General features: G+C 37.7%; 7 protein-coding genes across 8 annotated transcripts; 4 read left to right on the top strand and 3 right to left on the bottom strand.

Moving 5' to 3' along the window:
• The first annotated feature begins 3,198 nt into the window (after positions 1-3,198).
• LOC122005212 (peroxidase P7-like) lies at positions 3,199-4,536 on the top strand. The gene is made up of 3 exons (XM_042560161.1): positions 3,199-3,498; positions 3,586-3,777; positions 3,872-4,536. Exons 1-3 carry the CDS (start codon positions 3,295-3,297, stop codon positions 4,418-4,420), a joined length of 945 nt encoding a protein of 314 aa, XP_042416095.1. The 5' UTR covers positions 3,199-3,294; the 3' UTR covers positions 4,421-4,536.
• Positions 4,537-7,581: 3,045 nt separating this feature from the next.
• LOC122005211 (peroxidase P7-like) lies at positions 7,582-8,979 on the bottom strand. The gene is made up of 3 exons (XM_042560160.1): positions 8,665-8,979; positions 8,386-8,577; positions 7,582-8,292 (listed from the first exon to the last, which is right to left on the bottom strand). Exons 1-3 carry the CDS (start codon positions 8,875-8,877, stop codon positions 7,744-7,746), a joined length of 954 nt encoding a protein of 317 aa, XP_042416094.1. The 5' UTR covers positions 8,878-8,979; the 3' UTR covers positions 7,582-7,743.
• A 5,294-nt stretch (positions 8,980-14,273) lies between these two features.
• On the bottom strand, positions 14,274-16,315 carry LOC122004124 (probable protein S-acyltransferase 22). The gene is made up of 6 exons (XM_042559053.1): positions 15,962-16,315; positions 15,813-15,884; positions 15,463-15,591; positions 15,286-15,366; positions 14,754-14,948; positions 14,274-14,291 (listed from the first exon to the last, which is right to left on the bottom strand). The coding sequence occupies exons 1-6, from the start codon at positions 16,085-16,087 to the stop codon at positions 14,274-14,276; spliced, it is 621 nt and encodes a 206-aa protein (XP_042414987.1). The 5' UTR covers positions 16,088-16,315.
• A 26,003-nt stretch (positions 16,316-42,318) lies between these two features.
• LOC122003543 lies at positions 42,319-43,782 on the top strand. 2 transcript variants are annotated; one of them, XR_006117981.1, is made up of 4 exons: positions 42,319-42,718; positions 43,020-43,133; positions 43,209-43,387; positions 43,469-43,498. XR_006117981.1 is itself a non-coding variant. In XM_042558646.1 (4 exons), the coding sequence occupies exons 1-4, from the start codon at positions 42,389-42,391 to the stop codon at positions 43,568-43,570; spliced, it is 666 nt and encodes a 221-aa protein (XP_042414580.1). In that variant the 5' UTR covers positions 42,319-42,388; the 3' UTR covers positions 43,571-43,782. The 2 variants fall into 2 exon arrangements, 1 of the variants encoding a protein (XP_042414580.1); XM_042558646.1 differs by having other exon boundaries at positions 43,268-43,387; positions 43,469-43,782.
• Positions 43,783-44,526: 744 nt separating this feature from the next.
• Positions 44,527-45,534, top strand: LOC122004125 (glycine-rich cell wall structural protein-like). Its single transcript, XM_042559054.1, has one exon. It carries the CDS (start codon positions 44,527-44,529, stop codon positions 45,532-45,534), a length of 1,008 nt encoding a protein of 335 aa, XP_042414988.1.
• Positions 45,535-45,759: 225 nt separating this feature from the next.
• On the bottom strand, positions 45,760-53,042 carry LOC122005214 (glucosidase 2 subunit beta-like). Its single transcript, XM_042560166.1, has 16 exons — positions 52,801-53,042; positions 52,585-52,698; positions 52,267-52,362; positions 51,388-51,627; positions 51,017-51,186; positions 50,162-50,254; positions 49,965-50,060; positions 48,685-49,018; positions 48,477-48,578; positions 48,307-48,408; positions 47,525-47,582; positions 47,364-47,432; positions 46,690-46,777; positions 46,545-46,606; positions 46,392-46,443; positions 45,760-46,278 (listed from the first exon to the last, which is right to left on the bottom strand). Exons 1-16 carry the CDS (start codon positions 52,910-52,912, stop codon positions 46,216-46,218), a joined length of 1,851 nt encoding a protein of 616 aa, XP_042416100.1. The 5' UTR covers positions 52,913-53,042; the 3' UTR covers positions 45,760-46,215.
• A 1,604-nt stretch (positions 53,043-54,646) lies between these two features.
• LOC122005215 (myb-related protein 2-like) lies at positions 54,647-56,726 on the top strand. Its single transcript, XM_042560167.1, has 7 exons — positions 54,647-54,843; positions 54,950-55,160; positions 55,240-55,316; positions 55,403-55,460; positions 55,544-55,619; positions 55,694-55,763; positions 55,850-56,726. Exons 2-7 carry the CDS (start codon positions 54,950-54,952, stop codon positions 56,504-56,506), a joined length of 1,149 nt encoding a protein of 382 aa, XP_042416101.1. The 5' UTR covers positions 54,647-54,843; the 3' UTR covers positions 56,507-56,726.
• The last annotated feature ends 4,222 nt before the right edge of the window (positions 56,727-60,948 follow it).

The following is a 60,948-nucleotide window of genomic DNA, read 5'->3' on the forward strand; positions in this document are numbered from 1 at the left end:
TAGATAGAATAGGAGCAGGACCCTACACATCAGAGTAAATAATTTCTAAAGGAAAAAATTAGAAGTACGAGAAGAAGAGACAAAAGGTAATTTATGAGAATTTGCTTTCATGCAAGCTTCACATAAATGAGAAGAGGAGGCTAAAGAAATTGATAAACCATACTAGTTAATGATATTCTGAACAACATGTAAAGACGTACGTGCCAAGAGAATTTATCAGTGCATTCTCCAATAAATGCATTAGTATAGGTAGGCTGAAGATGATAAATACCATCTTTAATATTTCCTCGGAGCATAATTTTTCCTGTTGTGGGATATTTCACAAGACAATGATGAGGATGAAATTCAAAGAACACATTATTATCAAGAATAAATTGACGCACCGAAAGTAAATTTTTGGTGATAGAAGGAACATGAAGAGTGTTGTACATACGAAAAGTTCAACCACATGAGGGAAAAGATGTGTTTTCAATGTGAGTAATTTGCAAACCTGAGTCATTACCTATTTTTACCATGTCGGGTCCATCATAAAGCAAAGCTTCTATGAGAATATTATACTTCCGTGTAACATGATGAGTTGCTCCAAAATCCGGATGTCATTCTGGGTAAGGAGTAGAGAGAGGGCTTCGATTCTTAAAGAGAGAGAAATAGAAGTCGTGGAAGAGAGGGAAAAGAAAAAAAAAGCTAAGGAGGTTTTAAGAAAAAAATGAAGGATCATGGCTTTGATACCATGTAAAAATTAATAGGTAGAGGAGAGAAATAACATAAAGTTTTTGTTTGATGATCTTATTAATAAAACCAATAGGTTTATTTATACAAAACAATAATGGAAAGATAAAGATTAAATAAGGTATATAATTATAAACATAGTAATATAATAGACTTGGAAATATTATTTTTGCTATTTGATTCATGTCGATTTTGATTATGATGTCAAATATAATAAATCTCAATTGATTAAAAATAATTAGAGATTATTTCCATTATTGTCATTAGATATGTATCTATTTTAAGATTGGTCGGTTATGACTATTAATTTTGGATACTTTCTTTATCTTACATATTTTCTTTTCCTCAACCATCAATCAAGTTTTTGAATGAATTAAAAAAGGTTATTATCGACCCGTCTATCAGTTACAAAGAATTTTTAACGTCATCATCTATTCCAGTAACTAAGTGGCAACTATACTCATCAATCATGTTTTTACTGACGTGTCGGGCATAGAATATTACTCGAGAATCATCGATTATCTAAATCAAACAGGATTTTCGTTGATTATCTTAAATGGATAATCAAGATTATAAAAGATAAATTTCAATCAAAGGCACCCTAAGAATTTTCATATTGCTTATAATTATTGAGTGTTATAACATGTTATTGGTGTTAAAATTAATATAAGAAAAAGTTAATTTTAATGTGACCTTGATCGCGTTCAAGGTTATCGATATATTCATTGACCGTGTTTAGAGGTTGTTTTTATATATATATAAAAATTCTTTGGTATGTGCATGCACGCACAATGAGATAGAAATATGAGAGGACCATGCATACCCTCCCATATTTTTTTTATTAAAAGAATTAAAAAATTTCAAATTAAAAATTAAAAATTAATCAATTAAATTGAATTGATGGTATATTTTTTATGAGGTTAAATGAAAATTATTTTATGTAATAAATATATTTAAAAATAATATTATTATATATTTTAAATAATAATCATTTAAATTATATAAATAAAATTAAAATTATATTTATTTAATATAAAATAATAATAATAATAAAGATGAATGCGTGGATAACGAGACTCATAAATTATGAGTCTTAATATTATTTTATAATAATAAATTTTAATATTAAAATAAATATAAAATCATTAAAAATAAATTTTAATATAATATGTATATAGATTCCATATTTTTTAATGAGGTAGTGGATATTATAACATCGGTATTATAATACCAATAAATGAGGATATCCCAACATAAATTTTTGGCCCAACTGTTCTTTGTCATAGAGCGAAGTTGGGAGTTAAATTTTTTAGTCATTCGATCGACTGTGTCGTTCCATCAATTGACCATGAGTTTGTTGGCATTTGTCCTCTCGGGACAATCAAATGACTAGCACATAATATGTTGACATCATGAAGTATGGGGTTTGAATTTTGATAAAGTCGAGGTAAATGTCTCTTTTATGTGCTAGTTACTATTCCAAAGATTAGTAGTTGTACCTGATTTATCTTTCTCATGTTGATCCTGAAATAAATTGATAAGAACATTGAAGACAAACATATTTATCTTTTACCGCTATAAATTTATCGGCATTTATTCTGTGTCGCCAAGTATTTTTTAATTTTTCATCGTGATAAGAAAGAAGTGATCTTTAATCAATTGTATTACGAAACGTACCATTTGAAAAATGTTTTTAACGTTCTATAGTTGCGAATAGCTGACCATACTCATCCTTCGTCATAATCTTTTTCGCACCGCGATCCCTTTTTGACTTTCTGTAGCTGCGAGTTCACGACAAATCACTTTGCAATTAGCAAAACCACCATAAATTAACAAAATCCAGCGCCGAATATCTTCATTACGTACACAAAGTACAACATTGAAGACGACCAATTAAATCATATATAACATTATTATATATCAGTAAATCTTGGTGGTTAAAATCTCACCATTCATAAAATAAATTTATCTGGTTAAAAATTAATTAAACTACTTAAAAATTAATTAAATATTAATAATAAAAATTAATTAGGTATTATTTTGAAAAAATAAATATAAAATAGATGAAAAAAAGATATAATATTATTTTAAAAATTAGATATAATGACCCTAAAAATTATATAAAAAAAAAGAAGCTCATTTTAGGGTGTTAGAATCTAGCTATTTTGCATTTTAAAACGTGTTCTTGAATGTCGTACTTTGTGTCCGTAATGAATATATTGGGCGCTGAATTTTGTTAATTATGGTGATTTTGTTAATTTTGTAGTTCGATTCAAAGTGATTTGATGAGAAAAGGTCCAACTCGTGGCAGCCTTCATGCATGTCCGTGTGGACTTCCATGTTTTTTCCCCGTTTGAAACAATCAAACTCGCACCCACTATTTTATATCCATTCAAAGATAAATGATCTTTTACACATATATATATCTCACTTCCCTTCTCTCCAAGACACACAATTAATTAGCTCATACTTGTCTAGCTACCTAAATCGTTCTCCAAGGCCAATCGATCAGCTATTAGCTATAGCATTAAGTATTTAATTTGGAAGCAGCTTGCAATAGATCATATGGCGTCGATGATTCCCAGATTAGTACTTGCCCTTTGGCTCTTCTCCGCGCTTGCTTCGGCTCAATTGTCTTCTACATTCTACTCAGCGACGTGCCCCAATTTGCAGCAGGTGGTGCGCTCCGCCATGGCCGACGTCGTGCGCCAGAACCCCAGGAACGCTGCCTTCATTCTCCGCCTCTTCTTCCACGACTGCTTCGTAAATGTACGTAAGATCATTCCGGCCCCATGATATATCAAGCTAGTTAATTGATTCGTTAATTATATTGATCGATCGAGCAATGATTAACAGGGGTGCGATGCGTCGATCCTTTTGGATGGCACGCCGGCGTTCGCCAGCGAGAAGTTTGCGAACCCCAACAGGAATTCCGCCCAAGGCTATGAGATCATCGACTCCATCAAAGCCAGAGTGGAGGCCAACTGCCCGGCCACCGTCTCCTGCGCCGACGTCCTCGCGCTCTCCACACGCGACGGCGTTGCCTTGGTGAGTAATTTAAAATTCCCTGATTTGTATCGGAAGGTACGTACGTACGGACGTGTATATGTAATTTAATCGAGCGGCTGTGGTTTCTACGCAGCTTGGTGGGCCGACGTGGACTGTACGATTGGGTCGCCGGGACTCTCTGGCGGCCTACCAGGAAGCTGCCAACCGCGAACTCCCGGCGCCGTTCTCCGACCTTTCGGTCCTCATCTCTATGTTTCGCGACAAAGGCCTCACCCCGCGCGAAATGACGGTCCTCTCCGGGGCGCACACCATCGGCCAAGCGCAATGCTCCCAATTTGACGACCGCATCTACAACGACCGCAACATCAACGCCACCTTCGCCGCCCTCCGCAGAAGAACCTGTCCGCCCGGCGGAAGCAGCGCTCTGGCGCCGCTCGACGGCGAGACGCCGTACCAGTTCGACAACGGTTACTACCGGGAACTAGTGGCGCGGAGGGGGCTTCTGCAGTCGGACCAGGCGCTGTTCAACGGCGGGTCGCAAGACGCGCTGGTGAGAAGGTACAGCGTCAACGGGGCGGCGTTCGCCAGGGACTTCGCGGCGGCGATGGTCAAGCTGGGAGCAATTCGCCCGCCTCCCGGGATGCCGGGAGAGGTCCGGTTGGTTTGCAACAGGGTCAATTGATCCCATATTCATTAATTATTATTATTTTTTTAAACAAATCAGTGGATTAATTATTTTTTCTTCAAAATCATAATGGCAAAGTTAAATAAAATTTAATATGGTACATTTTTTTTTTTTTTCTTTTTTTCATGTGCGGAAAGTATATGTTACTTGGGAGTGTTAAACAAAAACAAGTGTAATAATCGATTATATTTTCTTGAATAAAATCCTCTTTATACAATATGCTGTTGTATGTGTCATCGTGTTTGTTCACGTTTCAACGTCTCAGGCTCCTCTTTCACTCACGAATACATGAGGGTGCAACATATACAGATAAGTACATCGCCCACTTACTTTAATTTACTTAACTGATCTGATATCCTTCCTCAGTTCTATCTACACCATCAATTTGATTACCCATTTAGTTGGATCTTCTCCACCTATCTGAACACCTTGCTCAGTCGGATCTACTCTATTGATCTGATCGCCCACTCAATCGGACTGCTTCACCTATATATCTGATCACCTTGCTCAATCATATTTGTTCCTCCGACTCAAGCTCTTGTCCACTCGGTCTCGTCGACCAGACATTCAAGTTCCTATCTACTAGGGCCCATCAATCGGATCCTCAGTTCCTATCTGCTCGCTCCGTTAATTGGACACTCCTGTCTACATGACCCCAACTCATTCCTGTTAGGATCTTTGAGTTGGTGCAATCTGATCACGGGCAGAATGACGGTATATCACTGCTTTGGTTGAGTCAAGGCTAGAGTTAGATTCTATCTCTTTAAGATGAATTTGTCCCGCACACGGTACGCTCACGGAACACGACAATCATATATCAAGATACAATGACTTTTATCTTACGATAGCAGCATTGCAAATCGCAAGACCTCCGAACCGTAAAGACTTCTCGAACTCTCCAATGCAAGTATGAAATGCAATGTTTGCTTTACTTGAAAGGAATTGAGTGAGTGAAATGAAGATGTGAGGGACTTTATTTATACTAAATGAAGGAATATAAGAACCTCTTGGTTCAATTAGATCTCATCCATCCATTTTGAATTGGATGATGTAGATCGCATCCTTTCCTAAGAAACACACTACTTTTTCATAAGATGTCACCCTTTAACTATCCAAAAGGCACTTAAACCTTTTAATTTCTCATTTATAATTTCTAACAATCCTCCACATAAATGAAAATTAATTCAAGCATGTTATCACCTATGGAGAGTTCAATCGATAAGTTAATGCATTGGGAGAGGTTGCTTGTGGCTTTGAACCTTCCGTAGTGGAATGATATCGAGCATACTAGGCTATGTAGTGAACGTGATGTCTTGAACTGCTCAGCTGTTTGTGTATACTAAGACAATAACATCCACGCAGAGACTTATCTCACCTACTTTTTATTCTCATGGTTGGTTCCGTTTTGACCATGGGCGGTATCATCTTGGATTCATGAGTATTTCATTGAAGCATCCGACGATAAATTTCTTTCAGAAACCGTCCGATGATAAATTTCTTCAATCCATTATCTTGAAATCCAGAAACCGTCCGACGATAAATTTCTTCAATCCATCCTTTTCGATTTTGTATTTCTATTTTTTTTCAAGTGATTCCCACTGAGATTTTGTCGTTCCCATCGAACAATACATGTTATACAACGTGTTGTCCAATGTGTTGAGAACGTAGTTGTGGCACAGGAAATCTCCGTGCATCTATGTATCACATGCAGCCTTATTATCGGACTTACCTTTCGTAGCAACTAGTGGGTCTTCATACAAAAATCGTACGAGGTTTAGCGTTGTCAGGTAGAACAACATCTTTTGCTACCATTGTTTGAAGTCAGTTCCGTTGAACTTCTCCGGCTTTTCTCCGTGTGGAATGACGGTCGAACCGTCATTGATCCTAGCCATCAATTTGCACGGTTAAAAAAAAATTAGTCTTAAAATTGTTGGGATTTTTGTGTTGGTGTAATCTGAGCGTGGGCATAATGACGGTATACCACCATTTTGGTTGAGTCGAGGCTAGAGTTAGACTCTATCTCTTTAAGTCGAATTTGTCCCGCACATAATGCTCATGTAACACGGCAATCGTCTCCCAAGATACAACAACTTTATTTTGCGATAACAACACTGCAAATCACAAGACCTCCGAACCGAAGAGACTTCTCGAACTCTCCAATGCAAGTATGAAATGCAATGCTTACTTTACTTGGAAGGAATTAAGTGAGTAAAATGAGGATGTGAGACTTTATTTATACTAAATAAAGGGGTATAAAAACTTTTTAGTTCAATTAGATCTCATCCATCCATTTTGAATTGGATGATATAGATCGCATCCTTTCCTAAGAGGCACACTACCTCTTTATAAGATGTCACCCTTTAATTATACAAAAGGTACTTAAACCTTTTAATTTCTCATTTATAATTTCTAACCGTTCCTCTTGCCCTTGCCAATATGGCTTAATGGGCTAGGCCATTGGACCCAAGTACTTCTACATCTTGATGCCTGGAGTAGCACGCGGGACAATACATTTTGACTGGCGTAGCACATGGGATAACACGTGGGTGATCAAACCACAAGAAGTGGATTATACAGATACGTAATATGGGTGACGTGACTATATGATACAACAGAGATACAATGACATGACATTTTTTTTTCGAGATGTGACTCTTCGTTAATTAATACATAGAGAAGGTATTGTTCCTTCACCGACAGTATTATAAAAAGGAGCTCACTTCCATAGGCAAAAAAATACATAATGTCTCGCGCGCGCGTATATATATATATATATATATATATATATATATATATATATATATATATATATATATTCATCTTTTCCATGGTTGAGACGGAATATCCTTAACCTTCAATCTAATACTATTTTTCTCCATTTCTTTCTTTTCTCAACTTCACTAACACTTCCGGCGATCCACCCTCTTACTAGTGGCTCACACATCTGTAATCAACCAGGAACATTATATGATTTTTATATATTAAATTCTTTGGAAATATAAAAAATAATTTTCAAATTCTCTGTTTCACGAAGTGATGAACTGTTATTTTAACGTGAATAAACACGATGACACATACAACAGCATGTTGTACAAAGAGGATTTTATTCAAGAAAATATAATCGATTATTACGCTTGTTTTTGTTTAACACTCCCCAATAACATATACTTTCCGCACATGAAAAAAAAGAAAAAAACAAAAGAAAAGAAAAGAAAATGTACAATATAAAATTTTATTTAACTTTGCCATTATGATTTTGAAGAAAAAATAATTAATCCACTGATTTGCTTAAAAAATAATAATAATTAATGAATATGTGATCAATTGACCCTGTTGCAAACCAACCGGACCTCTCCCGGCGTCCCGGGAGGCGGGCGAATTGCTCCCATCTTGACCATCGCCGCCGCGAAGTCCCTGGCGAACGCCGCCCCGTTGACGCTGTACCTTCTCACCAGCGCGTCTTGCGACCCGCCGTTGAACAGCGCCTGGTCCGACTGCAGAAGCCCCCTCCGCGCCACTAGTTCCCGGTAGTAACCGTTGTCGAACTGGTACGGCGTCTCGCCGTCGAGCGGCGCCAGAGCGCTGCTTCCGCCGGGCGGACAGGTTCTTCTGCGGAGGGCGGCGAAGGTGGCGTTGATGTTGCGGTCGTTGTAGATGCGGTCGTCAAATTGGGAGCATTGCGCTTGGCCGATGGTGTGCGCCCCGGAGAGGGCTGCCATTTCGCGCGGGGTGAGGCCTTTGTCGCGAAACATAGAGATGAGGACCGAAAGGTCGGAGAACGGCGCCGGGAGTTCGCGGCTGGCAGCTTCCTGGTACGCCGCCAGAGAATCCCGGCGACCCAATCTTACGGTCCACGTCGGCCCGCCAAGCTGCATAGAAACCACAGCCGTCCGATTAATTACATATATACGTACGTACGTGCGTACCTTCCGATACCAATCAGGGAATTTTAAATTACTCACCAAGGCAACGCCGTCGCGTGTGGCGAGCGCGAGGACGTCGGCGCAGGAGACGGTGGCCGGGCAGTTGGCCTCCACTCTGGCTTTGATGGCGTCGATGATCTCATAGCCTTGGGCGGAATTCCTGTTGGGGTTCGCAAACTTCTCGCTGGCGAACGCCGGCGTGCCATCCAAAAGGATCGACGCATCGCACCCCTGTTAATCATCGCACGATCGATCAATATAATTAAGGAATCAATTAACTAGCTTGATATATCATGGGGCCGGAATGATCTTACGTACATTTACGAAGCAGTCGTGGAAGAAGAGGCGGAGAATGAAGGCAGCGTTCCTGGGGTTCTGGCGCACGACGTCGGTCATGGCGGAGCGCACCACCTGCTGCAAATTGGGGCACGTCGCGGAGTAGAATGTAGAAGACAATTGAGCCGAAACAAGCGCGGAGAAGAGCCAAAGGGCAAGTGCTAATCTGGGAATCATCGACGCCATAGACGCCATATGATCTATTGCAAGCTGCTTCCAAATTAAATACTTAATGCTATAGCTAATAGCTGATCGATTGGCCTTGGAGAACGATTTAGGTAGCTAGACAAGTATGAGCTAATTAATTGTGTGTCTTGGAGAGAAGGCAAGTGAGATATATATATATATATGTGTAAAAGATCATTTATCTTTGAATGGATATAAAATAGTGGGTGCGAGTTTGATTGTTTCAAACGGGGAAAAAACATGGAAGTCCACACGGACATGCATGAAGGCTGCCACGAGTTGGACCTTTTCTCATCAAATCACTTTGAATCGAACTACAAAATTAACAAAATTCAGCGCCCAATATATTCATTACGGACACAAAGTACGACATTCAAGAACACGTTTTAAGCGACGACATTCAAGAACCTATTTTTTTATGAGTAAATGCAAAATAGCTAGATTCTAACACCCTAAAATTAGCTTCTTTTTTTATAATTTTTAAGATCATTATATCTAATTTTTAAAATAATATTATATTTTATGAGTCAATTATATCTTTTTTTAATCTATTTTCCTATTTAATTTTTCAAAATAATACCTATTTGATTTTTATTATTAATACTTAATTAATTTTTAACTAGATAAATTTATTTTATGAATGGTGAGATTTTAACCAACAAGATTTACTAATATATAATAATGTTACCCTAAGTATATATGATTTAATTGGTCGTCTTAAATGTCGTACTTTGTGTACGTAATGAAGATAGTAGGCGCTGAATTTTGTTAACTTATGATGGATTTGCTAATTGCAAAGTGATTTGTCGTGAACTCGCAGCTACAGGAAGTCAAAAGGGATCTCGGTGCGAAAAATATTACGACGAAGGATGAGCATGGTCAGCTATTCGCAACTATAGAACGTTAAAAACATTTTTCAAATGGTACCTTTCGTACAACTGTACAATTGATTAAAGATGTACTTCTTTCTTATCACGATGAAAAATTCAAAAATACTCGGCGACAAGAATAAATGCCGATAAATTTATGATGGTAAAAAATAAATATGTTCGTTTTTAGTTTCTTATCAATTTGTTTCAGGATCAACATGGAAAAAATAAATCATGCACAACTACTAGTCTTTGGAATAGTAACTAGCACATAAAAGAAACATTTACCTCGATTTTGTCGAGATTCAAATCCCAGATTTCATGATAACAACATATTATGTGTTAGTCATTAGATCGTCCCAAAAGAACAAATGCCAACAAACTCATGATCAATTGATGGAACGACACAGTCGATAGAATGGCTAAAAAATTTAACCCCCAACTTCGCTCCATGACAAAGAAGGCCAAAAATTTATGTTGGGCTATCCTCATTTATTGGTATTATAATATCGATGTTATAATATCCACTATCTCATTAAAAAATATAGAATCTATATGCATATTATATTAAAATTTATTTTTAATGATTTTATATTTATTTTAATATTAAAATTTATTATTATAAAATAATATTAACACTCATTATGAATATCGTTATTATTCATCTTTTTTATTATTATTATTATTATTTTATATTAAATAAATATAATTTAAATTTTATTTACATAATTTAAATGATTATTATTTAAAATATATAATAATATTATTTTTAAATATATTTATTACGTAAAATAATTTTCATTTAACCTCATCAAAAATATACCATCAAATCAATTTAATTGATTAATTTTTAATTTAAAATTTTAAAAATTTTAATTCTTTTACGTGTACCAAAGAATTTTTTTATATATATAAAAACAACTTTTGAACACGGTCAATGAATATATCGATAACCTTGAACGGGTTCAACGTCACATTAAAATTAATAACTTAATAATTATAAGCAATGTGAAAATTCGTAGAGTGCGTTTGATTGAAATTTACGCGTTCAACGTCACATTAAAATTAATAATTTAATAATTATAAGCAATGTGAAAATTCGTAGAGTGCGTTTGATTGAAATTTATCTTTTATAATTTTAATTATTCATTTAAGGTAATCAAAAAAAATTTAATTTGATTTAAGTAATCGATGATTTTTCATATCCGATATGTCAGCAAAAGGGACATGTACCTCACAATCAAAAAATTGAGATTTTTCTGGATGCTGAGATTAACGAAATTTTTTTACTTAAAATACCCTCGAATAAGAGAAAAATATGATAAAAAATGTAAAGAAAAAAATAAAAAATAAAAAATAAAATGAAAATTTTAAAAAATTAAAAAAATATAAAAACATTAAAAATTTAAAAAATAGAAAAAAAACGTAAAAAAAATTTTAAAAAATGGAGAAAAGTTAAAAAAAACATTAAAAAAAATAGAAAATAGAAAAAATTGTATAAAAATTAAAAAAACGTACCAAAGTAATAAAAAACGTAAAAAAATTTAAAATATATAAAAAATAGAAAAAAATAAAAAAGTATAAAAAAATTATAAAACTTAAAAAACAAAAAAATGAAAAACTTTAAAAAAATAAAAAATATGAAAAAAAATAAAAAGAAATAAAAAAATGAAAAGAAATAAAAAAATAAAAAACACATAAAAATAAAGAAAAACATGAAAAATAAAAAATAAAAAAACGTAGAGTTTAAAAGATATATAGTTAGTTTTGTAACTAAGGATAATATAATAAAATATTAAATTAGGTTATTCATTAAAACCTTCAAACAAACAAGTTTTTGTTACATTACCTATGTTGAATCAAACAATATTTTGTTATGTTTTATTCTCCATAATCTTGGTTATGTGATTACTTGGTAATCACATAATCAAGGTTATACATGATAACTTGAACCAAACATATCCTTAGGGTATCCACAATTGTAAATACTTTTGGTGAGCTCCTTTGTTACCACATCCGTGTCACATCAAAAGCAAAGAAGCACATATATCTCTCCATTATAAAAAAAAAAAAACCTCTCAACGACTCCATGTGTCCTACACGTATTTATTATATATGAAATGGATATAGCTTACAGGACTTAGGAGGAATTAGAGAGAAAGAGGAGGGCAGTTTAGTCATTGGACTATTTAGGGCTTATAAGGTGGCACTATTCATCCGAGAGGGGGGTATATTCATCGTGGTTTTCTTCCGCCGCTAGGAGGAAGGCGCAGGGGGACGCCGCTTGCGCTGCCACCGTCGCCCACCCTCGCATGCATGCCCAAGCAGGTGGACGCACCCCGACGCCTCCGTCGTCGACTTCCATACCCTTCTCTCACGTATGCCTTCGTCACGAGGCTGGGTTCATATCGCCTCTCCGTCTGATGCCTCCTGCACATCGACACCGCGACAGACGCCGCCGACCACAATATCCTTTCCTTCTTCCTCTGTACTCACCACCGCTGCCTCACACAGGGGGGCTGGGCTCTTCCGCTGCCACAAAAGCCACACACTCCAATGCCTCCTCCCCCTCACTCCATCGCCGCCGCCTAGACCTACGCGAGGACGTCGTCGTCCCTTCCTCTCTCTCCCGCGACCAGGTCACTGCTAATGGTTGCTCGCCGTCTCCCTTGCTGCTCGCCACACGCTTCACCATCGCCTCCCTACACGCGTACAGCCTCCTCCATTGCCGAATAGCCTCCTCTCCACTGTTCACGGCCGAACGATGACACTAACTCTGCCTCTCTCCACTTCTTCTCTCTTCATAGCCTTAGCCATCTGAGCCGCCACTGGTGTTGTAGCTCGCCTTCATGCCATAGCCAACCATCGCCTCCTTTTCTCCCTCTCAGCCTCTGCCGACCACAACACCCATGAGAGCACCCTCTCCATAGCCCCTGGTGAGTATCGTTCCGCCGCCGGCATCACCCCATGGCATCACTACAAGAAAAAAGCTAAACAACAACGTTTTTTTGGCGTTGTCGTATGTACTTAAAAAGTGATGTTGTAGATGGTGTTGTAGAAAGTCATATCAAAGACAACGCTTTAAAAGCGTTGTGGTTGGTCACAAAGACAACGCTTTTTAAGCGTTGTCTTTTCGTTCTTAAAAAGCGTTGTTATAGATGCTGTTGTAAAAATGCACATATCAAAGACAACGCTTTAAAAGCGTTGTGGTTAGTCACAAAGACAACGCTTTTTAAGCGTTGTCTATTCGTTCTTAAAAAGCGTTGTTAAAGATGCTGTTGTAAAAATGCACATATCAAAGACAACGCTTTAAAAGCGTTGTGGTTGGTCTCAAAGACATTATTTTTTAAGCGTTGTCTTTTATTACTTAAAAACGTTGTCTTTTTAAATTTATAAAAAATAGTGTTTTTCTTAATTAAATAGCAAAAATTATAAAAAATACTCAAAATTTACATATAATTGAATATCCACAACCACAATCATTTTTATAATAAGACTATTTAACAAATAAATAAAACTTTATATTATACAAACAAAATGTATACATATTGATCCACAAATTAAATTTGTATCATACAAGTTATCCTTAACTTCATGACAATAATTTTTCAAACACACAAGTTTTACAAAACCTCATCATTGACTAACCGCTGTTGTTGGTGTCCATCGCATGGAATTGCTTCTTTAAGTCCAGCAATCTCTTCTTCTGAAAGGCTTTCAGCTATCACTCTTAGAGCCATCTTCTTCAACTTGTCATCAGCACACCTGGGGTTGTAGGCAATCAAGAAATTTTGTATGAAAACTTTCATACATGTAAATCTCGTACTAAATAATATGTCAATGTTATATATACATGTAATTCATACCGTAAGTGTGTTTATATCGTAACTGACAAGTTTTCTTTAGGGCCAACTTCTACTCAAGCTCTTTAAACACTGCATCAAAATAAAAAAATTGGCATTAGTTCTGTGCTAAATGAAAATCATATTTAGAGGAAAAAGCGGGAGTGCTGTAGATGGATATATTAACCAAGCATATTAATGTTTGACCTGTCTTTACAAGTTCTAAGCATATATATTAACCAAGCGGGAGTGCTGTAGACTCCGAACCAAGTAAAAATAAACTGTGTTAGCAATTGTTTTTACTTAACTTATATTCTGCTGCATTTTACTCAATTGTTTTTAAACGAACGTGAAAAAGCAACGAGTGCTATTGACATTAATTTTGAACTAGAATTAATTTTGAACTAGAATTTCTGTAATAGAATCTAACTTAAGTTATACCATGAGATTGACAATTATTTACACAATTGAGCTGAAGCAAGGTAAAAGTTCAACTTGACATGACACATTCACAGTCCCAAAATCGAGGACGACATTCTATTCCCTTCCAACACCCATGCGTCATGGAAATATATATATTAACAAACTGTAGACATTATCCTACTATCAAATTCTCAGAAGTCAGAAGTTGGCAATGGAAATGTGAATGCAGTTCAATTTATGAATAGCTAATGATCAACTAAGTTGATTTTGGTTAGCTTTCCAGCGAGAGCTTGAATAAGAAATCGCATGCAGTTTACAAGATTCTTAGTTCACGAAATTCCATAAAAACGGGTTAATTATAACAACATTAACTACCCATATTAAAAGATATATTGCATCTTTCAAAATAGGTTCACAAGAAACAAATCATCTAAAGAGGTCAATGCATGAAAACAAAATTCAAACAGCACACACCTAAGTTCGCTAACCATTGAACCAAGTGTACAATAAGCAAGTGGATTACATTTGTTATTTCAATTTTTATTCAAAAATACGATAATGATGAATAAGGAGAAATGAATGAAGTGCTGATAAAGATTTACAACTAGGCTTTTTTACCAAAAAAAAACTTTTAATTAAATGGATTTGCCTCGTACAGTAAAAAAAATCTTATTAAAAGGTTTTTCAAAAATAATCTTAACCATGGTAAATTACATTCACAATAACTTTCTAAATAATGAAAGTATGATACCTGATCCTCAAGGAATAATCTTGGCGGAGTACACCATGCACCGCGATGGAATTGATTGAAAGAACTGGTGCTGCTTAGTCCAGTAAAAGAGCTCACTTGGGACATTTGCGGACTTTGCTGCCCACCAACAGCAAGTTGCTCCTGCTCCTGATCTTGCTTCCTCAAAGCAATAATGTAATCATAGGTGCTGATTCCCTGTAAGCGCATCCATGTAGAGTAGCATGAGCTAGTTAAAGTGTCAATTTTCTCCAGAATTGATGAATAAACAACACCATATCGTTCAAATTCTACTATTTGTTTTCCACTATGGAAAATCTATCAGTTAAATAACAAGCTGTAATAGTTCAGTTGGATAATAAGTTTCAGTAATGCTCAGTGTATGGATGAATGCAAAGAATTTGAAAATATAAAAGATATATTCCTTGAAATAGAGATATTTGACCGGATACATAGGTTTGTTTTATATAAATGTAGGAGCTGTGTAACTGGTAGTGTTTGCTGTGTCACAAGTAGAAATATGAAAGTAGTGTACCTTTTTTATTAAAAGAATATGGAAGAAGAAAAGTTGTGCAACTGGAAGAGTAGCAACCATGGCTAATAAAGTGCACACAGCCTGCATTATAGAGACATTATCAAATTAGTATCAGAACCTTGAAAAATCCTCATTATGATGTGTGATTTTCATTCATTTTCTCTTCTGAGTACTCACCACCACAATGATAAAGGGTGCCAAGGAAAAGCTACTACCCAGCTTTGAAACAATTTCAGCAGAAAATCTCCTTCTCTCAACAAAACACAGTATCAGCACAAGCATCCCAACAGCCCACTGCAGAATAAGCTGGCCCAAGGTGCACAAAGCATGGAGACCAATCAATAGTCAATCAGAATGAAAAGGACCTGACATAAAATACATTCTATGTATCAGGTCCTTCACGTACTAAGAAAATAGTATCTTCTAAGTTGATGCACACAGATGATAAATCTACACTAAGAAAATAGTGTCAATCACTATGATTAATGAATACAACTATTGGAATGGTAGGAAATATTTGTGCTTACCAAGAGAAGAGCAAACACCATGAGGATGAAGAACCTTTTGTAATTTTTTCTTCCTATGCAGTTATTGATCCACTACAAGGAAAGATGAATACTGCATATTACTACAAGATAACAAAACATATAAGGTTGTGAATGGAGAAAACCCTCACCCTGCAATGATGATCAAAGCCATCAACGCATTTGTCACAGACTCTACAATGCTTACTATATTTTAGAACCTGCAATACAAACAGATAGAAATCATTAGAGAAAAACCAAGTTAATATAAAGCACATAAGAACTTTATTTTCTTGAAAAGATTGTGTGGCTCATCGTAAATGAGATCTCTATCACCTTTCTCCCTAATAACCAATATTCTGAATTATCCATCTTTTATGGTTATGCATTTGTCCAAAGGCCATCTGATCAAGCAATCAAAAAAAGTAAATTACTCATCTTACTGTCCTATTCTTTTTAAGACATCCTACCACACCACATGAGAAGCACCCACATTGTTTTGGTTAGCCTAGAAATTTGCAACTTATCACCTCGAATCCCAACGGTGGCATCACTCTGAATTATTGCACAACTTCTCCATCCATAGCAATCCAAACATCAGAACACGAAATGGCGAAGAAATATTACCTTAGTTAAGATGGAAGATTAAAAGTATTGATCAGGAAGAGACCAACAACTTTAGAAGCCTCGAAGTTTTAAATTTTGTCCATGCTGGTTGGCACAGGGAAAAAAATTCATTCCATCTGCCAACTGGCACACGAAAAAGAACAAAACTGAAGTGTTCCTCTTTGTCGGTTGAAACCTACTATGTCACCTCATTGCCAATTGAAACCCACTGCATCCCCTCACGAGCAGTCTTCTGAACAGCCACCCACCGGATGAGGCCAATAGCTTTGAATGCCTTAAACACATGGTTTTAGATCTTGTTTGTGTCACTTAACATGGCCAATATATATGCTTGGAGAAGATGACTTGTTTCAGAAGCTTTTTAGATCAAAGATACGAAGATGACTAGAGGATCTGGCTTTTTGACTTGAAGCTGGTTCAAAGAAGACAAATCAAATATACAAATACTAAGATGAAAGCATAATGAAGTAGTTAACTTTTTCTACTTTACCTGATTATAAGATCTATAGCTTCTTGCTCAGTATTTTGCTGCACGAGTAATTATTAGAAAAACAAACCCAATAGTGGAACAAAAGCTAGATAAAGAAACTAGATAATTTACACTGACAGAACTTTACAGAATAACATATAATACAGTGCTTTGTACTTGCATATTAATCCAGAAAACATCCTTTCACCTAAGTGACAATTTTTCCAAAACATCATCATTCACAAAACATCATCATTCACTAAAAATTTTCACAAGTTTTTAAACTTCAGTGACAACTTTTCTTTGGGGTCAACTGCTCAAGGTCGATCTGGTAACTATGCACTGCATCAAAAAAATTGGCATTAACTATGATTCCACCAAAAAAAACCACCATTCCATGAACTTAAATCTAAATAGAATTATGGCAACTATCATTCCATACCTATTCATAAATATGATCTTGTATGCACTCCGCCAACTCGGACCGAACCTCATCAATTTGATCACGAGAGTACTCTTTTTTTGTGAACTGTGAGCATACACAATTTATGTTAATGGAAAAAATAATCAACACTGATCACTTTGCAATTTTAAATAGTTTATGTCAAATAATTTGAGATAAGCTAAATAATGTTACTATTGATTGCAGCGAATCTCTCTCAATAGTCTCAACTTCTTCAATAATTTCTCTCATAAAGCGCATCACAAAAAAACCACATTGTTTCGCATCCGGTTGTTGAGGAGCCTATATATAGTAATTAGAGTCAAATTGTTAATGAAAATTATACACATTACAATATATGTTAAACAAAAGTACACATACCTTAACTACTTCCCACTTAACATTTTTCCTACCTTTCCTTCCCTTGGTTGAATTAAACAATTTTAAGGCCCTTCATACGTTAAGAATATTTGTTAAATAAGATTTTTATTATAATAAATATTTACTAAAAGAAATCTGAACTCACATTTCCATTACGTATTTTGAATCATCATCGCGAATGCGGCAACTTAGGGAATCCAGCAGGTAAATAGCATCCTTGTAAGGTTCAATAACACTAAGATTCCAATGGAAACTAGGCAAATACATAGGATTAGATCATAAAATTGAATAAATTATCGAAAGGAAGCAATTGAAAGTGATGTTTTACTTCTTGCTTACCCGACATTACATGGCACTAACACTAGTTGATCTGTTGATGCACTTGTCAGCTTATCTGCTAAAAGAGTTGCCCTTTGATTCAGGGTTTCAAGCTTAACTGATTTGTCTTGTGCCGTTTTTGCCAGATATGGGAGTTTGTGAGGATTCATAAATCTGAATTTCTTTGTCTTGGTATCTTTCACCATCTTTTTATACAGACACCTATCATTGCAAAGAAAAAATATTTAGATACTAAATAATAAAATTTAGATACAAAACACTCATAATAAGTTGGAAAAATAATGATCACTCATAACACTAAGTTATGGTTGATGATAGTAACATCCATACATGAGAACTTACTATGAACAGTCTTGCATATTAAACATACCAGAAATGTATACATGCAAATTCTTTTATTTCTTGAGGACAAGCACATTTAAGATACTTAAAAATATACAAGAAAAAGATATGAGCAAAGTACTTCCTGTCTAGAAGAACAAATGGCAGAAGGCAAACATTAAGGGCCGGTTGAAAATGAATGAGCTATATTTATGTAAAGTGTACCACATCAATTGATATTAGTAAACCTCTCAATAGAAATGATGAACTATTAACTTAATGAGAATAACATGGTATGAGAAAATTACTAGAAGTTGAATTTTTCAAGAGTAAACTTGTTCACACAACAATATTAGTAAACTTCTTGCAGTTCAAATCAGGGATTTTCTGTCTTGCTAGATATTAGAATTTCCCATCAAACATAAAGCAATGCAGTAATTTCCCAGCATAAGTAAAGCAATGCAGTTGCAACCGAGAAAATAATATTTAGATACTAAATAATAAAATTTACTAACAAAACAATCATGTGGATTAAAAAATAATGATCACTCATAATAAGTTGGTGAAATTGTAACAATAAACCATAATAAGTTGCTAAAATTGGGAAGCAAACATGTGATGAAAAAGTTGCTGAAATTGCTTAAATAAACTTACTTACCATATGTAGGCAACGATCAAATTTCCTGAAATTGCCTCCAAATGATACAAAGAATTGATGTCCTCAAGGTCAAGAAAAAGTTCACAATCTTCATCAAACACTTCATTATCTAAGCACATTGATATACATTTTCCTCCATCTAGAGCATGCTTACTGTAACAATATAACATATGTAATGCTCTTGGGACACTTGTTGACAAAGTAGGTTTTGATTTTTTTCGTTCAAACTTCTTCCTTCTAGGCTTCTAATAATTTCAAATATAAACAAGTTAGATAGCTAGGTTGAATAATAATAAAGTGGCAATATAATTAGAAATATAATAATAAAGTGACAATATAATTAGAAATATAATATCTCATATACCTCATCTTGCTTCACAATCTGCTGTTCAGGCCAAGCCACAACAGTTCCTATGGCATCACCAATTACTTCACATTCACTTGGAATTGGATATGGCAAAGGAGCGGATTTGTCCACTGCTTGATCAATGGAGACTTGAATGCAATTCTTGGGAAATGGAATACCATGAAGCATTTTTTCCATGCCATTCAAACAAACAATTGTACCATATGCAACAATATTTGAGCAAGATTCCAATGTCAATGCAACTGATTGACCCTAAAATATTAAAAAAAACATGTTGATTATATTTAGTTTATAATGCTATAATAATAATGAATATCACTATAACTTGTATTTTACCTGTAAAACTTCGTCTTTACCCACAATCTATACGTCATCTTCTTCAATATTCTTCTGATGAAACTTCACCGAGCAACTGCCTTTGTCATCAATTGAATTGTCCCATGCACCCCTTTTATGCATTAATGCTTCAAGTTTTTGGATGCGTACATCTTGTTCTAAAATTTGCATCTTCGCCTCCTTCAGCTCCCTTTTATGCTTAGCGATTATATCTAGGGTAACATCATATTTCTTCCTTGTTCTACCAACATTGAAATAGATTGTTGGGTTGATATGACCTCCGATACCCCGGACACGCCCAGAATATTCCTGAGTTTCAAGTGCCTTGGTAAGAATATCCTCTTTTGCTCCTTCGCATTGCAGCTTACGCTCCCTCTTTTGCTGTATATATTCATCCTGTAATGCAACATTAAAAAGAATTATCAGTACTTTACCAAGGATAATTACCAAGGATATGCAATATTGGTTTAAAGAATACTGATGTCCAGGCCGGTTCTTCCCGTGATAGCTCAAGTCAAGTGCTTAGTAAGTCATATTGAACAAATATGAAGTTGACATTGAAATATTTTTTCCTTTTTTGGCATTCAATCATATATTTACTTCTGCACAGTTCTAAAAAAGGCACATATTTGATTGAGCAATTGACTACAAGTTTAATAAAATGACAAAATTTTAATAAATTTTCACTACACAAACCCATAAAGAGAGGACCACCACATAATTGAAGCTAATTGTCTGGAGTTGCAGGAAAGAATAATCAAAAGTAAAGTTGTTCCCAACCTCTCAAGTTCTGATTCATGAATCTTATGCTTTAATTCAAACTAAAACAGCACAAAGAGAATGCTCAAGGAGACAAGGAGCTTTATTTGTCACCAATCAAGTGGGAAAACATAATAGAAGCTTCAGAGCAGTGGTCTGGGGAACAACTTTACTGGCCCTTGGGTTACTGAAGCTTACAAATTGCTTACTGCCAAGAACGTTTCAAACCTGGTTGATTTATCTGCATCTGTTCTATAGAAACTCTAGCTATCACCTCTAAGTTCTCAATGCATTCACCATTAATTGATTGCAGCAAAAGGAAACCACTGCATGTAATAGACTTTTCGACTTGATCTCTTCTCCAAGTAAGAACATTTCAAACCTAGATACCTAGTAAATCCACATCTGTTCTATATAAACCCGTCACCTCTAAGCTCTCAATGCATTCATTCACCATTTACTTCCTCAATACATGCTCTAGTACTGAGAATTCAAGCTATGCAAGGAATGGCTGTTAAACTCCTCATTGCACTGCTTGCCTTGGCTTCCTCACGCAAAGGGTATGCATGCATGCAACTTTACTCTCGAAAACGGCAAGGTTTCTTGAAGTCATTATCAGAAGAACATGAAAATTTACTTACAATCTTGTGTACTGTGTCCACCAAATCTTCACCTTCAAACTCTCCTCCTTTGTTGGCGCGTCCTTTCTTCCACATAATAGCTCTATTGATGTCATTATCATCACATAATTCAGTCCCCTACAACAAAGAAAAATCAAATAACAAATGTGAAATAATTTAATGTGAATCAATTAGAGGGTTCTTAGAGGAAATATATTTTAAAAATACTTACAATTTCTTCAGCAAAGCGTGCATACCCTTTGCGTGAGAGTCGATGAGGATATCTATTTTTTTTCCTTCGCTCTTTTTGTTGATCACTGAGTTTCTAGTTATTTCAAACAGGCGACATATCAAATTTGAATAATACATAATGAATTATGATCGAATAGTTTCAAAAGAAAAAATTTAGAATCTTACAATGAAATCTTCAGAAATGCGACTAATGACAAACGCACGCCAATCTTCTCTTGTAATTTCAAAGCCAACAGGTGGCTCATTCAACTCCTCAGGTTTGTCACGCTTGCTTAAAATAAATTTTTGGGTGAGATGGGTCTTGTATTGCCTCCACTTACTGTTTGCAGACCTCAAACATCCCTTTTTCCACTTTGAGTCAACATTATAAATCAACTGTACATCAAATAAGTGGAAAACATTAATAAGATTAATTAAGACAAACATAAAATATATATATCATTAGTAGTGAAATATTATAATTGTTAAAACATGCTAACTTGCTTACATTGACTGATTCCCATATTAATTCTTTGACAGCAATTGGGACTTGCTTCCATGTCTTGTATTTAATATTAACCTTTTGCCGAGCCAAGACACCAATGTAACTTTGCATGGCTACAAGTCCTATCGGTTGTCCAAAATTATTGAATGACACCTCATTTCTAATACCTTGCATTCTTTGCTTTGTAATCTTATCCAACTGTGTGCGACCTCTAGAAGTTCTTGAGCAGATAGTGTCTTTGGAATCCAACACTTTATCACCCTCGCAACTCTCTTCACGGGCAGCTGTAATGACTTCTTTACCCTTGTCCAACTTTGCAAGTTGCCCTATTCTCTTACTCTTTCTAGTAGAATCCATTGATCTGTAACAACTTAGACTGATCAACATAAGTTTAGTTAGAAACATGCATAAACTCACAGCAAGATGATATATTTACACCAACAAATTCACAACAGTATGAAAAAAAATAAAAGATAAAAGCAGAAACTTGCAATAACATCACAACATATCTGATTCGAATTAAAGTGAGGAATATAACATATTAATATTGTCCACAAATTCATCCTCATAGGTAAATTGTTTACACTTATATTCAAAAGCAAAAATTCAGCAATTAAATATTGTCAATCCAACTTCCATCACGGTCTTCACGAATACATGGTGGTTCATTATCATCTTCTCCGTCAATATCCATTGATGGTAACCCCTACTAAAACATTGATAGTGGATAGCAGTGTCCTCTAACTCTTCGCCCTTTAGGTATTCAAAGTAGTCTCTGTTTGGTGTTGCAAGTACAACACTCCATAAAGGATCTTCAGGATCTTCAATGTAAAATACTTGCTTTGCTTGGCTTGCCAGGATAAAAGCGTCAGATTTGAATCCAAGTCTATTGAGGTTTACCAATGTGAAACCAAGATCATCTACTTTAATGCCGTTATTATGCTCCACCCAATTACATTTAAACATTGGAAGTTGAAATTTATGGTAATCAACTACCCATATTTCTTCTATAACTCCATAAAAAACCATATCTGACACAATAGGATTTTTATCCTTTGCACTTGCAACTTGCATTGTCTTTGCAACTAAGCTGACTCGGAGTTTTGAACAACTCGTATAGCATCACGCTCTTTTGTAGCATAAGTAACCCCATCAATCAAATAGCTAGAGTATTTTAGTACTTGCTTGTTAGGCCCATGAGCTATCCACATCAATCTTTCTGAAACTTGATGAGTGGAATGGTCAACTACATCAACAACCTAAATTTTTATGCAATAAATTTTTAATTATGCATAAATATGAAAATGAATGTATGCCAATATGTAATACTAAAGAAACTTACACGATAACGCAACCAAGTAATAAACGTTCGATTATGCTCATCTTGTAACCACTTCTTGGACTTAGCCTTACGAGGAAATCTTGCATTCAAATACGTCATGTGTTCCCTAATCAAATTATTTGGTATAAATAAACCAACAGAATGTAAGCAAACCACATTAAAATATTAATAAGTTAGATACATTACTCGATATAGAGATCAATCTCAACATCATTTGCCAATACATAACGATGTGCTTGCGTCAACTCATCGTGAGTAGTGGAGTAGACTACTGCACCTGATAAAGGCTTAGTAAGTTCTATTTGTCGATGACTTGATGGGATCCCAATTGTGTGCACACTAGACAGATAGTCTGAGCAAAATTCAACAACCTCTTCAGCAATATAAGATTCAGCCATACACCCTTCAGGTCGATTGCGATTTCGCACATAACCTTTCAAAATCTTCATGTATCTTTCAAATGGATACATATACCTATACCAAACCGGTCCACACAGTTTCACCTCCCGCACAAGATGAACACTTAAATGAATCATTATATCAAAAAATGAAGGGGGGAAATACTTTTCAAGTAAACACAATATTGTCACAATCTCTCTTTGCATATCATCCATCCTTGAAACATCTATCACTTTATTACATAACACATTGAAGAAGAAACACAAGCGAGTGATAGTGTCTCTAACATGTTTGGGCAAAACACCACGTATCGCCACAGGAAGCAATTGTTGCATTAAAGCGTGGTAGTCGTGTGACTTAAGGCCAATAAGTTTTAAGTCCTTCAACGACACGAGGTTTTTAACATTAGATGAGTAACATGATGGAAGTTGTATTCCAAACAAAGAATTCAAAATTTTCCTTTTCTCATCCTTACTAAGTAGACCCGACCCCGGGCCGGGTCTGGCCCGGACCCGGCCCGGGCCCGTAACCGGGTCAACGGGCCGGTTGCCCGTTGACCCGGTTTGCCGGGTCGAACCGGAACCGGCCCGGCAAGTTGCCGGGCCGGTTCCGGTTCATTGGATGTAAAACCGGCGAACCGCCGGTTAACCGGCGGGTTGAACCGGCGGTTCAACCGCAGAATTTTTTTTTTTTTTTTTTTTTTAGACGGCTTGAACCGCCGGTTAACCGGCGGTTCATAGCCGTTGGAACCGCCGGTTAACCGGCGGTTCGTAGCCGTTGGGAGGGTTTTTTAGGTATTTTTTTTCAACGGTTAGGATCATTTGACCGTTTTTTGATCAATGGCTATGATTTAGTGTCCATTACTATCAAAACTCTATAAATAGAGAGCTTATTTCATCATTTTTCACACACATCTTCTCTACTCTTAATCTCATTTTCGTATTCTCTAATCTCTACACGCTTTCATTTTCAATTACAATGGAAGGAGGCCGCGGAGGTGCATCATCTCGAGCTCGGAAGGGAAAGCAAATAATGAATCCGCGGGAGGAGGACCCCAACATTCAATCCACCGATGATGAGATCGAGCATCTTCCGAATCCGACACCCGACACACAAGGAAGTACCGATGCAATTACTTCTAAGGTTCGGGAACTTCCTCCTCTAAAGTCTTCTATTTTTACTAAACATTTTGAGAAGGTCACTCTTCCGTCGGGAGAAATGCGTGCAAAATGTAAGCACTGCAATGCTTCCTACAAATTCCAAGCCGGCGGCGGCTATGGGTCGTTGAAACGACATGTAGAAACGAAGCACCCGACGGAATATGGACTCGACCGTTCTCAAACACAATTATCAAGATTTTCTTCAACTAGCGGTAGTACCGATTCCGGTTTATTTTTATATTCGGATAATAAATTAAGAGAATCATTAGCTAAATTTGTTTCCGTAGAACATCTTTCTTTTAGTTTTGGATCTAAATGCACATTTGAAGATTTTTGTAAAGAATCTCTTAATCCATGTGCTAAGCGTGTTCCTAGGACTACACTTACTCGTACAATTAAAAAATTAGTAAAACAAGGAAAAAGAATTTAATTGATGAATTTAGTAAATTAGATAATAAAGTTTCTTTATGTTCCGATATTTGGAGTGATCATTGGCAAACACATTCGTATATGGGTGTGACTTGCCATTGGATCAATAACTCTTGGAATCTCCAAAAAGATTATTAGCTTATAGAGTTTTGATGAATCACATAATGCTCATAATATCGCACAATTATTATGTTTAATTTTAGAAGAATATGGTTTAACTCATAAAATATTTTCAATATCATTAGATAATGCTAGTTCTAATACCGCTTGTATAGATGATCTAAAATTTGTTTGTCAACCTATTATTGGAGGTTTATTTTTTCATATTCGTTGTGTATGCCATGTTTTAAATTTATGTGTTCAAGATGGTTTAAAAATTTTAGAAAGTTATATTAAACCAATTAGAATTGCAATTTCTTATTTATGATCTCATCCATCTATAATGAAACAATGGGGTAGGTTTTGTAAAATTAATGGAATGAGACCTAAAAATTTCCACGTGATGTACCAACACGTTGGAATTCAACATACCAATTATTACAAGATTCATTTCAATATAAAGAATTATTATGTTCATTTTTGCACAAAACACTAATGCTAATATATATTTATTTTCACAACAATGGAATATTTGTAGTAGTATTTGTGAAATTTTAAAAGTATTTAATGATGCAACCGAACAACTTTCCGGTGTTTATTATCCCTTGCTCAATTAGTTTTAGAAAATTTTTCTAATATAGTATTAGTTTTAAATGAACATATTAATAATGAATCTTTATCTCCTTGCATCTTAGCTATGAAAACTAAATGGGAAAAATATTTTATTTAATTCCTGAAATTTATTTAATTGCATTTGCTTTAGATCCTAGATTTAAATTAGAGTTTTACAAGAAATGTTAACTTTATATTATGATGCTTTAATTCCAATTAAAGATTCTTCTTCCCCTGATCCAGCTAATATTATATATAATGTTAGAATTTATTTATATGATATTTATAATCAATATTATGCAAAATATAGAACACAAATTAATATTTCTGAAATTCAACAAACTACTAGTAGTAATTTAAAACTTACAAAAGCACAACTCTTATTAAAAGAACGGACAAAACGTCCACGGGGATCCTCAAGTTCCACATGGGAACTTGAGAATTATTTTACGACTTCTTTTGATTTTAATGAAGCAGATAGCGAAAACTTCGATATCTTAAAGTGGTGGTCACAGAAGGCTCAAAGCTTTCCGTTCTCTCCGTGATCGCAAAAGAAATTTTAGCTTGTCCAGTGTCAACTGTTGCTGTGGAGCAGACGTCGCGGCAACATATTAGATGAACGACGATCAACTTTGTCTCCCGACTCATTGGAAGCCCAAGCATTACTGGACGATTGGACCAGAGCGGAGAAAAGAATCCAAGGAATGCAACTTTCAGATGACGAAGTTGAAGATTTTGATACTGAAGGAACAAATACGACAGGAACAGGAAATGGAAGTGAATGAAAATGTAAAAGGATAAAAATGTAAAAGAACTACGTGGGCTTTGATTCCCCTAAAGGGATACGTAGGCAACTTAAATAAGTGCAAGCCCTTTTTTTAATAAATTTTAATTTCTAATTTTTAATGTTTAATGTTTAATTTTTAATTTTTAATTTTTATTAACATATTAATCTTGAACCGTGACGAACCGTGACGAACCGTGAACCGAACCGTGAACCGGCGGTTCTGAACCGTGAACCGTAACCGTCTTGGGCGGTTAAGGTTAAGGGTCGACCTGCCTGGAACCGTCGAACCGGCGGTTCCGAACCGTCGAACCGTCGGTTCCGAACCGTGGTCAGGTCTATTACTAAGTGTATAACAGGCTGCTGGCAAAAATGTTTTCTTCTCCCCCATCCTTGGTGCCAAATCTGTCCTGACATTCATTTCCAAAAGGTCTAATCTCGCTGCTACTCCATCCTTTGTTTTTCCTGGAATATCAAGTAACGTTCCGATAAGACTTTCACAAATATTCTTTTCAATGTGCATCACATCAAGAACATGTCGAATGTATAGATGTTTCCAATACTGAAGTTCAAAGAAAATTGATTTTTTTTTCCAGCATGATTTTACATCATCATTCGACTGAGACTTTCTACTCATTTTTCCCCAATGACAATTAATTCTTTCAACTCTTTCAAAAACTTCATCGCCACTTAATGGTTTTGGAGCAGGGTTAAATTCTTGGTTCCCATTAAATGCCTTCCGTTGCCTTCGATAAGGATGAGTTGCAGGTAGAAACCTTCTATGAACTGTATAAGACATTTTCCTACTATGCTTCAACCTTGTTGAATAGGTATCTTCACCACAAATAGGACATGCATGATATCCTTTCACAATGCATCGTGACATGTTCCCATATGCAGGAAAATCATTGATCGTCCATAATAAGATAGCCCTAAGCATAAAAGTTTCTTGGCGATATGCATCATATGCTTCGACACCTATATCCCATAAGCATTTTAAGTCATCAATTAGAGGTGCTAAGTAAACATCAATATCATTTCCCGGCTGTTTGGGACCAGAAATTAACAATGTGAGCATCATAAATTTTCTCTTCATACACAACCATGGAGGAAGATTATAAGTAATCATTAAAACTGGCCAACAACTATATGCAGAACTCATTAAACCATGAGGATTCATCCCATCAGCTGATATAGCCAATCTGAGATTTCTTGCCTCAATACCAAAATCTGGCCATTTGCGATCAACTATTTTCCAAGAAGGTGTATCAGCTGGATGGCGTAAATATCCATCACAAAGTCTTTTTTCGGCATGCCAAGTCAACTCCTTAGATATCTCTTTATTCCGAAACATTCTTTGAAATCTTGGAATAGGGGGGAAGTACCACAAAACCTTGGCAGGAATTCCTTCATTTATCATTTTTTTTTCCCAACTTCCACCTTGACATCCCGCAAGTAGGGCAATTAGTTAAATCCTCATACTCCTTCCGGTATAAGATACAATCATTAGGACAAGCGTGAATTTTTACATAATCCATCCCTAATGCAGATAAGCTTTTCTTTGCATCATACAGAGATAAAGGCAATTTATTGTCATCTGGAAGTATTTCTCCTAACAAACTGAGTAGGTCAGTGAAACTTTTATCACTCCAACTATATTTGGCCTTCAAGTTGAATAATTTCACAATTGCAGATAACCTTGTAAATTTAGTGCATCCCGGATATAAAGGTGTCTCGGCATCTTCAAGAAGCTTATTGAATTGGGTTGGATTCTCAGCATAACTATCATATGCATCATGAACCATATTTATTGGTTCCTCACGAACATATTCATTTGGCCCTACTTGGTCACTTTCATTTTGTGAAATCCCTATCGTAGATCTTTCGCCGTGCCATATCCATGTATAATATGTCATATCTATACCGTTACAATACAGATGTGCCCTGATAGTTTGTATATTTTTCTTCTTTAGATTGCCACATTTTGCACATGGGCAAGATATTCCCATATTCGGATCATTAGTGTTTTCCATTGCAAATTGCAAGAAAGACTCAACTCCATTCTCATATTCACGTGATAGTCTATCCTTTGACATCCAATCTTTGTCCATTCTTTATAACTAATCAATCAACAATGAGCTAATACCTAAAAATATTAACACAAACAATAGTGTGAAACTATAACAAAATATTTAAACAATTAATCAAAATTGTATTTCTACCTGAAAATTTTTGACCATACAGGTTTCTCATCAAAATGCAATCCCAATAGCAATTTTCTCACTTGGGGAGATAACCTAGTTATCTATATTATCCATATGTACATGTTTGTTAGAGTCTACGTATAGGTAGTTAGGTACTTTTGCCTTGGTATAAATTGTAGAGTCATATAATATTGGAGCATTCACCAAAACATATTCTCTATTGAAACATGTTAACCTTTAGTTGAAAAATGAAACCATTCCAGGAAAATGCTTGAATTATAACTTATAATAAGCAACTTTGTTTCTTTAGCACTTGAGAATCTGCAACTTCCTCAAAGGGACATCAACATAAGCAACTCAATGCAATAGTGCATGATGTATTAAATCATACTTAAGCCATTAAGCTCTTAGAAGGCAAGTGACATAAATATAACAATAGTAGTTGATATAAATTCAACAAACTGAGTAGGCACAAGTCACTGCCCAGAATTAAGATGAGATAATGCAGAACACAAGTTTTAGATACAATAAAAATGAGAGATATTCTCTGCGCATTAAGGGTACACAATAAAAATAATAGTAGAATAACACTAGAGATTGATTAATTTCAAGCTGCACATTATACCTGACGACAAAGAAAGGCTGGAATGTGAATAATATCTGCAACTTGGTCAACAGCTTCACACTGAATTTGAGAAAAAAGGATAGCATGTTATATGCTTCATGCTATTTTTAAGGATTAATACCTACTGCCAAAGTCTATAGCTAAACGTTTAAAAATTCCAGATTAAATCATGAGAAAATACAATCAGGGGAGGGGGAAAATTGATGCAGTATGAATCCGGCAAAATGGCTAGTTCGGAAAATAATCAAAAATAAACAAAATCTTATTCTAGAGGGATGGAAGAAATTTTACCTTTCTTTCTTCCGTTCCTCCTACTCTCGAATCTGCTCTGCGAGGAAGGAACTAAGATCGAAGGGTTCAGAGGAGTTGAGGAGCCGTGAGAAGATTAGGAAGGGTAAGCTGACTTTGATTGAGGAGATGGGGAAATGCGAGATTAGGGATCTCGACTTGGAGGAGTTGGGCCGGCGTGAGGAGTTTTGCGTGAGGAGTTTGGGTCGAGATTAGGGTTCAGAGGAGATCACGCGGCAAGGAGAGGAGAAGGCGCTCGTGGAGAGGAGAAGGCGCTCGTGGAGAGGAGTGGAGAGGAGAAGGCGCTCGTGGAGAGGAGAAGGAGAGGAGAAGGCACTCGTGGAGAGGAGTGGAGAGGAGAACTCGTGGAGAGGAGTGGTGAGGAGAAGGCGCGCGCGCGTTGAGGGTTTAGAGTTTAGCAAAGCGAGGGCTGCGAATTTATTTTAAGTGAGTTTAGGGGAAACATACACAACACTTTAAAAAACGTTTTTTAAAAAAATGTTGTCTTTGACCATAAACAACAACACTTCATTAAAAACCGTTGTCTTTAGTAAAAAGTAAATACCATAGACAACGCTTTTCACTAAAAGCGTTGTAAAACAAAGAACGACAACGTTTTTATTAAAAAGCGTTGTCTATTGGGTGTTGTTGAATGCAAAAATTCTTGTAGTGCATACCCGTCGCTGGATCCGACCTCCTCGTGTCTCGCCTTTCGATTTGCCCAAACAACACTCACCATCGTTCCTTTGATCCACGCTATCATACATTTTTTAATGTTGATTCCATATCTGATCCGTGTCGACGTATGTCTTCGGCACTGATCCGACCCTCGGGCCACCGTTGTTCTAGCTCTGTGTTATTGTTGTGTTTATGCTTTCGTGCCTATGTGATGTTTCAGCCTGTACACCATTGTTACTATCTGGCCTGTGAGTCGATGTCTTATCCCGGCCTGCGTGCCAATATCATATCCTAACCTGGGAGCCGATATCCTATCCTGGCCTGAGTGTCGATGTCATATCTCGGCCTACATGCCAATGTCATATCTCAGTCTGCGTGGCACGATGAGGTCTTGGCCGGCATGTCGTCTTCCATATCCAGGTCGCGCTCGACTAGGTGTCGTCAGATCCAGCTCTTCATCCTGCTCAAAGTCATCTGCTCTTCCGAGTCACGACAACTCGAGTAGCGTCCTGACCAGCTCACCGATCTACCAGAGGGCACCTCCTTGGGACAGGGTACGTTATCGTACCCACTATACATTCATTTCATCATTTTACTATTAATATGTTCCTTATATATTCGTGAGGTCAGACGCTATATAAGTAACAGCTTCCAGCCGGTTAGCCTGGATTTGTATCTCCTCTTTCTCCTCATAAACCAGGACGGGCGATTTTTCTTGAATAGTGTTGACCTCCATGCTTTGAATTTTTTTGGCTACATTGGCTCATGTTTTAATAATCTCGACATAGTATTCCGTGCAGTTAATTCATCTCCTCTAACCCCCCCCCCCCCCCCCACTTGATTGTCTACGAGGAATTTAATCTTCTGACAGAAAGTAGAAATGACTGTCCTGAATTCATTCAAGGCAGGTCGACCCAGTATAACATTGTAAGTGGAAGGCGCATCCACCACCATGAAGTATGATTGTCTCGTTCTCATCAGAGGCTCCTCCACTAAAGATATAGCCAGCTTGATCTGACCTAGCGGATGTACCTCATTGCTAGTGAAACCATATAACGGGGTTACCATAGGTTGCAGCTTGCTCAGGTCGATCTGTAGTTGATCAAAAGCCTTCTTGAAGATAATATTAACAGAACTTCCTATATCAATAAAAGTACGTGAAATATTATAGTTAGCTATAACAGCATTAATGATCAGTGCATTGTCATGGGGTATTCCCACCCCTTCTAGATCTCTGGGCCCAAAGTTGATTTCAAGCCCTTCCACTCTCTCTCGGCTGCACCCAACTGCATGAATCTCTAATCGTCGAGCGTGTGATTTTCTCACCCGGTTTGAGTGTCATCGGTGGGCCCTCCTACTATCATGTTAATATTGCCCCGAGCGACATTACTTCTATTTGCTTCTTGTCGAGCGGAGGATGATTCTTGTTGCACCCACTCGGGCGTTTACACCTGTGTTTGTCTGTCGGGAGTTGTAACACCACAGATTATGCTTCAGTTGTTCTATATTCCAACTTAAGGGGACTATTCTGTCGTGGATAAGATGGCTGATTAGGGAATGGAGCACGTTGGCGATACTGAGCATTATTCATTTGCTGATTCTTCAGAGCAAAACAATTCTCTATGTTGTGGGTGTTCATCATATGATAAGTACACCATCTTCGTGGAGCTGACTGCGACATTTCCACATGCTAAACTTCTTGCGGTTGTGGCTCTGGTGGACAATGTGGATAACCGCTGATGTAGCGAATCTGTCACATCCGCTAATCAAATTAGTAAATATATTTTCCACTAAACCCCTTAATTAAACAATAATGTCGTAGTAACGAGCCCAGGATCGCTCTCGAGGAACCAACGATGATATATAATCTAGGATTGTATTTTATTCCTATTTTTGGGGTTTTCGATATAAAAATAGAGTTGGGGAGATTTAAGCTTGAATCTAAATGTAACAAAGGAAAAGCGCAGCAATAAAGAGATTAATCTAAAGCAAGAGTAAAACCTAACTATGTGCCAATAATCAAACCTCAACGTATTATCACTCTACGTTGTGATTAAACCATCGACACACACTTAAAGTAAAGATAAAATAACAAGACACAATTAAATCTGATCTAAACAGAAATGAAACCCTAACTTAGAATTTAAACACTAAACAACTAACCAAGCTTCAAAGAAGTCTTAAACTAAGCTTCAATTAAGTAAAGAAATGCTAAACTACTTGCTAAAACATAACAACCACTAAATAAATCTATAAAAATATGTAAAAACAGAAACAAAACGAAATAAACTCTAACCAATCCATTCTCACAACCAATCTCACCAAACTTCACACTCAAGCCGTCACACAAGAGGTCAAAATTGTGACCACCCAATTCCGGACCTCAGTGGAGCATCTCAGCTGCGTCTCAGTTCCAGGTATACTCAGCAACGCCGACGGACCACCCCCGACGAGCTAAGAACATCCCAAAACCCCAAGAATGGCCGAAATCTGAAAATCTGTCTCTGGATCTGATGGGAAGCTGTGGAACGCGGATGAACGTCGAGTGAAGCTCAGGAACACCGGAAGACCACCTCCAAATGTTGCTGATGGGAATCGGAGCTCAGATTTGGAGGACCACCGCCAAATCTGAGGTGAAACAGGGAGATGCCGCGAGCCAAATTCCACCGGAGAGAACACCCTCCAATGGCTCCAGAAGATCGGGATGATGCCGCCGAGATGCTCACTACCGAGATTGAAGCTCGGGAGAGTGATTGGAGTAGAGAAAGGGGCCGAAATCTGGAAGAAGATGCGCGCCGGGACGAAGCTGCGCTGTGGAGGATCGACGAAGAAGCTGGGTACTGTAGCTTCTCATTTAAATTAGATCTGGATCTGGAATGGACGGTTGAGATGATTCCGGGCTAAATCAACGGTGAAAAGTCATCCAAAATCTGATCCGAAGGTACTGATGTTGATCTAGGGTCTGGATCTACCCTCCCTTAGGTCGGATCGATCAGATCATCACTGGATGGCCCAGATCGGCCCAGTCTTCATTGAACGGCCCAGATTAATTCGGCTTGATCAATGGCTAGATGAACTCAGATCTGGATCAAAACTTCTGGATCTTCATAAATGGCTCAGATCTGATCCCCATTAAGTTGAATCGGCCAGATCTTCAACGGATGGTCCAGATCTGTCCTATTCTTGATAAACGGCCCATAATGCTTCAAAGCTTGATCTTCTTGTTTGAACTCCGATTTGAGCCCAATTTCGGTCCAAATAGATCCAAATTCAAGATCCTTTGATGCCTACAAAATAAGAATCAAATATTAGCATCAAATAATATAAAAATAAAGTAATTTGTAATTAAGTCCAAAAATACACACAAAGCACAAAATGTGATGTAACCATGATTTTAACCTATGAAATCAACATCAAACCATGCACATGAATCAAAATAATACAGTAAAATCATGGTTATCAAATCCCCCACACTTAGTCTTGAACGTCCCGTGCAAGTAAAGAAAACTAAAAATCATCTCCATAGAAATTTTCCTAGCAATACCTAAAAATGGTAAAAAGAATTTAACTAAGACCATCTAAAGATCACAAACAATCATGCATATCATTCAAACAATAATCAGTAGGTACGGTAGTTTCAATCCAATTGAAAAATTAAGCAAGTTGCAATCTCACAAGGGATTTACCTAATCTATCTCTCACACTCAAGCATGTGTATAAGTGGAGCTCACTCAATGCAACTCACAACATTTCACTACCATACGCTTGCTTATATTCTACTTCTCTACCACTATAAAACATAGCATACATGAATCAAAAAGAATTTTATCATGAAGAATTGAAATGAAAGCAAGAAGAACAATAAAAGTGAATGAAAATGGCAAAAGAAAAGTATTTAATCAAGAAAATGAGAAGATGAGAGTATTGGAGGAATATACTTGATGAGTTGACCAATTTGATGTGAAAAGAGTTGTATACCATTTGTCATTACCAATTCAAAATATCAAGCTAACCTCCCCTTCAATTTGAATGCAAACATAGAATCTTGATACTCTATCTTCACACTTGATACTCTTTTGATGTGCCACTGTTTTTTCCTTTCTTCACTGTATTTGCACTTCAATTCCACACTTGGAAACTCAAATAATCTTGAATCACCTTATGGAGAAGAGTTCCCTCCCGCACACTTAAAACATTGTCCGTCTCGGACAATAAAACACATCATGCTTTCCACTTACTTGATACTAATCTTGCCACTGCTTGCTTCATTCTGCAGATTTTGTTTTCTTTTCTTTCAGAATTCAAGAAACCAAGCAATTTGATGCAAAACCTCAATTCCAACAGGAACTCACAGCTATCAAAGAATAAGAATTTCAGCAACTTGCATATCCAGATTGTGCAGAAATCACACTGTCTCAGAACTGCAATTTAAGTTATACTCTGCAGAATTCTGCTTGCCAACTTAATCTGTTTCCCAAATTAATCTGTTGTTCAACTGAAATGAAATCTTGAAATCAATGTCGTCAGCAACATTTATACAATTCTGAACTTGTAATTTTTTTTTCTTCTGAATTCAGATTCAGTAAACATGCCCAAATTTAGATTTAAGTTATATTCTGCAGAATTCACAAAACTGCAGCAACAAATCTTACCATTTTCTCAGCAACAACATAGTTTCAAAATCAAAAATTAACAATAGGTTTCTGCAGCTCTAGCTAGTTACATTCCATTACCCAAATTGGCACAGAATTGCAAAATTATCTGCAGAATTCTGTACCTGAAGAATTATCACAATTGCAGCAGAAAAAACTCAAGATTTCAGAAGTTAAGCAGTATAACATGACTCACAGTCAAGTAAATCATCATTGGGTGCTATCATAACATATACTAGGCACTTCAACTAACATTCCAAAGCTCTATCGGTAATCACATGACAAGATCAGTAGCCTCATTGCGGCCTCTCATGTAGTATGGAGATAAATAGTAGGAGATAAAATCCTGAACACTGCTAATCAGAAATCAAATTCTCAGCATCAAATTCAGAAATCAGCAAAATTGTATAATTTTTCTGCAATTTCAGAAATCAAAGAAACAGAAAATTTAACTCCCGAATTCAGATTCATGATTAAATTCAGAAAAATCAGCACTCTTGCCTTATCTGCCAAAATACAGAGCTTTTAAATGTACATCAGTTCCAGAAACCAATTCAATGAGATTCCAGAATGAAGGCTGATTTTCTGATTTTGTATCCTTAAGTTTCAGCATTGAAAATTGAATTCAATGGAACTTCAAGAACTTCATAATAGGACTGAATCTAATTCTGATATATCTCCCTAGTTACTGCTGTCAAAATCCTCTTTGCAAGAACTCGACACAACACTTGCAAATTCTTGCTCCTGATCAGAAAAGATTTTGCAGCTTTTCAGAATTCAGCTTCCAAATATGGTCACCAGGAGCTTTGTATCAATTAGTCATTGTTTAGCCACAAAAAATTCCAATACTTCTTTCAGCTTTTCAGAATTACATCTGGAATTTTGGTTTAAAATTCAGAAGGACTGCAACTCATGCAGATCTGAATTCCCATTAAGTTGAATCGGCCAGATCTTCAACGGATGGTCCAGATCTGTCCTATTCTTGATAAACGGCCCATAATGCTTCAAAGCTTGATCTTCTTGTTTGAACTCCGATTTGAGCCCAATTTCGGTCCAAATAGATCCAAATTCAAGATCCTTTGATGCCTACAAAATAAGAATCAAATATTAGCATCAAATAATATAAAAATAAAGTAATTTGTAATTAAGTCAAAAAATACACACAAAGCACAAAATGTGATGTAACCATGATTTTAACCTATGAAATCAACATCAAACCATGCACATCAATGGCCCAAATCATCACTGGATGGCCCAGATCGGCCCAGTCTTCATTGAACGGCCCAGATTAATTTGGCTTGATCAATGGCTAGATGAACTCAGATCTGGATCAAAACTTCTGTATCTTCATCAATGGCTCAGATCTGATCCCCATTAAGTTGAATCGGCCAGATCTTCAACGGATGGTCCAGATCTGTCCTATTCTTGATAAACGGCTCATAATACTTCAAAGCTTGATCTTCTTGTTTGAACTCCGATTTGAGCCCAATTTCGGTCCAAATAGATCCAAATTCAAGATCCTTTGATGCCTATAAAATAAGAATCAAATATTAGCATCAAATAATATAAAAATAAAGTAATTTGTAATTAAGTCCAAAAATACACACAATGCACAAAATGTGATGTAACCATGATTTTAACCTATGAAATCAACATCAAACCATGCATATATGAATCAAAATAATGGAGTAAAATCATGGTTATCACCTGCCCGCGGTCCTCTGGGGGGTTGAACAGGAGCCATAGGACGTTCATTAACTCGAGTAGGATTAGGTTGAATGCCCTCCTTCTTACGAGCAGTTTGAGCTTCCTCAAAATTAATGAATTCGGTAGCTCTTTCAATTAATAAATCAAAGTTAGTGGGAGGATTTCTCACCAGATCCTTGAAGAAGTCACTATCATTGAGGCCTTGAGAAAAGGCACTCACCAGAATTTTAGTAGTGGCAGAAGAAACATCAATAGCCACTTAATTAAAATCTTTTAATATAAGCCCTAATACTTTCTTTGGACCCCTGTTTAGTAGAGAAAAGACTCCATGGAGTCTTTTGATATCTCCTGTTACTAGAGAAATGGTGGAGAAATATCTTCCTAAAATCCTTGAAATGCCTAATAGAGTTCTCTGACAACCTTTTGAACCACCTCTGAGCACCACCTCCGAAGGTGGTTAGGAACATTCGGCACTTGACTCCGTCGGTGAATTGTTGTAACAGAGCCGCGTTCTCGAACTTGAGTAGATGATCCTCTGGATCTGTTGTTTCAGAGTATTCTCCAATGTTTAGGTTCTGATAATGTTTAGGTAAGGAATCATCCAGTACCCTTTGAGAGAAAGGAGTGACTATACTCTCAGGGGAACTATCACTGACCACCATTTTCCCCTTATGCTTGTCCTTTACTGGTGCTTCACCAGAGGATTCCTGAAGCACTGGTTGACGTCCTCCTTCTTTGATAGGAGTACGGAAAAAAGCCCGAGGGCGACGGGTGGGAGAAACAATAGCAGGAGGTATGTAAATATTATGTTCATCATCCATACCTCTTTCCCTTTGAGGATTGGTTGCAGAGATGGCCAGATTTACTGCCATGGACAGCGTTCCATTAGTATTAGCTTGTTGTTGTTGTTGTTGCAAAGCTTTCTGTACCCTTGCAGCGACAAGTAATTCCATATCTTCTTGTATTAAAGTGACGGTGTGGGTTTTTCCAGCGTCTTCCATCGCGAAGATTTAAATTCAAGTGAGAGTTCCCACAGACGGCGGCAAATTTGATCATGTTTAAATCCGACGAGATGAAACGCTAGTGTTCTGGTGGATGAAGATGGTGAAGAAAATGAATCCCGAGGATCTAAAGAGGCTCTGATGCGGTGGATCTCCGACAAGACTCCGAGGGGTGACGAGGAAGACTGATGAAGAAGATCTCGATGCTGTGGATCTGAAGAATGAACCCTCCAATGAAGTAGATTCGAACAAGATGAAGTCCGGTGAAGTGGATCCAGTGAAGAAGAACACCGGCGAAGCAGATCTGCTAAAGAGAACCTCGCCTGCGCACCACGAGATCCGCCAACAAAGCGTTAGTGACCTAAGACCGGGGTGGGAATCCCTAGTTAGGCCTCCGACGCTCAAGTCAGTTCCCTCTTTTTAAGATAGAAGTCGATCTTATACTAATAGTCTTAGAAAAGTGCATGTCTATATGCTCGCCCGGGCTTCTATTATCGAGTGTATTATGCTTATGCTCGACCGGATATTTTCAAGTTGAGCCCGTTCTAATAACCTTAGTAAGTTATATGTCTGCTCGCTCGCCTGAGATTATATTACCGAGCGGGTTATATTCATGCTCGGTCAGGCTTCTACTACCGAGTGTGTTATATTTATATTGTGTTTATGCTCGACTGGGCTTTGCTTACCGAATCATGTTGAGCCTTATGATACGCAATCGGTCCTCGCTTGGCCGGTTATATGATGGAGATTGCTTAGGAATGCGTACCTTTAAGCTCGGGCGGGCTTTGCCTATTGAGCGTTCCTAGGTTCATTGGCACTCTGTTGCTTTAGTTTAACCACTACTTGATGCTCGGTCGAACCTCGACTGTCGAGCGTATCTAAACGCACTAGTCCTTTGTCTGTTTTAGTTCAGTCGAGCTTGCATTCTCGATCGAGCTTATATTCTCGGTCAGGATTGCATGCTCGATCGAGGCTCGCCTGCTGGGCGCATGTGCACTTGCTAATATTTCACCTATATTGGTTCGTCCGGTACTCCATGCTCGACTGATCTTTGCCTACCGAGCATATCTACATGTATCATGCCCTTAGTCGGGTTTAGCCCGGCCGGTCCTACATTCTTGACAGGGATTTGCTTATCAAGAGTATCTATCTCACCCAAGCCTCCCTACTTCTTCTTTCTTCTCCTTATATCTCTTTTCACATTATTGTACGAGATCCGTTCCTTATAACCCGTATCAAACTTCCACTATGGGTTTGGCTCCCAGGAAAAAGTCACTTATGAGCATGTGATGGCTCCTAGGGATCGTCTCGGTTATTATCATATACTGAAGCGGAAGTCTTAAGGAAAGAAAATCAATAATTGAATGATCGAATGATGGCAATAGAGGCATTGATTGATGATCGGATCCAGATGACAGGAGAGCATCATATGCAAGAATTCTTCACTCGCTTTTCATTAATGAGTCATTCTGCTTTTCCAACGCCATATATTTTTGACTCCCAGGAGACTTAGGATCCAAACGATATTGATAAGTAGCTCAATCCGAGGTGTGTTGACGTAACTTTTTTGTTTATCACTTATAAAAAATATAAAATGGTTTTATTATTTTGTATACTATATGCATCTCTAATTGTATTTGATTTCATTTTTTCAACAATAACATAGATAAAGGTTTATTCTATCACTATCATCCTGAGTAGATATTCAAATTCTCATTAAGTAGGTATTTTTTCATTTTTCTACAAACTCTCATTTATCACTTTTAATAAGTTTTTGCATTTTTTTTGGATAAATAATTTGAGTTTGTGTATATCTAGTCTAATTTTAGATTCATATACGTAGGATTATTTCAAAATAGAAAATACAGTGAAGCTTATACTATGTGTTGTATTTTATAATAATATATCGTATTGTACTTGTTGCAAGATTGGATGATGAGATGTGACAATGGTGAGTAGTGTATTGATTTTTTTTTTACCATGATCATGTAGATTTGAACATTGTCTGTTTGGTTTTGTAATAGAAATATTTGGAACGTTTTTGAGCCATGAACTGTGTTGGTTTGTTGATATAATTAATGAATGTTGGATGTATCATTAGTTTGTAATAGTGTTGGTTTGTTGATTTATATTTGTTTTGTTGATACAATGAATGTTAATGTAATTGTTGATATCGTTATTGATGTCGATATTGTTGTTTATGTGATATCGTTGTTTAAATCGTTGATATGTGTAAATAGAATTGAAAACTCAATTAGAGGAGGTGATACTCAAATTTTACTGAAAATTAGCAATTGAAAGTTTACTTCCGCGGCTAACATTAGCGACGAACGAAGAATACTTCCGTCACTGAATTAGTGATGAAAAGATTACATTTGTCACTAATTTTAGCGACGGAATGTTTTTTCCATCGCTAATGTTAGCACCGAATTTAGGGACGAAAACTGAATTCTATCGCTAATCAACATTGGCGACCGAACTTTTAGCAATCGAATATTTCAATCACTAATCAATCTCTAACTATAATTAGTGGTCAATTAGCAACCAAAATTTTAGTAGCTAATCTTGATTATTCTCACAGTGAGCGGTGATGCTCGTAGAGTGTTTGATGGAGTGCTAGTGGATGCTAATCTTGTTATTCGAATGCGACGCTTGGCGTATATGCACAAACTAAAGAGTCACTGAATGGTCAGTTGGACTATTCAATATGAGATACGGTGGGACTAGATTTCCAGCCTGATGTAGCCAGGCTGGATATATATATATAATCTCATACTATTTTAAATTGTATACACAAATAAAAAGATATCGTGCGATAAGAGGCGTTGAATTTATCTGTTTATCATATTTAAGTTTAGAGATGTAAATAAATTAAACGTTCATGTATAAGTTTGATGTTCGATTTGGTATGAGTTTATTTATGTTCGCTCAATATATATACAAGGTTAATTAAATAAATAATCTTGAACAGCTTATTAAATTAAACAAATAAACTTGAACGCATATGGGTTTAGCTCGTTAAACTAAACAAGCAACCTTGAGCACATATATATTCAGTTCGTTAACATTCGTAAACAATATTCACAAACAATATTTATTAATAAAATTCTTTTCAATATACTAAATAAATAATAAAATAAAATAAACAAATAAGTTTGAATTATCAAGCTCAATAATCAAACAAATAATTAAAAGTTTTAAACAATCAAATAACCTTAAATTGAAAGTTGGATAACATCTAAACGAATCAAGCTCGAACCAAGCTCAAGTTAAGCTTGAATTGAGAGTTCGACAACATCTAAACGAATCAAGTTCAAACCAATTTTCAAATAAGCTCAATCTCGTAAAAAAATCAAGCCAAACTTAAATAATCATTTCAAAAGTTTGGTTCATTTTAAATTTGGTTCAATTTAATTACCTTATCAAAAAAACTTAGGGTGTGTTTGGTACGCGAGTTTTTCATTTTCATTTTCTGGAAAATACGCGTTTTCTAGAAAACAGAAAACGACTTTTTGTCCTTCTATGTTTTTTAGAAAACGTTAGCTATTTTTTTAGAAAACAAGTACGAAAAACGTAAACCAAACATCATTTTTCAGAAAATACGTATTTTTCAGAAAATGAAAATAAAAAATACGCATACCAAACACACCCTTAAACACCTTAAAATTCAACTCACTCATTTACAATCTTATTTAAGTTATAGGTATTTGAGTGCCAAGTAAATTGTGAAGGTGCCTGTATTCAAGTTTTGTTCAATGCGCTACGGCCCCTGTGTCTTTCATTTTCAAAACCTAACCTACCACTCCGGCCACAAACTTTAGTCAAACCTTCAGTTGACAATGAAGTCAACGCCCAGACACGCGTTTCACTTATATAGCAGAGGCAGCACGCTAAAAACAGGTAAGAAAGTGGCATTACAGATTAAGATTGGCACTTAAATTATTTCGTATAGGTAACTTCGTCTTTTTTTTTTTTTTTTTTTTTCTAAATACTTAAAACAATTTTAATGGTCTCTTTCCATGCTCTAGTTTACTTTAGTTAGATCAATTCCCCTGTCTTTAATTTGCTTGAAACGCGCCTCGAACTATTGTAAAAGTAGCCCGACTCGTACTAGCTAAGACTCATCATCACATCCCTCTTTATCAGGGAAAGGATCTATTGTCTTGGGTTCACTTTCTCATTCAGGTTATAATTTAGATTGAGATTTGAGACAGACGGTGAAGGCTGTCCAGATATTATTGTGGTGGACGAGTGACTAGGCTATCAGGCACTAAGCGGGAGAGGGGCCTCCGGCCGTATGTTCCGACTCAAACTATAATCTAAATAGGAAGATGAACTCAAATGAAATCGCAACCCAATTACGATCAGATTGCGATCAAAATTCAACTGTAATTAAATTGTGGATATCTCCTGGTCTTAAAAACAGTGGACCAGATTATCCGGTCTGTTTTATAAGTGTCCTTGCATTCTAGCCATAGCAGCAGCAAAGCAGGCGTGCTTGCTCACCCTCAACAGCACTTCCTTCCTCTGTCACCTGTCCAGCCATGTTTTCTGTCCCCTGTCCGCCCTCCGGCGACCGCCGCCACTTCGCCCAGTTGCCCATGGTGGTCACTGGCGGCTCCGCTTGTGAAACTGATTACAACTACCCGGATAGCTACTCCCGCGGCCAACCAAACTACCAGCGGGCGATGGAGACGATCGGAATGGAAGCGCCGCCGCCGCGGTCGTCTTGCACGCTGCTCCAGCTCGGAGGGTTGGTCTACCGAGGTGGGATCACCTGCGCCGTTGGGGAATTTGTGGGCCCAGACATGACGGAGGATCATCGGAAGGAGAGTGGCCTCATGGTCTGCGAACCAGCGCAGTCAGTGTCGCAGGTGATGATACATTGACGTGAAGGTCGTGCAAGTTAATTAATTTATCCCTATAAATTCAACATATCACGTTACAGTTGAAATTTTTTAAATTACCACAATTTAACTTAAAAATTAGTTCTGGATAATCAAGTTTAGATGAGTAAGCTTATCAATTATGGCAAGACGAGTCTACAGAAAGATCCTCCCCAACTCCCACTATCTACTATACTTTTGTGTTAGATGATTTTTTTTCTTGTCCTATAAAAATAAAACGTGTTTCACAATTTTTAGCACTTTGAGATTAATTAAAAATTTAATTAAGGTAACCCTCTCCAAAGACAAAGTAGGCCTCCGACTATCACCGGAGGAGAGGAAGGAGAAGATCCACAGATACATGAAGAAGAGAGACCATAGAAACTTCACCAAGAGAATCAAGGTAATTGAGCCAATCATGTATCTTGTTTAAACTTAGTTCTAATAGAAAATAAGCCTTAAAACTTTAATTTGCTAGACTTTCAAAGAGGTAGTAAGCGATTCATCCTCTGTCTGATGATCAAATTCGATGATCAGTATACATGTAGAAAAACTCTAGCAGATAGTCGACCGAGAGTCCGCGGGCGATTTGTTAAGCATGATGAGCGAGGTGAGGGAACCAAGGATGCTGCGATCGGCAACCATGACTTCCACAAAGTAAGCATGTTCTTCTATCGATCGCTGCTCATGTTATCACATAATTAATCACAATCAAAGGATGCTTGACTAATTTTGTAGGTGGCTGTGAAGGAAGAAGAGATGCTCGATTGGGACATTCTTGCACACATAAACACTGACAACTCCTTTGAATGTAGTTGGGCTCTTGAATCTTGGATATGAGCACTTGCACTCTTATTGTGTACTTTTCAAAAAGAAAATAAAAAAATTTAAAGTTAATTAATGAAGATATAAGAACAAAATTCCAAATGCCAATTTGCTAGCCAATATCAAAATCTCCACTTTCGACTCTAAGGTTTTACATGTTCTTAACTTGCACTAGCAATCGCATCATATCGAATCCTCCTATCTTTGAAGCCTACGATCAAACTCTCGTCTGTTTGGCAATCAATGAAGCGTAGTGTTGAAACTGTGCAGTGGATTGGAGGCTTCTGCTACTAAAGCACATGCAATATTTATGGCTAAGATCATACAACGCCTCGTTCAAATCAGAAACAATTTATGTGTCTTCATTGAACATCAGCACAGAGCCATCAACACTGTCTCACCACATGCTTAATTCCTTCGTTCACAGGACAACGGCACTGTAGGATATCTTATTCGCTAGCTTCAGCTTTCAATGACGTTCACTTCTTTATAGAAGGGCATTTAATTTTACTCTGTAGATTGATTGGCCTTTGATACTAAATCTCACCTTTCTAGCTATTAGTTTAAAGTTCTTGACGATCGAGTTTGCAAGGAAAATATTTTTCCGAACCGCTGTGTGTGATTGTTTCTCTCAACCAATCCAAATCCATGCATGGTCTTTGTGTGGTGCAGAAAATTGCCTGACAAAGTAGTGGTCAAATACAGCAGGTCAAGTAGCTAGTGTGTCTGTGGAGAGTATTGAGTTGTAATCTCTTGTTCCAGAGCATCCGTTATTGAGAAAGTATTGAGCTATGAGCAGGATGATGGTGATGGAAGTTGCGTCCCCATGAATGCTTTGCTTTCGTACAGTTGGGAATCATAAATCAATAACTGTTTGGTTTTTCTGTCCTATAAATATTCGATACCTTCGTCTTCCTTTTCCAACACAGTTACAAGTGTCATTAGACTTCTTCTACACCGGCACATTAACAATGGGGAGCAGGAGCGTGCTCGCGCTGCTGCTCTGCTTCATCTCTGTCGCGGCCTCTGCCTTCGGGAGGCAGCTGGTCGGCAGGAAGGCCGGGGAGGAGGTCTTGTGGCCTACCAAAGGTGGCGGCTTTGGCAAGGGCCTCGGCGGAGGAGGAGGTTTTGGTGGCGGATATGGCCTTGGAGGGGGTGCCGGTGGTGGACTTGGCGGAGGAGGAGGGCTTGGTGATGGTTATGGCAAAGGAGGTGGACTTGGAGGCGGCATTGGAAAGGGTGGAGGGCTCGGCGGCGGCGGCGGCGGTTTTGGAGGTGGCGGTGGCCTTGGAGGGGGTGGCGGTGGTGGACTTGGTGGTGGGTTTGGAAAGGGAGGTGGACTTGGTGGCGGCATCGGAAAGGGTGGTGGGCTGGGCGGTGGTGCCGGTGTTGGGTTAGGAGGGGGCGCCGGTGACGGACTTGGTGGAGGCGGAGGGCTTGGCGGCGGTTACGGCAAGGGAGGTGGACTTGGTGGTGGCATTGGGAAAGGAGGTGGGTTCGGCGGCGGTGCAGGTGGCGGCTTCGGCAAGGGTGAAGGCGGTGGACCTGGCGGTGGTTACGGCAAAGGAAGTGGGCTTGGTGGCGGCATTGGAAAGGGAGGTGGATTTGGCCCCGGAGCCAGTGGTGGCTTTGGCAAGGGCGGTGGGCTCGGTGGCGGCATAGGGAAAGGAGGTGGATTTGGCGGCGGCGCCGGCGGAGGTGGCTTTGGAGGGGGAGCTGGAGGCGGTTTTGGCAAGGGTGGCGGTGTCGGAGGTGGGTTTGGTGGTGGCGCCGGCGGAGGATTAGTAGGTGGCTTGGGAGGGGGCGCTGGAGGCGGTTATGGCAAGCGTGGCGTTGGGGGAGGCGGATTCGGAGGTGCTGGAGGCTTTGAAGGAGGAGGCGGTGGGTTCGGTGGTGGAATTGGCAGTGGACAGTGGACACTGAGCGAATCAAGCACGCTGAACGAATGTCGTGATTGTTACGTACCCATGCAGCCTTAATATTTTCAAACACCAAATAATTTAGATTTTCTGTTCGATGTCAACTTTGATAATCGTCAGTCTTCCATTTAATTAAGTCGTGTCTCCTTGTTTGTGGTCAATTGTAGTTTTTGTCATTTTGACGGTCAGTCAATCAAATAAATAATTTACAAACGGAGAAATGTTACGAAATTTTATGGAGCTCCTCCAGGTGAAATTTCCACTGAGATCCACTTAGAACACAAATTCATCGAAGAAGACCATAAGGTGTCTACAAACTATCAAGTATTATTCATATACATTGATTAAGCAGCCAAAATATAATGCCATTCAAATCCTCAAGATGTAGACCCTTTTAGGCTCCAGTTTGTGTTTCTCCAGGAATCAACCGTCTCAAGTATAACTACTCTACATGGGCTTTCGCCAGCTATATAAAAAACACAATAAATCCATGGATGCCATAGCAGAATTCAAACAAAAGGTTACTCATAGCTTGCCCCTATATCTAATCAGCACTAGTGAAACTGGATGCAGATAAAAATTACAACATCAAAAGAAGCAAGCCTGAAAACTAATGGGCGGTGCCGCATGCTGCTTTCTCAATAAATAGCACTTGATTGTCGATAAACTAGGCGGTGTGTTGTTCTTCAAACCTAAGTCAAGGGGTGACCGGAACTTCCAAGATCTTGCAAATCATGAAAACTATAGCTCGTCATGAGCCAAGGGTTGGCTTTTGTTCAGATCCTCAAGTTTTTGTTGCAGTTCCTACCACAATTTTCATTATTGGTATTGTAAGCTTTAAATTGATTTAAACAAGTTTATATTTTGTTCCAAGTAAAAATGAATTTTGGGCATTTTAATCCAAACAAATAATGTACCTTCAACTTTTCTTCTCGACACGAGATAGGAGTTGAGAGAATTGCAACATACCTGAAAATAAGAAAGAAATGAATGTGTCACCTACAAATATTTTATGAAATAACATACAAAACAGTTGTGAGATGAATGGCTTGAGATAGGAAGATACATACTCGCATCGGCTTGGTTCGTCAACATCTGCAAGTTCATATTTCAAGCCACATCTGAGTCTTACCTGCTTGTTGTATAGATAGATGTCAAGCATTGAGAAGCAACATTGCTGGAACTCACATGTGCCAATTTAATTATGAGAAATACCTTTAAGCTCCTATCAGGGCCATTCCAGCATTTTTCTCCATTTGAAAACTGCATCACACTGTAAGATTCCTCAAAATTTGCCCATCGCCTGATAATGAAGCATGCAATTCAGTTAATTGAGCTTCAGCTTTTGGTATTAAACCTATAAATAATGACAAGCTGAAGTTTTTTTAACCGAACTTCACTCATTTCTTTCACCGTATATCAATTATGCAAGAACGTCGCATTTTCTACATTAGTTTGATAGCCTAGTCAATGTCAAGGTAACGGCAATGTGTTCATGTCTTAATGAAAAACAGTTCGTGCAAAAGGAGGCGCTGTGCTTTAATAGATTGGCAAAGCGGTAAGAACTCATCAGAACTTCCAAAGTTACTGTACTGCATTCAGTTTGTCAGCATGCATTTCAGAACAATTGAAAAGACCTAATAATTTTATGCAGTTAAATAAGTCCTTCAACTTTTAGCACGTTTTACAAGTGTTTGATATCAAATCAGTAAACCAACTTTTTCCTACATCAATCGATTAGACTTAATAACTTTGAATTCAAATTTGCAAAAAAAGCATTGTGAGAAACACCAAAAGACACTAGTTAAGTCTCTCATCATCGAGAAATCAAAGCTTCCTTGGCCTATAAAAACAATAATAACTTGCAAGCAAGGTGAATCAGAAGTTACCCTAATTGTGTGGTGCTATGCCCTTCAACTTGGGAAGCTTTTCTAAATGGACAGACCTTATAGACATACCTGACAAAAAAAAGGCAAAAGCCAAAATTAAAGATTTGGAGTGCACATCTGAGACCAACAAAAAAAGGACACATGAAGTGTGCACTGCATACTTGTTCTGCTTGTACTCAAAGCACTGATCATAAAACGAATAAAACTCTTTCTCTTTCCCTGGCAAAAGTAGTTAAGCTGGGCATTATAATCAAATCATAGGAATAACAAGATTGTGCAAATTAAAGTCAACAAAATGTAACTAACGTGAACGCTAGATAACAATTTACCATCATACTACAAAAAAGAATCCGATGGCATCTCGGATAGATATATGAGGTGGAGTAAATTATATATTGTGAATATTAAGCTATAAATTATTTGGCCTACAACAACCGATGACTGCCCAGACAACCTGTGAGACACCTAGCAAAGCCACAATGACATAGAAATTAATTAAAAAATAAAATCAAAGAAAGAGACTAGTTGCACTTACAAGAATAAATACACCTCATAAATCAGAAATAAGCACAATAGGTAAATTAATCAATGCGCAAAGCCATGAAAAAGAAGCTTAAGAAGAAATGTCAAGTAGATGAAACATTCTGCTCTATGATTAGAACCTGAGACTAACAACAGTCAAAAAAGGAAACTAAATCTTTTTATTTTGCAAAGGGCAGCCCGGTGCACGAAGCTCTCGTCATGCGGGGTCCCGGAAAAGGATCCATTGTATGCAACCTTACCCTACTTTTTGCAAGAGGCTGTCTTCAGGATTCGAACCCGTGACCTTTTGGTCACAAAGCAACAACTTTATTGTTGCGCCAAGGCTCCCCTTCGCAGAAAACCAACACCTAGCAGAAAATGATTTTCATCAGCAAACTATGCTGGTTGTCCTCATACTCACCAAAATCATGCTTTAGCTTCTCGGATAAACTGGAAATCCTTGATTGTAACTTGGATAGTTTTAAGCTGGCATCATCGTACTCCTTGTTCACTCGAGAAGACTCTACAAATGTGGAAATAATCTCATGCTTCATGGACCATAGGTGAGGAATGAGAAACATGTCGGCTTACCTGATATATCTATAGGTGTCCTGAAAAAGTTGAATGCTTGAATGACATTTTGAACAGTATGCTGTATCTTATCCAGCCATGATAGGCTACCAGTAGTTGTATCTGCATGCATCAGAAACAAATACTCAAATTAACATTTTCATGTAACAAAATTCTTAAAGAATCAGACACTGTATGGTTGAAGCTAAATCATCAAACTGCGCAAAACCTGGAGACTCTGATGTAAAATCTTTGTCAGTGTAACTGGAATCATCATATTCGACTTCATCTTTGCCATATGGCTCATCAGCATCATCTTGAAAATCATTGTCATCATCCTCGTCGTCATACTGATGTCTATCATCATCAGTGTCAGAGTGATAATAACTGTCATAGTTTTCTTCTTCCCCACTCTCGGCAAAATCATGATTTTCTTTCTCTTCCTCATTTTTATCGTTGTGTTCTTTTGTCTGTTTGTCAGAGAGTTCACCAGTCCATCTAGAGGCTACAAGACGACCCAATTTTTCTCTTGATAAGCCCTCAGTGGTCTCAGGACTTTGCACCTGCAAGAATCCACCATGAGAAATGAAAGATAACTTCGATCCATGGATCTAGGAATTTAATTGCTCAATAAGAAAGGATTCTCCATTGTAGCAAGTGTTGGAATATTATCATGATAGCTTATATATTACCAGTGACATTTTTTCATATTTCTAGTATAAAAGAATTCATGTAGTCTATAAGAAAACAGAGAAAAAGGATACCCACCGAAGTAAGTACAAACCCTACCTTTTAATTAGCTACTAACCTGGTCACATCAATGCATGTCTGAGATGACAAACTAGTAGCTTAAAAGCAACTGAAAATGAAAACTTATCATAGAAGTACAGTAAAATATATCTCTTTCTAGAAATCTGCATCAACAGCAATCATCCTTCAATAATATTGTCCTCATCAGTGTATCTCTCATACTTAAGTTTCAAGTTTTGGATCAACCAAGAAAATAACTGCTAGCATCTTTGATGGTTCTAACTTTCAATTATGCATCAACATTTGCAGCTGCAGCTGCATGCTTAGTTTTTTAACTTAAATTCCCTGAAATGCAATTCAGTTAGATGCCCACACGTCCAATAAAGTTTTTTTTTTAAACTTAAGTTCCCTGATACACAATTCAAGTTAAATCAGAAAAAATTAGATGCTCACGCATGCTTAGATAAGTTTTCAAATAGCATGCAGGTGATGTACCCAAAAATTACTAATGGCACTGTTGTAGGCAAATTTTTATTTTTAAGTTTAAGGTTTCGTGATTTTGTTTATACATTAGTAGAAGATTGGAATAGTAACATTATCAAATATACCCATATGAAAAAAATTCAAACTTCAAAGTTCAGAGTCATAATCAATGAACAATTCCAAATTAGCTTCTTATCTCAAATTTTGAACCTCACTGAAGAGATGCAATCACTAAACCAATATTCAATAAAACAGAAGCAAAGGATCTGCCATTACCTGGTCAGCAGCATCATCTGGATGGACCTCTTTGGTTCCAGTTTCCTCATTAGCACCAGCTTTAACTGTGGTAATATCTTTGTCTTCTAGGACATGCTAGTAAAAGAAACCAAGACATTAAGTTATCACCAAACCAAAAATATAACAAACACAAATTTTCAAATGCAATGATGTCCTTACGAGAGATGATCTTTTACCTGATTTGTTGAATGATCTGAAGGTACCTCATGGCTTTTATGATCAGAACCATGATCATATGCAATGGAATCACCATGATCATCTTTGATGTACTTAAATAGAATGAAATATAAATTATTAAGAAAGAAAATTGTACCAATTTCAGCAGTCAATCTAAATACCATGAAGAAAAATATCATATTGACAAGTTTCAAACACAAGTTTAATGTTTGCAATTCCAGATAGTGCCAATATGGTTCACAGAACTGCATCCAATGAACCCATGAACATATATTAAACTTCCTTTAGTATCATGAAGGCAATTAACATACTACATATACCAATATGTCTACAAGATGCCCCTTGATAACCTACTCATCATATACAATTATAGAACATTTGTTGCAAACTTGTTTCTTTTGCCAAACAAATAGTCAATATAAATAAGCTAGATCCTTCAGTGTCTTTTCAGCCACGTACTCAGTAATATATCTTCCTGTGTAGCGTTATAGACATAGTATACATGGATTGTCTTTCCTTAATCAGTTGAATAACTTCCTTACAAGGTTTTAGAAATCAATTTACTTGCTGCCCATTAACCAAACAAATATCTAGAATAGCACAAATTAGAACTTCACCGAATTTTTTCAAAAATGAGAGAAGTAACTCAGTCACAAAACTGCACATTTATATTGTGAATTTAAATGATTACTCCCATGTCAGTTTTAGGTACTTAATGATGTTGTCATTTCAAAACTCACATGAGCTTATAATGCATTAGAATAGGATGCCCTTAACTGCTCTCCATGTGATATTTTAATGCATAACTCAGGTATGATAAAAAGTTATGTAACAAAGCATATTAGTTAACTGACCTGACTAGTCTTTTCCAGCTTGTCATGAGGCCTCTCAGGCAGATCCTCTGGATATTCATCTAATAATTGCTTCTGCTCATTTGACTTTGTTTCAGCAACTCTCTGTGCCTCTTCCTTCTCCTTTTTCAAACGTTCTTCTTCCTCCGCTTTCTTTATCCTTTCTTTATGCTCTGTGTAGCAGGTTAGAAATAAGAGGACAAGGAATTTTGAATCATGTCATCATAAGATTTCAATTTCTATGTTCTATTTGAATCAATCAAGCATGGAGGGTAGTCTACATGATTTTTTTTATGAGACATGTGAATCTTCAATTATGAGAATCAAAACTAATAGCCAAGTGAACTTCAGTGCAGTTGCAAAGAATATTGCACCTCTCAGTTTCTCAACTAGTCCTTTAAGTATCTTCTCTTCATTTTTCAGTTTTGATAGCTCCACCTCCTCTTTCACAAACTCTTGTTTTGCCTTTTCAACTTCTTGCTTCCGGATAACTAAACCATCCTGATGCTTTTCTATCTTCTTCTTCAATCTCTCTCGTGCTGCTTTTCCAGCTTCCCAACATGTATTTGAGCAGTTTACATTGCCATTGTATTCATCACTTCCATCACAGCAATCTACATGTACCATTATGAGCAAAAAAAGAGGAATGGTTCAAGGGTATGTTGATCTAAAGCATAGAGAATTCTTACTCCATATATGATTGCAAGAATAATTAAGTACATAGAACCAAAAAGGCACATCACTAGAACCTAATGCTCCAACAGAAGTTATATGAACAATACAACAAGGCAATTGTTGAATAAAGTTAATGGTATATATTAAGGCTTACAAAAAGCATTTAGAAATATCAAAGTCAAATTGCACTTCGTCTCATTTCATCTTGTTCTAATTCCTTTAAGAAAAGAATGATTCAACTTTTGCATGAGCCTATCATAGAAGAAATAGTATACTATTTCTTTGAAATTAATTGTTTAGTAGGTCAATTAAACAAAGTTGAGAAAATGATGGGTTGATGGACCAATAAAATCATCAAGTGACTGAATATTATAGCCTACAAATATGTAGTGCCTGGCCACAAATAAGTGCATCTATACCAACTTTATAAGTAGTATGACTAAATTTGATGTTTTATCTTTAAAACTATATGCGTATGCAGAGAAACTTCTGGTCCAGTTAAACAGTAATTGAAGCGAAAAATTAGCTTTAAAATGAAAAAAAAATAAAAAAAAAATAAAATAAAGATCGATTTTTACCACAAAGACCATCATTCACCCGGGAAGAAAAAATAATCTGTGGAATGTGACCCGAGTTCCGGCAGTAGAATTTGCCTTCTGGACAGGCTGATGTCCCTGCAAAACTCCAGCCACAATTAAGAAATTCCAGAAACCCAATTGACTAACATTGAGGTAAAGAAAAGAAGAAGAAAAAAAAAATCAGCTACTTTTGCTGTCTTCCTAGCAACATCCTACTATGTTCACGAAACCGACAGAAAAGGAACAACTTTTTGCAACAATAACCTCAGCAAGCAAAAGAAACAGTCAAAACGCAAAGTCCCTTGTAGAAACACTCACCCGGCTCGTCAGTTCCATCAAGACAGTCGCAGAACTCATCATTCAGCTGCTGCTTGGTGAACTTCTTGGCCCCATCCTTGCATTTGATCACGTCCGACTTATAGTAACCCTCATCTACGAATCGAATAAAAATCAAAATAACCCCGAAAACATCTGATAAAACGCAGATCAAGCAAAAGATTAAAAAAAAAAAACCAATGCGACGGGAAGGAAGACCTTGAGGAGCGATTCCCAGAAACTCGCGGGCCGGGAGAGAAGCGAATCCAGCGATCCACAACGCGAAAAGACAAGTGATCGTAAGAGACAACTTGATTCGAAGGGCTCCCATCGATCTCTCGGCGAGAAAGCTTCCCCTCCGTACCGTTAGGGAGACGAGCTGCGGTAAGAATCCCCCGATCGGACTCGTGCAGCGAATGAAATCGGGCGATGGATGTCCCTAATTAGAAAGAACTCGAATTAGATTTAATTTGATCTCACCTCATTTAAATTTAATCATTTATCTTATTCATTAATTAATTTATTATTGCATGGCCTAACATATGGGCCTAGGGCCTACTATTCGGTCTAGCCCACTAAGGCCCATTCCACATCAAAGGAGAAAAGCATATTACTCTGCAAGATGTCCATCAACAAGCATTTCCTTGTCCACATCAAGTGAAAATGATAAAAACATAAATATCAATTCTTCCTTCCTTTTTCAATTAAAAAAAAAATCTTTATTGATTCCTGTCACTATTTTATTATTTGTTTATCAGGAAGGTGGTTGAAGATATGCCACTAAGTGCCACGGAGAATCATAGAACACTTGAAACATTTTTGATGTTCCGAATTCAAATGTACTCCAAACAATATATTCTTGGATGATCATAAAGTAATAATCTAATGATGATGCATTATATTTTATGCCCAACCTTGTCCTCATTCCTCATTCCAATGGAATAATATCCACTCCATGCGTAAAAAAAGTTTCAGATATGATCAGGGCAAAGTGTTGCTCTATTTAAAGATTAATTTTATTCTTATTATCAGTTAATTAAGTATGTTTATGAAAAGCAAAGACCACTATTAGTAGAAGAAAACATGATGGATTAACAGTCAATCACTATAATTAACGCACGCTAATATAGAAATTCGGCACTGATAATCTCAACTTCCATCCCTGTTCTTTATTTGGCCCCAAGAACAGGCACCACAGTCATGATAGACAAGGTATATATGCTCATTGCACTTGTATTTGCACCTAATTCAAAGCACAGGAACAAGAAAACATGACCTATATGAAGAGACATACATGGATTCTGGCATATATTTCAAATTCACGAGTGAGTTCTTAGTGAAGGATGATGAAGAAGTGGTCCAAGAACTCAAAAAAAATACTGAAATTTAAGATTGAAACAAAAGAGAGAGAAAAGAAAACAGTAGTAAAGTTTCAAGATTCCCTCTCTTTTTTCGTCGAAGGGATAACTGAATAAGTACCAAACTTAGCGGAGGAGACAAAATGGAATATAATGCTTATTCCTTATTCCATTCCTTGCTTTCAAAGTGTACATAAGAGCATCATGAACAGTAGAGTTTTCTATTCTTTACAGAAAGCTTGTATCCAATTCTGCTTCTGGATGCGTCCAGTCAAACAGATTTTTCAGACCTCTCCCTCCTACCATAGCCAATTCATATCTAATGGTATTTTTGTTTGTAAATTTATTCTTTTTGGGTCCCATGAAGGCATGAACACAGCCGTTCTCCATAGAAAAAAGAGAGAGCAGATCGATATCTGATGGATTGTAATATAGGAGAAATGCAAGGGCCTGAGACAGAAGGGGGAAAAGAAAAAACTTACATTTGAGTAAGAAAGTTCTTGCCATGAGTATAAGGTTCTTGCCCTCTTTATTCTAAGAGACTTTTTGCATTAAAAGGATGAATGTTTATGAATTTATTCCTTTGGACATGTGACAAGCCAAAGCTGCCCCGCAGAAAGTTGGTAATGCAGGAAATGAATTGAAGGCTTGACCTGTGAGTGTTGTGTTCAAATGATTCCAAATTCTCTTTCCAATTGCCTTATAAGGAGGGCCTTGGAGTCATCTCTCAGCAACAAGGAGAGAAGTTGAAGCAGCCCCAGTTCCTTCCTAAACAAGAGGAGCACAGAGAGAGAGAGAGAGAGAGAGCATAACAATGTGTCTCCTAGCTTTCCAGAAACTAGTCAGTTTGTCAGAAATGAAGCTCCCAAATGGATGGTAGATAAAGCAACAGGAAAACCTCAAGGTAACAAAATCTTAGGAAATGATAGAAAGCCAGTGATGGTCTCCTTTTTTTCTCTGTTTTTCCTTTTTTTTAAACCTGTCTCCTGAAATTTTGCTTCCTGAATCAGATGTATCAGCATCAAGCTCAACAAACCCACAGTAGCCTCGTTTCTTCTCGGACACCGTATCCTTCAGAGAGGCACTTGTTTCTGCAAAGAGGAAGTGCCCCAGGAGAGTCTGGATTAGTTCTTTCGACTGATGCTAAGCCTAGACTAAAATGGACTCCTGAGCTCCATGAAAGATTTATTGACGCCGTCAATCAACTAGGTGGAGCAGACAGTGAGTATATATATACAGAAAGTTTCATATTAGAATCTACAAGTAATTTTAACCATCTTCACCGTATATAAACTCGCAGAGGCTACTCCGAAGACGATCATGAGACTGATGGGCATTCCGGGACTCACTCTGTATCATCTGAAAAGTCATCTTCAGGTTCTCTTTGAGTACTCGAATGTCATATCTAAGCGACCCCAATTTCATTTTGATAACTAACTTGCTTTTGTTTGTTTATGTTTTAGAAATACAGGCTTGGCAAAAACCTCCAAGCTCAAACAAGCACTGGAAGTTTAAAGAACTGTAAGTGACACAAATCCTGGGGTTTATATATTGACCTTCAAACCAGATACATCAGTTCAAAGGTCGGGTTAATTTATTTGCAGTTATTGGGTGTACAATACCAGAAGAGAGAACAGAGGATAATGGATCCGCGATAACTACTGTGGCTCCGGCAAACAAGTAAGAGAAGATCAGTTTTCACTATGGTTATTGAAATTTATAGAGACGTTTCTCTAACAGTAAATATATTTCAGAACCATGCATATAAATGAAGCTCTCAGAATGCAAATTGAGGTGCAGCAAAAGTTACATGAACAACTTGAGGCAAGTCCTAATTCTCCTCCACCAATTTCCTATTTTTTTTTTTTAAAAAAAAAGTTTATTCTGATGAAGAAACAACCAACATGTAGGTGCAAAGGCATTTGCAATTTCAAATAGAGGCGCAGGGAAAGTATTTACAGTCGGTGCTGGAAAAGGCTCAAGAGACACTTAGGCAGCAAAACCTGGGCTCTGCAGGGCTGGAAGTTACCAAGCTCCAACTCTCAGAGTTGGCTTCCAAACTCTCAAGCGAGTACATCAACAACTCATCATTTCCAGGTTCTGAAGGAAATGGCAGCCAACATATGCTACAGCTAAATCCATCCCAACTTGCTGATTGCTCAGTGGAAAGTTGCTTGACTTCATCTGAGGGTTCACAAAAAGACCAAGACATGCATGATGCGGGTATGGGGTTGAGAACTGCTGCTGTTGTTCACCAGGAAGGTTTTTCTCTGAGCATGAAACAGTTTGGAGGTCGCAGCAAGCTCGAGCATACTCGACACGCATGGTGCAGTGATCCAAGCGAGCAGAAGAAGACTTTATCCATGTTAAAAGATCCAGAAACAGAGAACAAGTCGCTTGAACATCCAAGCAGCAAGAGAGCATCGGTGCAACACGATAGAAGAAAGCAACCAGATGGGTTTGGTCTTCCATGTCTTACCACAGAATTAGAACTGAAAATCCATGAAGACAATGGAGGTGCATCAGGGTGCAAGCAGTTTGACTTGAATGGCTTCTGTTGGAACTAATTCATGGAAAGGAAGTCCATTTTAACAGTGCTAAGTTGATTAAGGTAACTGATTGAGGCAAAAAGTATGCATGGCTGTAGTTAAGTATCGCAGAGAATGCATCAATCAGAACATCGTATTGTCATTTGAATCTCTAGTATACTAAATAAGAGTTTCAAACCTCTTTTACTTTGTACTAATGTTTCATTAATAATGTGGTTTATAACTATATTTAGAATAATGATTGATCATGTCTAAAAGCTGAAGAGATGACGCGCTGGGCAAGTGGCGATGAGATTAACTGAACGAAGACTTTAGATTGGAGCAGGGACTATGAACGGGAGCGAAAATCCTTCCTCGCGCACTCGAGAGAGCAAACAGACGTAGTGCCAAAAACCAGGGAAGGGTCCCTGACGAAGGTCCTTCGATGCTTAAGTCAGTGTAATGCCCGAGCGGCAAATTGAACAGTAAACGTGTAGCAAAGCATGTGCGTAGTAAAAATATGTTCCAAAGCATACCTTGCCAATAGAGAAGACCTCCTTTATATACCACCTTTAATAACCTTCACAATCATGAGGCGGTAGAGAATGTCGGATGTTAGAAATTGTCGAGTAAAGAAATATATATCCTGGGAGGTATACAGTCACCGTCTGAGGAATCTTCCATTACTCGTGTGTATCATTTTTATAACTGATGTCATTAATGAGGCGATGGAAGAAATATGCTGTCATAAAGTGTCGACTCATGAAAAATGTAGAGTCACCTTCGAGGAAGGTTCTATTGAATGCTCATATAATAATAGAAGAATATTCTCTAGCAGACTATTGCGATTCTCTGATAATGTGGTCCCCGAAGATATCCCGGCTGGATATTTAGCCGACCGAGTATATATATAAAAATATAGTACTGAGTATGGTAGGACGTTTAGCCCTTAAGACCACTCGGATATATGTTGTGTAATGCTGGAGATCTAATTATGAAGTAATGGAAAGTCAAGTCTCATAGGTCCAGACGGTTCTTAAGACCGACCGACCATATGTAGGGATACTTATTTCTAAAGAATAGAGAAATGAACCATGAGAGGTCTGACTGATACTTTTCGACAATCGTCCTTGTACTGGGAGGCTTCTCCCTGAAGTGATATCTAAGCTCTAAAAATTCGGTCATATTTCTTTTGAGATTTGCCTTGTATGTTTGCTCGGCGAAGATAAGGATACTGAGCCTTGTAACTCTAGTCAGTTGTATATCCGACTGCCCATATTTAGGAGGACAGGAGAATGAATAGTGAAGGCACGTATGTTTAACCGGTTGTCAGATCAATCCACCGTATACTAGGCACCCAAAGTGGGATGCTAAGTCCCCAGGTCCTATCTGAATATTATTCCCGGCCGACCTTGTGGTCGGTCAGGATTCTCTTGAACCCGGACAGATAATGGCTGATCGGGTATATACTGGGTGTCTTACTATAAGCGAGAAGCATTAGGCTCCTTTGGTCCGACCAGCCTATTGGTCGGACGTCGTCGTATTGAGGGCCTTAGCGTTGGGTGAGGAACTAGGCTCTGTTGAGAGTGACCCCCTGACTACTACCTCCTCTTGACTTGGACTGCCACCTTATCTTAAATTTGACTGTCACGTCCTCTTGACTTTGACTGCTACGTCATACCTAGGTCCGTTTGTAACAGCACGTATCACTAGCCTCCCCTTCAAGTCTAGTCAAAGGAGGCTTGGTAGCCGACTGACTTGACCCAAGTCTTGTATTTTCCCAATCATCTCCTTTATTGGTCCGATAGGGCAAATATATGTTCAGCCTGAACTCTAAATCAGGCTCCCGCTCTCCCTTTATTACTACACTTAGCCGTACTTTTTGAAAGAATGCATAATCGATATACACAATAGTACACCACTGATACACAGGAAAACACTCTTCAATGTAATGATTCGACTATCTCATCCATCATAAATTCTCATTTATGGGCAAGTGTCATGTGTCCCAATAACATATTCTTTGACGTGACAGTTGATGTACGCCTTTTCGTATAGACCAATGACACATTCTGCCTTGCAAATCAACGGTCATAAATGAACATACTGTTTTAATCAGATGAATGTAGTGGGGTCTTATCTTATGGCTTGTGTTTAAAACCCCTAAGTGGTATAGAGACAAGTCACTTTATGCTTTGTCTTCTTCGATCCTCTCTCGGCAATTTCTTTCGACCAACTTGTCTTCCTTTCGATCTAAATCAGTAAGTTCTTCCTTGGACTCCTTGCTATTTTTCTTGCATTCTCCCATGGCTCAAGAATTTGTCATCCTGGTATACTTTTACTCGTTCAAATTTCAATCATAGTGATTGAGAGGTTCTTTATCTTTCATTTGAAATCCCCAAGAACTACCACATTCGCCTTCCAACCATCTAGGATCACCCTCATCGTCCTCCTTCGGCCTTTGTTACATTCTTTAAGGACCAACTTAAAGCTGGCTTGCATTTTTCGATTCCCAATTTCCTTTCTAAGCTATTATTTTAACATCCCTCTCTCTCAATTTGCTGCGAACGTATTCCGTAGCATGTGTGGGATATTTATTCTGTTTCGCTCGTATGACATCCCACCGACTCCTCATAATTTCCACTTGTTCTTGTACCCCAAGAAATCGAACCCGGAGATTTTTTTTATTTTAGTCTCGTGCTAAAGTAGTGTTCTTTAAGGTCCTGCCCTCCTTTAATAAAGGATGGTAATCCTATTTCTTTTTTGTCGAACTACCCAAGCCTGCCTCCTGACCAACCGTATGGCAGTCCGATCTCACCCCCCCCCTTCTCTTCTCAAACTTGGGAATTTGAAACTAGACCTGACCTTCCTCTCCTACTCAAAGAAACTAGGAGGCATTCAATTCAAGGCTCCTAAGTTGCTATGCGAGGGTCTCCTTTACCTATTCGGATTAAGTCTTGTTCAAGAAAAGCTTATGTGCTCCTTTGAAAAGTCTTATTAATCTGTCTATTAAGTTGACACTAACTAAAGTCTTTCTTGTTTCATACAGTGGATGCTTCCTTCAAGTCCGTAGTTTCTGAGCGCCTTCTGTTACATGAGGACTAGCTACTTCAAAAAAAGCACTGCTACTGGCCAAACAAGAGTAACAGCAAGCTAGTCCTTCTGGTGGGGCGTCTAGCAACCAAGCGGTCGAATCTAGTGAGATCGCCGCACAGGAAGAAGTGGCAGCTGTCCATCTCCTGGACTCTAAAGATTCTTCACCCAATTAGGTGGAGGCGTCTTTGAAGAGGAGGCACAAACGACGCCAACTTATCCTTACCACACAAGTCTCTGAGGGGCAAGCGCCCCCCCCCCCCCCCCCCCTTTTACAGTACCTTCACCTCAACTCATGCACGTCCGAGAAGAGGCCTCGGCACAATCTTCCGAGTAGACTTTGTCCACTCATCCTTCAATGTCAACTCTCCTCTTGAGCAGTCCAATTTAAGAGGTCACCTCCTAGCTGATTGACTCTCTAGTTGGTCAACTCAACAGTATACTGCTCTCCCCACTACTCCTATTGTCGAGGCTTCTCTGATCATAACTAGGATTGAGCCAAAGAGGCTTTACAAATTCTTTGCTATCTACGACCTACTGTCCGCCATAGTCATAGCTTCCCCATCATCTCCCCCATCGATCAGCAATGGCATACTATTAAGAGGCCATGCGATGGAGGCCTGAGAGGCAGCTATGAACCGGTTAGGAGATTTTACATCGACGGAGACGATGAATGAATATTCTTTTGACTTGATAACAATATGCTTTTACCCTTTTAATTATCTCTTATGCTTTGACTATTTTTTGATAATATTTGTTCTGCAGCAATGGGTGTTCGGAATGAGTATTCTAAAACAATTCATAACTTTGGCCGAAGAAAATGAGACTTTGAAGAAATGCCTAGCGGAGGTCAGTTCCATGTATACTCTAGCCTTGCCCCCATAAGAGAGGCGAGCACAACTCGAGCGACTGAGCCACTAGAAAAGGAACTTCAAGAGGCTAAGACATTGAGTAAAGCTAAAGCCGAGTGGGCAAAAATATCAAAGGTCGTCCTAAAAATCATAAAAGATAAGCTCCACTTGGAGACAACCCACCAAGCGAACATAGTGGCTGAGCTGGATGGTAAGATATCAGAAGTTCAGTGCCTCTTTGCTCAACTAGGGGAAATGAATACCACATATGTGATGGAGTTAGCGACCAAAGTTCAATTGGAGTTCGAGCAGCAACAAAGCTTGGGCGTCTAAAAGGCGAAGCTGGAGTCCCTCCGGGCGAACTTAGAGGCCGACCGGAATGCTTTAGATGCCTCAAAATCTAAATCGATCGGTCTCTCTTCAGAGCTGACAGTTGCCTGGGTGGAGCTAGCAGCCTACTGAATGAGAGAGGACGAGCGGTTTAAAGCAAAAAAGTCAACCCTCTTCTAATCACGTGACTTCGTTGTGACCATCGTC

This window comes from Zingiber officinale, chromosome 7B (assembly GCF_018446385.1).
Source record: "Zingiber officinale cultivar Zhangliang chromosome 7B, Zo_v1.1, whole genome shotgun sequence".
In the NCBI taxonomy this organism is placed as follows: domain Eukaryota; kingdom Viridiplantae; phylum Streptophyta; class Magnoliopsida; order Zingiberales; family Zingiberaceae; genus Zingiber; species Zingiber officinale.

Excerpts from the sequence above, each read along its gene's own strand:
- LOC122005212 (XM_042560161.1), top strand. The coding sequence starts at position 3,295 with ATGGCGTCGATGATTCCCAGATTAGTACTTGCCCTTTGGCTCTTCTCC. Across the intron at positions 3,499-3,585 it reads TCCACGACTGCTTCGTAAAT|GGGTGCGATGCGTCGATCCT; the intron begins GTACGTAAGATC and ends AATGATTAACAG. Across the intron at positions 3,778-3,871 it reads CACGCGACGGCGTTGCCTTG|CTTGGTGGGCCGACGTGGAC; the intron begins GTGAGTAATTTA and ends GTTTCTACGCAG.
- LOC122003543 (XM_042558646.1), top strand. The coding sequence starts at position 42,389 with ATGTTTTCTGTCCCCTGTCCGCCCTCCGGCGACCGCCGCCACTTCGCC. Across the intron at positions 43,134-43,267 it reads ACTTCACCAAGAGAATCAAG|TATACATGTAGAAAAACTCT; the intron begins GTAATTGAGCCA and ends TTCGATGATCAG. Across the intron at positions 43,388-43,468 it reads GCAACCATGACTTCCACAAA|GTGGCTGTGAAGGAAGAAGA; the intron begins GTAAGCATGTTC and ends CTAATTTTGTAG.
- LOC122005214 (XM_042560166.1), bottom strand. The coding sequence starts at position 52,912 with ATGGGAGCCCTTCGAATCAAGTTGTCTCTTACGATCACTTGTCTTTTC. Across the intron at positions 52,699-52,800 it reads TCTGGGAATCGCTCCTCAAG|ATGAGGGTTACTATAAGTCG; the intron begins GTCTTCCTTCCC and ends TTCGATTCGTAG. Across the intron at positions 50,061-50,161 it reads CAGATCATTCAACAAATCAG|CATGTCCTAGAAGACAAAGA; the intron begins GTAAAAGATCAT and ends TTCTTTTACTAG.
- LOC122004125 (XM_042559054.1), top strand. The coding sequence starts at position 44,527 with ATGGGGAGCAGGAGCGTGCTCGCGCTGCTGCTCTGCTTCATCTCTGTC.
- LOC122004124 (XM_042559053.1), bottom strand. The coding sequence starts at position 16,087 with ATGTGCTTTATATTAACTTGGTTTTTCTCTAATGATTTCTATCTGTTT. Across the intron at positions 15,367-15,462 it reads CACCCTTTATCATTGTGGTG|GCTGTGTGCACTTTATTAGC; the intron begins GTGAGTACTCAG and ends TCTATAATGCAG. Across the intron at positions 14,949-15,285 it reads ATATTCTTTTAATAAAAAAG|GGAATCAGCACCTATGATTA; the intron begins GTACACTACTTT and ends ATGCGCTTACAG.
- LOC122005211 (XM_042560160.1), bottom strand. The coding sequence starts at position 8,877 with ATGGCGTCTATGGCGTCGATGATTCCCAGATTAGCACTTGCCCTTTGG. Across the intron at positions 8,578-8,664 it reads TCCACGACTGCTTCGTAAAT|GGGTGCGATGCGTCGATCCT; the intron begins GTACGTAAGATC and ends GATGATTAACAG. Across the intron at positions 8,293-8,385 it reads CACGCGACGGCGTTGCCTTG|CTTGGCGGGCCGACGTGGAC; the intron begins GTGAGTAATTTA and ends GTTTCTATGCAG.
- LOC122005215 (XM_042560167.1), top strand. The coding sequence starts at position 54,950 with ATGTATCAGCATCAAGCTCAACAAACCCACAGTAGCCTCGTTTCTTCT. Across the intron at positions 55,317-55,402 it reads ATCTGAAAAGTCATCTTCAG|AAATACAGGCTTGGCAAAAA; the intron begins GTTCTCTTTGAG and ends TTTATGTTTTAG. Across the intron at positions 55,620-55,693 it reads ACTGTGGCTCCGGCAAACAA|AACCATGCATATAAATGAAG; the intron begins GTAAGAGAAGAT and ends AATATATTTCAG.